The sequence below is a fragment of the Pseudochaenichthys georgianus genome, unplaced genomic scaffold, assembly GCF_902827115.2.
Source record: "Pseudochaenichthys georgianus unplaced genomic scaffold, fPseGeo1.2 scaffold_785_arrow_ctg1, whole genome shotgun sequence".
Lineage (NCBI taxonomy): Eukaryota > Metazoa > Chordata > Actinopteri > Perciformes > Channichthyidae > Pseudochaenichthys > Pseudochaenichthys georgianus.
The window spans coordinates 412-72,500 of record NW_027263333.1 but is presented as its reverse complement, the minus strand read 5'-3'; the positions used below and the strand labels follow the sequence as shown (position 1 = coordinate 72,500).

General features: G+C 42.8%; 1 protein-coding gene across 1 annotated transcript; it reads right to left on the bottom strand.

The window, feature by feature from the left end:
- Nucleotides 1-20,304: 20,304 nt before the first annotated feature.
- Nucleotides 20,305-52,960, bottom strand: acbd6 (acyl-CoA binding domain containing 6). The gene is made up of 6 exons (XM_034079953.2): nt 52,447-52,960; nt 46,093-46,157; nt 45,851-45,947; nt 35,681-35,757; nt 28,602-28,707; nt 20,305-20,469 (listed from the first exon to the last, which is right to left on the bottom strand). Exons 1-6 carry the CDS (start codon nt 52,711-52,713, stop codon nt 20,305-20,307), a joined length of 777 nt encoding a protein of 258 aa, XP_033935844.1. The 5' UTR covers nt 52,714-52,960.
- Between the last annotated feature and the right edge of the window lie 19,129 nt (nt 52,961-72,089).

The following is a 72,089-nucleotide window of genomic DNA, read 5'->3' as shown; positions in this document are numbered from 1 at the left end:
GACAGAGGGTCTGAGGACAGAGGGTCTAAGGACAGAGGGTCTGAGGACAGAGGGTCTAAGGACAGAGGGCCTGAGGACAGAGGGCCTGAGGACAGAGGGCCTGAGGACAGAGGGTCTGAGGACAGAGGGTCTGAGGACAGAGGGTCTAAGGACAGAGGGTCTGAGGACAGAGGGTCTAAGGACAGAGGGTCTGAGGACAGAGGGCCTGAGGACAGAGGGTCTGAGGACAGAGGGTCTGAGGACAGAGGGCCTGAGGACAGAGGGTCTGAGGACAGAGGGTCTGAGGACAGAGGGTCTGAGGACAGAGGGTCTGAGGACAGAGGGTCTAAGGACAGAGGGTCTGAGGACAGAGGGTCTAAGGACAGAGGGTCTGAGGACAGAGGGTCTGAGGACAGAGGGTCTAAGGACAGAGGGTCTAAGGACAGAGGGTCTAAGGACAGAGGGTCTGAGGACAGAGGGTCTAAGGACAGAGGGTCTAAGGACAGAGGGTCTAAGGACAGAGGGTCTGAGGACAGAGGGTCTAAGGACAGAGGGTCTGAGGACAGAGGGTCTAAGGACAGAGGGTCTGAGGACAGAGGGTCTAAGGACAGAGGGCCTGAGGACACTGAGACAAATGATTGTGTGTCTTCTCCAGTCAGGTTTCCTAAGAGCCAGACGAAGGCCGACCGAGACCAGGAAGAGCGTTGATCGGGCCAAAGACATGCAGCTCATCCTGACGTGAACAAGCACAGACCTCACAGCGAATCACGGCAGCCGTTTGGGCCGAAGCCAAACATTACCACTGTATACAACGTATACAAACGCATAGGCTGTGGCTCAGTGGGTAGTGTGCTGGACTTCGAATCAGAGGGCAGCACGTTCGAGTCCCACTGCAGTCAGCATGTCGTTGTGTCCCTGAGACCCTTCACCCCAAAGTGCTCCCGTGGGGATCGCCCACAGTGTTGAGTATGTAAGTCGCTTTGGATGAAAGCGTCTCACAGGTGACATGTAATAATAATATGCATTACAAAGACAAGTCTACAAAAGTGCAGAAACAGATATTTTGAAGCAATTCTTCTAAAAGTTCCGAACATGGCGGGGAGTGGACGTCATGTGACATGCTTCACGTTCAACAAACCGCTCACCGAGCGTCAGGCTGTGGGCAGGGTGAGCAGTCGCCGACTCGCACGGACATTCAAAGCTCCAGGATCAGAGAGAAAATGTTCTGCAAGTCAGTGTGTCTGCAGAGGACACACACGAAATGTCGCCAAGAATACTCGACCTGAGGCGTGAATAGAAGCAGTCAGAGCGAGGATCCAAAGTGTCGGAAACTGGTCTGAGTGAGGAACAGGAAGCGCCCCCTAGTGGTCCGTGCGTATATTGGTAACATTTCACATTTTAAATAAATAAATACATTTTAAGTTTTCCGCACTCTCGCGGGAATATCTCCGCAATGGAGCGAGCTTAAGTTTCACTTTCTATTGCATGATATAGCCCAGATCAACACCTTCGTCACACATGTTGCCACTTGTTTGTACCATTTTCAGGCGATTTATAATCTGTTCTAGAAAAACGATGTGTTTTGGGATATTTGTGGAGTTAGGTGGTCCGCGAGTGTTTTTTATTGGTTAAGTGGTCCTTGGTATGACAAAGTTTGAGAAGCACTGATATAAACTAATGCAGACGTTCTGATCTGCATTTCTCCTGATGACCAATTACTGTCCGACCGTGTCCATTTGAAGTTACACGAACCACATGTTTTATCGTAACATTTACCCGTGAATCCTTCAGAAGTCATGTGCCAGCTCTAAATCAACGATCAAAGCCGCCATCCATCGCTTCAAAGTAGGCCGCGACCGTACGGCGTCATATTCTTTATCAGCTTATTGTTCGTACGTGACTCACGTGTAAGTATCTTCATTTAAACATGTGGAGAACTCTTGCCTCTCCCTCTCCCCGCCTCCCCCCTCTTCCTCCCCCCTTTTCCTCCCCCTGACAGCAACATTAAACAAGTGGGGAAAAATGGACAAGCAATTATGATTTATGATCAATGCATGCAGCAGCTGCTGACTTTTATAATGACAGTGGTTGGGGGAGGGTGTGTGTGTGTGTGTGTGTGTGTGTGTGTGTGTGTGTGTGTGTGTGTGTGTGTGTGTGTGTGTGTGAATCGATAGGTGGATGGGATCATTGCTATGCAGATTCTAGCAGATAGCCTTATGATGAGCAGGTGCCATTAATCAGAAAGCCCATCTGAAGCCTCAGTCTGAACATAAAGCACTTTTCAGAATATGCATCACTCATACTGCAGCACCTATTTCCACCCTCCGTCTGAAACCAGGGTCTGGTGTCTGTGTTATGTACCATACTGTGTGAGAGTAGGAATACGTCTGACCTGTAAATATCATCTTTAAAAGAAATATGTAAAAAAAGCCCCCCCAAATTCTCTTTCCATGATGTTACCGTCAGTCTGGTTTTGATCGAGGGCAAGAATCATAATCTCGATTATTTGGGTCAATAATTGATATCACGATTATTAAAAACGATTATCCATTTACTTTGAAAACATCAAGTTATTGGAGAAAATGTTTTTAACAGTTTTACCCTGAACTTTAAAAAGTAATTTGAAATTTAAATTTTTAATTTCGATTACGTTGTCTTCGTAATCGTTGCAAGCCATAATCGTAATTGCGATTACAATACGATTAATTGAGCAGCCCTAGATCACACAACAGAAAACGCTCCATGTGGACCAACAAGAAAGAGTTTAAGATCTGCCAACATCGATCGATTTAACGTAACGAGACAACATCGTGAAGGCAGGAGATCAAAACCTGTGTATTGTGCACTAAAAGATGATGATGGAAAATAATGATTTGTAAGAAATGCAGAATTAAAATCCTTCCTACATGAAATAGACCTGTGAGTGTGTGTGTGAGTGTGTGCGTGTGTGTGTTGGGACGCCCCCCGTTAAAAGGATCTGCAGCTCGGCCTCTCTAATTGAATCTGGGTCTGCTCTCCTCTAACCTTCCTCTCGCCGTGTGAGCCACGGTCAGAGTAACCCGACGTCCTTCACACCTCCTGGGAGCGTCCTTCAGGTGACCCCCGCCCCACCCCTTTCTCCTCACACCCATCGCTAACATCAGGGTGTGGAGGGAAGCCCTGATGAAACACGGGTCCAGACCTAAAGGGGGAACCACATGTGTACTTTGTTCATTGTAATAAGTTCTTTAGTGTCCCCTGGTCTCCCAGCTGTGTGCGTCACTCTTTAGTGTCCCCTGGTCTCCCAGCTGTGTGCGTCACTCTTTAGTGTCCCCTGGTCTCCCAGCTGTGTGCGTCACTCTTTAGTGTCTCCTGGTCTCCCAGCTGTGTGCGTCACTCTTTAGTGTCCCCTGGTCTCCCAGCTGTGTGTGTCACTGTTTAGTGTCCTCCGGTCTCCCAGCTGTGTGCGTCACTCTTTAGTGTCCCCTGGTCTCCAGCTGTGTGCTTCACTCATTAGTGTCCCCTGGTCTCCCAGCTGTGTGTGTCACTGTTTAGTGTCCTCCGGTCTCCCAGCTGTGTGCTTCACTCATTAGTGTCCCCTGGTCTCCCAGCTGTGTGCGTCACTCTTTAGTGTCCCCTGGTCTCCCAGCTGTGTGCGTCACTCTTTAGTGTCCCCTGGTCTCCCAGCTGCGTGCTTCACTCTTTAGTGTCTCCTGGTTTCCCAGCTGTGTGCGTCACTCATTAGTGTCCCCTGGTCTCCCAGCTGTGTGCGTCACTCTTTAGTGTCCCCTGGTCTCCCAGCTGTGTGCGTCACTTTTTAGTGTCCCCTGGTCTACCAGCTGTGTCCGACTGTGCGTCACTCTTTAGTGTCCCCTGGTCTCCCAGCTGTGTGCGTCACTTTTTAGTGTCCCCTGGTCTCCCAGCTGTGTGCGTCACTTTTTAGTGTCCCCTGGTCTCCCAGCTGTGTGCGACTGTGTGTCACTCTTTAGTGTCCCCTGGTCTTCCAGCTGTGTGCGTCACTTTTTAGTGTCCCCTGGTCTCCCAGCTGTGTGCGACTGTGTGTCACTCTTTAGTGTCCCCTGGTCTCCCAGCTGTGTGCGTCACTCTTTAGTGTCCCCTGGTCTCCCAGCTGTGTCCGTCACTCTTTAGTGTCCCCTGGTCTCCCAGCTGTGTGCGTCACTCTTTAGTGTCCCCTGGTCTACCAGCTGTGTGCGTCACTCTTTAGTGTCCCCTGGTCTCCCAGCTGTGTGCGTCACTCTTTACTGTCCCCTGGTCTCCCAGCTGTGTGCGTCACTCTTTAGTGTCCCCTGGTCTCCCAGCTGTGTGCGTCACTCTTTAGTGTCCCCTGGTCTCCCAGCTGTGTGCGTCACTCTTTAGTGTCCCCTGGTCTCCCAGCTGTGTGCGTCACTCTTTAGTGTCCCCTGGTCTCCCAGCTGCGTGCGTCACTCTTTAGTGTCTCCTGGTTTCCCAGCTGTGTGCGTCACTCATTAGTGTCCCCTGGTCTCCCAGCTGTGTGCGTCACTCTTTAGTGTCCCCTGGTCTCGCAGCTGTGTGCGTCACTTTTTAGTGTCCCCTGGTCTACCAGCTGTGTCCGACTGTGCGTCACTCTTTAGTGTCCCCTGGTCTCCCAGCTGTGTGCGTCACTTTTTAGTGTCCCCTGGTCTCCCAGCTGTGTGCGACTGTGTGTCACTCTTTAGTGTCCCCTGGTCTCCCAGCTGTGTGCGTCACTTTTTAGTGTCCCCTGGTCTCCCAGCTGTGTGCGACTGTGTGTCACTCTTTAGTGTCCCCTGGTCTTCCAGCTGTGTGCGTCACTTTTTAGTGTCCCCTGGTCTCCCAGCTGTGTGCGTCACTCTTTAGTGTCCCCTGGTCTCCCAGCTGTGTCCGTCACTCTTTAGTGTCCCCTGGTCTCCCAGCTGTGTGCGTCACTCTTTAGTGTCCCCTGGTCTCCCAGCTGTGTGCGTCACTCTTTAGTGTCCCCTGGTCTCCAGCTGTGTGCGTCACTCTTTAGTGTCCCCTGGTCTCCCAGCTGTGTGCGTCACTCTTTAGTGTCCACTGGTCTCCAGCTGTGTGCGTCACTCTTTAGTGTCCCCTGGTCTCCCAGCTGTGTGTGTCACTGTTTAGTGTCCTCCGGTCTCCCAGCTGTGTGCTTCACTCATTAGTGTCCCCTGGTCTCCCAGCTGTGTGCGTCACTCTTCAGTGTCCCCTGGTCTCCCAGCTGTGTGCGTCACTTTTTAGTGTCCCCTGGTCTACCAGCTGTGTGCGTCACTCTTTAGTGTCCCCTGGTCTCCCAGCTGTGTGCGTCACTCTTTAGTGTCCCCTGGTCTCCAGCTGTGTGCGTCACTCTTTAGTGTCCCCTGGTCTCCCAGCTGTGTGCGTCACTCTTTAGTGTCCACTGGTCTCCAGCTGTGTGCGTCACTCTTTAGTGTCCCCTGGTCTCCCAGCTGTGTGTGTCACTGTTTAGTGTCCTCCGGTCTCCCAGCTGTGTGCTTCACTCATTAGTGTCCCCTGGTCTCCCAGCTGTGTGCGTCACTCTTCAGTGTCCCCTGGTCTCCCAGCTGTGTGCGTCACTTTTTAGTGTCCCCTGGTCTACCAGCTGTGTCCGACTGTGCGTCACTCTTTAGTGTCCCCTGGTCTCCCAGCTGTGTGCGACTGTGTGTCACTCTTTAGTGTCCCCTGGTCTCCCAGCTGTGTGCGTCACTTTTTAGTGTCCCCTGGTCTCCCAGCTGTGTGCGACTGTGCGTCACTCTTTAGTGTCCCCTGGTCTCCAGCTGTGTGCGTCACTCTTTAGTGTCCCCTGGTCTTCCAGCTGCTTGCGTCACTCTTTAGTGTCCCCTGGTCTTCCAGCTGTGTGCGTCACTCTTTAGTGTCCCCTGGTCTCCCAGCTGTGTGCGTCACTCTTTAGTGTCCCCTGGACTCCCAGCTGTGTGCGTCACTCTTTAGTGTCCCCTGGTCTTCCAGCTGTGTGCGTCACTCTTTAGTGTCCCCTGGTCTCCAGCTGTGTGCGTCACTCTTTAGTGTCCCCTGGTCTTCCAGCTGTGTGCGTCACTCTTTAGTATCCCCTGGTCTCCCAGCTGTGTGCGTCACTCTTTAGTATCCCCTGGTCTCCCAGCTGTGTGCGTCACTCTTTAGTGTCCCCTGGTCTCCCAGCTGTGTGCGTCACTCTTTAGTATCCCCTGGTCTCCCAGCTGTGTGCGTCACTCTTTAGTGTCCCCTGGTCTCCCAGCTGTGTGCGTCACTCTTTAGTATCCCCTGGTCTCCCAGCTGTGTGCGTCACTCTTTAGTGTCCCCTGGTCTCCCAGCTGTGTGCGTCACTCTTTAGTGTCCCCTGGTCTCCCAGCTGTGTGCGACTGTGCATCACTCTTTAGTGTCCCCTGGTCTCCCAGCTGTGTGCGTCACTCTTTAGTGTCCCCTGGTCTCATAGCTGTGTGCGTCACTCTTTAGTGTCCCCTGGTCTTCCAGCTGTGTGCGTCACTCTTTAGTGTCCCCTGGTCTCCAGCTGTGTGCGTCTGTGCATCACTCTTTAGTGTCCCCTGGTCTCATAGCTGTGTGAGTCACTCTTTAGTGTCCCCTTGTCTCCCAGCAGTGTGTCCCCTGGTCTCCCAGCTGTGTGCGTCACTCTTTAGTGTCCCCTTGTCTCCAGCTGTGTGCGTCTGTGCATCACTCTTTAGTGTCCCCTGGTCTCATAGCTGTGTGTCCCCTGGTCTCCCAGCTGTGTGTCCCCTGGTCTCCCAGCTGTGTGCGTCACTCTTTAGTGTCCCCTGGTCTCCAGCTGTGTGCGTCTGTGCATCACTCTTTAGTGTCCCCTGGTCTCATAGCTGTGTGAGTCACTCTTTAGTGTCCCCTTGTCTCCCAGCAGTGTGTCCCCTGGTCTCCCAGCTGTGTGCGTCACTCTGTAGTGTCCCCTGGTCTCCGTTGTGTCTGAGCTTCTTGCAGCGTCTGGTTTCTGCAGCTTGAGGAGACGCTGCCACGTCTCCTCAAGCTGCTGAATGTTCTCTAAACGCTGCACGTGTTGTCAAGTTGCTGAAGATGTTTCTTCACGTGGAACCTTTGTTTTAATATCTGCATCGTCTCTGAAGCTGCAGCGTGTTTCTGTGCGTTGACAAGCTCACTCAAATGGAACAAAGCATTTAACAAACATTTAGCATACGACAAATCTCTGCCCACAACATCCTGATGAACTTGCATTTCAGACGGAGGCGCTGTAGAGTTGAGTAGAGTCGTACAATTCAGGAGAAACAGTTATTTGGTCAGTTGTCAAGCGGCTTTCATTTTGCAAAGGCCCCGCCAAACATTACATTACGTGTCATGTGTTAGACGCTTAAAGCCAAAAAGTCTTTACTTGGGACTTTTGGGGTGAGGTGTCTCGCCCAGGGACACAACGACCTGCTGACTGCAGTGGGACTCAAACTTGCTACCCCCTGATTCGAAGTCCAACACACCACCCACTGAGCCACAGCCAAACAAATCTCTGCACACAACATCCAGATTCTCCTGCATTTCACAACAGACAAAAGCGACCTCTCCGTCTCTCCCCCTCCTCTCCCCCCTCCTCTCCCCACGTCGCTGTGTGCTCGTTCCCGCGGGACACCTTAGCCTCCATTACAGCCATCAGAGAGGAGGATGAGACTGAGAATTAACATCGCCCTGTCCTCCTGCGGCTCATCGATGATGTTTAAAAAGAAATATATGAAATAAATACATAATATGAAAATCAATGGAGGGGGGGGGGGGGGGGGGCTGCGGCGAGGCATCGGGAGCGAGGGACTCATAAAGCTGAGTACTGCGGGAGACTGATGGAAGGGAAAACACTTACTTTGTTTATTCTCTCTCCTCACCCCCTCCCTCTCCGTCTGAACCCCCCCCCCCCCCCCCCCGCTCTCTGTCTGAAACGCTCGAGGACAGCTTTAATGCTCCTGACAATTTATGTGGACGGTTAAGAACGATGGAAATCAAATAGTTGAGTGTAGGCAAGGCCCAGTGAGTGGCCAATAAGAAAGAAACAACAGCTGATGATGGCAGAGAGGACTGTTACCTGCTGAACGGCTCTTTAGGCCGCACTATTACTGTCAAGTCTCCGGCTCTCTTCTGAGTGCTCGTATTATAGATTCATACCCGCGCCCGTGTCCGATTGGCCCTTTTAACACGGAGCCGCGACAGCTCTCGTTTCATCGAGTCCGGCTAACGTGCAGCAAGTACTACACGTGATGCTGTGAGAGCGGGTTACAGTGCGGCGGGTACAACGTCAAACAGTGTGTGTGCTGGGTTTTATGTGTGTGCTTTATACGTTGCCCAGGTAACCCCTCTACTTAAAGGGGACGTAGTAGTGTGCTTTTCATAAAGGACATTGGAGTAGTCACTTTTTATCAATATCATACATGTAGTCTGTAAAAATAAGTATATCTAAGATCCAGAGAAGATCCAGGGAAGACCCCATTTCTTGAGTTTTGACAATTTGAAGTCTTTTAAAAGTACGTGTTTTATTTATAAATGTTTACATGGACTATTCAAATAAAGGATTAAATTAAATGAAACCAGGGAAGAATTGTTCTGGACCCTCAGCTGTAGCTCGAGTAGAACCGGGTGCGGAGACTTTGTGCCGGACTGGAGTAGATCCTAAAATAAGCAGCTCTAAGAACTGAATGCATTGATTTGGAATCTTCTCTCTTCAGCAGATCTGTTGAGAAACCGTAGAGAAACTGTTGAGAAACCTCTCGCTTATTCTGGGAATTCAATAAAAAGGCAAATAAAGATTTTGAAATATGATAAAATACTGACATGCAGCCACTGTGCTGATTGATCTGTACGATAGTCAATAATCTCCTAATACACTCCGAGAGGCGAGAGGGAGACGACCACGGTACAACCTGAGTCAGACCAGTTCTCTCACACACACACACACACACACACACACACACACACACACACACACACACACACACACACACACACACACACACACACACACACACACACACACACACACACACACACACACACACACACACACACACACACACACACACACACACACACACACACACACACACACACACACACACACACACACACACACACACACACACACACACACACACACACACACACACACACACACACACACACACACACACACACACACAATTATGACGAATCTGGCTGGATATTTGTTATGACTGGCCTGACCGAGCCATTAGTTATCGGAGGCGGTGCTGGGAAAGGGGAGGGATACAAACGTGTAATAATGCCTCCACCATGGAATTTCAATCAACCACCACGGTGTGTGTGTGTGTGTGTGTGTGTGTGTGTGTGTGTGTGTGTGTGTGTGTGTGTGTGTGTGTGTGTGTGTGTGGGGGGGGGGGGGGGTAGTTGACACCACAGCAGAGGACGACGTCAGGCAGAGCTTGATTTCAGAAAGCTGTAGCGCTGCATTATTCCCACAATAAAGTTTGATGTATTTAATTTTTGCTGAACGCGGAGACTTCAATATGAAATGTCATAAATATTGAAACGGGTTTACTACGCTGGCCCGTGAGAAAGGAGCATGAACAGATGCTAATGCTTGATTTGTGAGGCTGGGACTTGGCAGAAACAGAGAATAACTTATTTAGAAAAAGTCCTTTCTCTTTTGGGAACGAGCTGCGTTGGTAATTGCACCTTTCTATATTTCTACAGCGGCCTGGTGATTGATATATTCTCCATTTATTCAACACGCAGTGCATCTGCACGCCTCCGTAGAAACCCCCAGTCACAGCAAGATACACGCGAGTGTACATTTAACAAACTGCTAGAGATTCATATCCATTAGTCTGCTGATGGAAAACATATCTGAGAATAGGTTTGCTAAATGCATCGTTTGAGTCATCCATGAAACATATCTTTGGGTTTCTGGCTGCAGCCGCACGAGGACGATAAGGGAAACACACCGAATTCGATATCAGAAAAGTCTGAAACATATCTTTGGGTTTCTGGCTGCAGCCGCACGAGGACGATAAGGGAAACACACCGAATTCGATATCAGAAAAGTCTGAAACATATCTTTGGGTTTCTGGCTGCAGCCGCACGAGGACGATACAGTGGAAACACACCGAATCGAGATATCAAAAAAGTCTGAAACATATCTTTGGGTTTGCTGGGCTTGCAGCCACACGAGGACGATACGGGTAAACACACCGAATTCGATATCAAAAAAGTCTGAAACATATCTTTGGGTTTCTGGCTGCAGCCCACGAGGACGATAAGGGAAACACACCGAATTCGATATCAAAAAAGTCTGAAACATATCTTTGGGTTTTCTGGCTGCAGCCGCACGAGGACGATAAGGGAAACACACCGAATTCGATATCAAAAAAGTCTGAAACATATCTTTGGGTTTCTGGCTGCAGCCACACGAGGACGAGAACGGAAACACACCGAATACGATATCAAAAAAGTCTGAAACATATCTTTGGGTTTCTGGCTGCAGCCACACGAGGACGATAACGGAAACACACCGAATTCGATATCAAAAAAGTCTTCCGTCCACACGCAACAGGCACCAGAAACGTGTCCGTCCGCACGAGACAGCTCGAACCGCTGGAGACGCCGTAGTACATACGCCGGGCCTGTAAGTGGCGCCACAAGATACACCAAAAGCAGCGAAGAAGACATCTCGCGCGTGCACGGTTGCCCTTCTGTTTATTCTCCGTGCTGGATTTAGCAGCAGCGGTGGGGTTTCGCCGGTCAACACGTCCGTTAAAGTTTAAATCTTCCGGACAAAATTAGAAAAGTGCCGGTCAAAGTTCTTCTTTGTTATTTATTGAGCTTTAAAACAAATATAATAATATAAGAATAATACACTCTCTTTTCCTCCCCCTCTCCTGACAGCCTGTCAGTGTCTCATGCAGCAGCTGATCCAGTAATGGGTGACCCGACAGTCAACATAAACATATTTATAATTAGTTTGAGAGGTCAGTAAAATAGCGAAGGGCGATGATCTGACTTGAAGTGTGTGTTTTGTTCCGCTCTCCGCTCCATCGCGCCGGGCGGAGCTGCAGGGTATCATGCAGAGCTGCGTGTCTGCTCTCCGGTCCGATTAGACTTCACTGATGTTGAAAAGGCGAGAAGACGAAACACATGACAGACTGATGGGTATGCTGGATTTGTATTGGTTGTAGCCCAAACTGGTAACCAACACTACCTGGAAACCAACTGGGAGATGGCTTTAACAAGTTGCTTCATGCCTTTAGTTGTAGGTGCTATATGACTGAGCGCCTTGCAGCTGCACGACTTTGTGACGCAGACAGAATTGCAAAGTTTAGCAACAGAAAGACCCTGGGAGAGGGCAAAGGGCAATTCAACTTTGACGGACTTTCACAAAAGGTTTTCTCTGAAAGTCCACAAAATATATATAAAAATCTTAATGCGCTCTGACCAGAATCAGAATCACACAAAGTGTCCCACTGCAGCTTTACCAATAACGTAACACAATCCTAGACAAGACTTAAAGGTGGGGTAGGTAAGTTTCAGAAACCGGCTCGAGACACACCTTTTGTTATATTCCATGGAATGCTCTCAACATCCCGATAGCAATGAATATCTGAAGTGCTTTGACAAAAAATCCATAAAAAATGTCATCTGTAGAAGCCGTGATACTGTAAAAAGTAGAACCAATCCAGAAGAGGATTGGGAGAATGTCATGTGGTCAGATGAAACCAGAATAGAACTTTATGGTAAAAACTCAACTAGACGTGTTTGGAGGATAAAGAATGCTGAGTTGCATCCAAAGAACACCATACCTACTGTGAAACATGGGGGTGGGACCATCATGCTTTGGGGCTGTGTTTCTGCAAAGGGACCAGGACGACTGATCCGTGGAGAGGAAAGAATGAATGGGGCCATGTATCGTGAGATTTGAGTGACAACCTCCTTCCATCAGCAAGGGCATTGAAGATGAAACGTGGCTGGGTCTTTCAGCATGACAATGATCCCAAACACACCGCCCGGGCAACGAAGGAGCATTTCAAGGTCCTGGAGTGGCCTAGCCAGTCTCCAGATCTCAACCCCATAGAACATCTTTGGAGGGAGTTGAAAGTCCGTGTTGCCCAGCGACAGCCCCAAAGCATCACTGCTCTAGAGGAGGTCTGCATGGAGGAATGGGCCAACATGCCAGCAACAGTGAACACCTCGTGAAGACTTACAGAAAACGCTTGACCTCTGTCATTGCCAACAAAGGGTATATAACAAAGTATTGAGATGAACTTTTGTTATTGACCAAATACTTATTTTCCACCATAATTTGCAAATAAATTCTTTAAAAATCAGACGATGTGATTTCCTGGATTCTTTCCCCCCATCCTGTCTCTCATAGTTGAAGTGAACCAGGATGAACATTACAGGCCTCTCTCATCTTTTTAAGTGGGAGAACTTGCACAATTGGTGGCTGACTAAATACTTTTTTGCCCCACTGTATATGTATGTATTTATCAAACTTTATTTAAATGTTAACTGCAGAGGAGCTTTGTTTAAAAAGATAATACGATTCAAAGGTTATTTTAGAAAATATTTGGGAATATAACGGTAAATAATACTTTTTTTTTACAATCTAACATTAAAACGGTCCAGTCCACACACACACACACACACACACACACACACACACACACACACACACACACACACACACACACACACACACACACACACACACACACACACACACACACACACAGACACACACACACACACACACACACACACACACACACACACACACACACACACACACACACACACACACACACACACACACACACACACACACACACACACACACACACACACACACACACACACACACACACACACACACACACACACACACACAGCTTGTTGGTGGCCTGCAGCGCAGTGCAGTCAGATATTTATTACTATTGATCCTCTGGTCGTGGCTGCAGACTTTTGTTCTGCCGGCTCGAGGCTCTGACCTCAATTAAGTTATGAATTTCTATCTGATAGACTGAGCGCGACCACGCTGGATTAATTAGAGTTAGAATTAGCGGTGCTGCGAGTCCCCCCCACCCGGCCTCATGGATCAAGTTGTTATAATACAAAGTGGAGGCGTGGGAGGGATGGGGTGAGGGGGACGGGGGAGTGATGAGGAGAGAGGGAGACAGACGGAGAAAAGGCAAAGAAAGAGTCGAAGCAAACTTCAGAGCACCGAGTTTAATTACGTCTAAATGCAAAGTCGCGGCGTGACAAAGGGCTTCGGTCACGGAGCGTCAAGTCAAGTTCATGAACGAAAAGTAGATTTTAAATAGTTGGTATTTGCAAACCGAGATACTGGGGAATAAAACACTTTAAAACCACAAAATAAAAAAGTGAAAAAATTGGAAAAACAATTACATTAATAATAGCAAATAAATAATAAAAATACAACACATTTTAAAATATAACTGAAACATTAAAATAGTAAAAAGACATGGTGTGTCAATTCACGTTAATACTTTCAAAGTAGATTTTTAAAATAAATGTTAGTTTAAAATCTACCGGAAAAATAACTTAAATCTAAAATAAAATGAAAAACATATTTAAAAAATAATAATACAAATGTTTACAAATTATAATATTTTACTTAAACATTAAAACGAAAAAATGAAATGTCTAAGTTTATCTTTTTTAAATAGTTAGTTGCAACCCGAGATATACCGGAATAAAATACTTAAATATATACACATTTAATAAAAAATTCTAAAATGTAATTAAAAAAGGGCTTTGTTTTAACAATACTGTCAACTTTAGACGCCAGAAAAATTATAAAAAATAGAAAACATCATAAGACTATAATAATAAAAATAGATAATAAAAAATTATACAATTGAACTTAAACATTAAAACGTAAAAAAACACGAGTGGAGTAAAATGATGCTGTTCAAATCCTGCACTCTCCAGTCACCTGCTTTAGAGCTTAACAGTGCTTCCTTCCTGCCATTGTGTGTGTGTGTGTGTGTGTGTGTGTGTGTGTTGTGTGTGTGTTGTGTTAACCTGACGCTCACCTGTCCTCCCTAATCCCCCCCACTCTCTAATCACAGCTCCTCTGAAACCTGAAGCCTCCTTTAACTCCTCCGGTTCCCATGAATCCATCCCGAGACCCTGTAGTGTGTCTGAGGGTCAGAGGGGGGTCACATGGGGGGGGGTTCTACACCTGTGTGTGTGTGTGTGTGTGTGTGTGTGTGTGTGTGTGTGTGTGTGTGTGCGTGCGTGCGTGTGTGTGTGTGTGTGGGATTACACCGTCTGGATGGAGGATGACCACGGGAGACAAACACTGCTACACCGAGGGAACAATCGTTAACTCCTAAAACAATTAACAAATACTTTTTAATAAAGACTGTGGAAGAAGTACTCAGATGTTGAGTAAAAGTAGAAGTACAAGATGTTGAGTAAAAGTAGAAGTACTCAGATGTTGAGTAAAAGTAGAAGTACTCAGATGTTGAGTAAAAGTAAAAGTACTCAGATGTTGAGTAAAAGTAGAAGTACTCAGATGTTGAGTAAAAGTAGAAGTACTCAGATGTTGAGTAAAAGTACTCAGATGTTGAGTAAAAGTACTCAGATGTTGAGTAAAAGTAGAAGTACTCAGATCTTGAGTAAAAGTACTCAGATCTTGGGTAAAAGTACTCAGATCTTGAGTAAAAGTAGAAGTACTCAGATCTTGCACTTGAGTAAAAGTAGAAGTACTCAGATCTTGTACTTGAGTAAAAGTAGAAGTACTCAGATCTTGCACTTGAGTAAAAGTAGAAGTACTCAGATCTTGTACTTGAGTAAAAGTAGAAGTACTCAGATCTTGTACTTGAGTAAAAGTAGAAGTACTCAGATCTTGTACTTGAGTAAAAGTAGAAGTACTCAGATCTTGTACTTGAGTAAAAGTATAATTACTCAGATCTTGAGCAAAAGTAGAAGTACTCAGATCTTGTACTTGACTAAAAGTAGAAGTACTCAGATCTTGAGTAAAAGTAGAAGTACTCAGATCTTATACTTGAGTAACAGTAGAAGTACTCAGATCTTGTACTTGAGTAAAAGTAGAAGTACTCAGATCTTGTACTTGAGTAACAGTAGAAGTACTCAGATCTTGTACTTGAGTAAAAGTAGAAGTACTCAGATCTTGTACTTGAGTAAAAGTAGAAGTACTGAGGTCTTGTACTTGAGTAAAGGTAGAAGTACTCGGGTCTTGTACTTGAGTAACAGTAGAAGTACTCAGATCTTGTACTTGAGTAAAAGTAGAAGTACTCAGATCTTGTACTTGAGTAACAGTAGAAGTACTCAGATCTTGTACTTGAGTAAAAGTAGAAGTACTCAGGTCTTGTACTTGAGTAAAAGCAGAAGTACTCAGATCTTATACTTGAGTAACAGTAGAAGTACTCAGATCTTGTACTTGAGTAAAAGTAGAAGTACTCAGATCTTGTACTTGAGTAAAAGTAGAAGTACTCAGGTCTTGTACTTGAGTAACAGTAGAAGTACTCAGATCTTGTACTTGAGTAAAAGTAGAAGTACTCAGATCTTGTACTTGAGTAAAAGTAGAAGTACTCAGGTCTTGTACTTGAGTAAAAGTAGAAGTACTCAGATCTTGTACTTGAGTAACAGTAGAAGTACTCAGATCTTGTACTTGAGTAAAAGTAGAAGTACTCAGGTCTTGTACTTGAGTAAAAGTAGAAGTACTCAGATCTTGTACTTGAGTAACAGTAGAAGTACTCAGGTCCAAGTACCAGAGTGTAGGAATACTCCGTTATGAGTGAAAGTCCTGCATTCAAAATGTTACTCAAGTAAAAGTAAAAGTATCAGCGGTTCTGGCCCAAAGATACTCGGCACACAGCCGCCGGCATGACAGCGAACTGCTAATTTACACTTTGCTTTTATTACACATCCTCTCAGAAGAACACTCAGGAGTTCCATGAGAGCTGGGAAAGATCCACCGGCTGAAGAAGATCATCGGATCTGACGGAACGCTCTAAACTAACGGTGTTATGTACAAGTACAAGCTGTTCTCCAGTGGGTGAACCACGCGTAGGCCTGCAGTGCTGCTATGTCTCCATCGAGCGCCCTATCAATTCGCTACGCAGCAGCCCCTCGTCGTGCCTTCACCTGCACGTCTGACATCTGGTACACAGGTGCAACACATGGTGGGACGCACAACAAGCCGACTGGAAGCATTTCGTAAACCCAACAGGAAGTCTGACGTTTTTAATTGAGTGTGCAACTTATGGCCATCGTTGGCCCTTCTCCTGGCAGCATCGACCCACCTCCTCCTCAGGGTCCATACACCTTTTCACCAATGGCTTCTCCAGGACCTTTACCTAGTTTTCCGTGACCAACAAAAGTACTCCTTCTCAGCGGTTCCACTGGAAACGGGTTATTTGAACACGGAACAGGAAAATAAGGTCTGCATCTGAAACATGTCGTGCCTATCTGAAACAAATCCAATAGGCTGCTAGCTTCTACGCTAACGCAACTCAAATCCAGCCATTTTACGTTTCATTACTATACGATACAGTATTTATTATCGTTATAGTATCACTATTTCGGCGATTAGATAAAATATAAATTATATTTGATGCAACTTTAGTTTCATTTCCATGAGTTTTCCAAAACTTTGGGAAAAACATTGTTTTCCAGAGCCTGGAATTAGCATTTTGAATTTCCACGACTTCTCCGGGTTTTCCGCAAGAACCCAGTGTTGGTCAGTCCCATCGTAAGACCTCGAGGATCAAACGTTAAAGCTTTAAAGTCAATGGAACGCTTTCGCCGTGACGGCAAAACAAAGTGCTTGAAGCGGCTTTAATTGCGATTGGACCTCACGAGAGAAAGCGACCTTTTATACCCATAAAATACTAACGTCTGATATCTCACCCTATTTATAACAATTCTTACAGATGAACACTTAACCCTAATGAGTCTGTGCTGGGGGTGTGTGTGTGTGTGTGTGTGTGTGTGTGTGTGTTTACTGCTGTCATGATATGAAGGAATGTCCTAAACTTAAACCTCATTAATGCTCTTAAATTAATTCTAGCACAGAATATAAATCCAGTGTTTAAGCCTTAATTTCCATTATTACCCTAAGTGAGCGTTTCTCTCATCTTTCCCACCGTGTGTGCCCCAGTTGATACGGAGAGGGGGGGCGCACACACACACACACACACACACACACACACACACACACACACACACACACACACACACACACACACACACACACACACACACACACACACACACACACACACACACACACACACACACACACACACACACACACACACACACACACACACACACACACACACACACACACACACACACACACACACACACACACACAGCCTTGATCCCGGATTAACTATCAAACGGCCCTTTAATGCAGGTTACCAGGGGTTTGAGAACAATTCACTAAGAACAATCAGTTGATTAATTTCAAACGATTTTCCTCGTTTGCCGAGAAAAAAATAATAATAATACTTTTTGTTTTAACTTTCAAAAGCCCCCCCCCCGTTTTCAATCAACAAATTAAGCATAAATCACGTTTGATCTTTATTTACTGGTTGGTAGAGGTCAGGAGAGATTACGGCTTCGCTCTCAATGTCCACACACACACACACACACACACACACACACACACACACACACACACACACACACACACACACACACACACACACACACACACACACACACACACACACACACACACACACACACACACACACACACACACACACACACACACACACACACACACACACACACACACACACACACACACACACACACACACACACACACACACACGGGAAATACAATCATGCTGCCGTCCCAAAGGTTGTGTACTATAAACAATCAAATATATACAAAAATACATATAAGTATATGTATTTAAGTAAAATGTTGAAGTATTTCTACTTTTTTTACTACTAGATTATTTGTTTTTTATTCTACACTAAACTTCTACTCAACAACAATTCAGAGGGAAACTTTTTTATACAATTTATATTTTACAAATTAAGTAATTTAACAGATATAGATTATTTATATATATATATATATTTTCTTGTGTGGACGCTGGTCTCTCTAGGAACAGAAGTTAGGAATCTCAATGCCTTAAACCAGGGGTGTCAAACTCAAGGCCCGGGGGCCAAATCCGGCCCGTGACTTCATTGCATGCGGCCCCACAAGAGCTTGCTAAGATTATAATATGTTTATTATACGGTTACATGCCGCTTTACAGAAGCGCGTTGCCCATAAACTACATGTCCCACAATGCATCTCAAATTGGACTTTTTTTTCAAAATGTCACTTATTTTTTCTGATTGACTTTTTCTCCAGAATGTGGCTTTTCTTTTTAAAGGTCCCATGTCCTGCTGTTCCGGTTATCACCGTCCCCTCGTGTTATGAAGGTTGTTCTGCATGTGAACGGTCTGCAGAGTCTCACACCCTCAAAGTGCAGCCTGTAGCGAGTAGAGCTCTGACTCAGAGAAGACCTGTCTGCTGCCCCAGAACGCCTCGCTGGACATTTCTCTTCTTCCATTGTTTACTTCTTGGGTATAGTGACGTAACGTAACGGACAATTCCAATGCTGAGGCAATAATGTAATATAATACATTATTTTATATATATGAAATATATATATATGTATATTTATATAGTCTTATATATAAAACAGGCCCTTTGAGTGCAACCATAATGCTGATGTGGGCCGAGATGAAATTGAGTTTGAGCCCCTGCCATGAACGTTCAAATAATAGATTAAAAAAAGCAGTAATTACTTATGAAGATTATAATTAAATAATACATAATTGTAAAATTATCAACAAGAAATTATCGGTACAAAAAATTGGTTTAATAACAAACTTATTTTCTTTTCTTTATTATGATGACACTTTTTAAACTTTGGCTGTGTATCGATTGTCAAATATAAAGACTTTTGATATGTTTGACTTCCTCTCACACCTGAGAGACGGATCTGAATACAGGATGTCTGCGCTCTGATTGGCTGAGAAATGCCCCCTCCAGCATATTTAATATCTGAGATTCATCCGCTGAAATCTGACTTTTCGTACCTTCGTATATCCGTAAAGAGGTCTCAATAAAAGCGATATTGTCCGCAAGTAAAACGGTTATCTCTTCTCTGTAAACTGTACGCCTACAGCCTGAATCTGCTTCATCGTTTTCCCGTTCTTTGTTTCATCTGTTCTGTTTTTAATACTGTCGGTACCTCTCTTTCACATCGGTCTATTACAGGGGATTTAGTAACAAGGAACATTGGGTTATTTCACTCTGTGTGACGAAAAGCTGTCAAAAGTCCACGTAATATCCCACCTGCTGAAACACGAGTTTATATTCCTCACATGACGGTAAACACATCTCACAAAAGCACCGACAAGCCTCCATCTGTCCATCACTCGCCGCGCTGCTGTCGTTATCTTGATACATCATTAGTGGAGTGTTCCCAGTTATCCCACTGTTAAGTCTTTTATGAACCATTCTGCACAGACCCCCCCCCCCCCCCCCCTCGATCCGAGAAACAAAAAGAGAAAGTCATTTGTGAAATGTCCCGAGTATGTGGGTTGTGCAACGTGGAACAATTTGCCTGATTGCTTCCAATTGATCTGGCCTCGCGGCGAAAGGCCCGGTGCGCTGCATTGTGTCGTGCAGCGCCGGGAAGAGGAGTGATTTCTCCGATGTGCTGCTGAGCCAGATTACCGGCAAAGCTAAAGCCTCCTGGACGCGGCTAAACCTCCGGGAGGCTAAACACGGGGCTAGCTACCGGCTAACTCTGTCTGCTAAAGCCCCGGGGATTTGTCTGTGGCACAAAGTGAATTAAAGGTGACCTTCTGCAGGGGGTGGAGGGAGGAAGAGGGAGGCTGGAGATCTGCTTCGCGTGGACGTGTGTGTGTGTGTGTGTGTGTGTGTGTGGTGAGGAAAGCTCCAGAGATTCTCCGTCTATCCTCCTACTGACTCCTCAAACTGAATACAAACAATATAGTCCGTTAACCAGCTCATAGTCATGTTGAGAACCCCAACGTGTTATGATATGCATGTTTGGCACGGGTCCCCAGCCCATAGAAGCATCCGGATGCCAACCTGCATATGTTGGGCTATTTGCACAATTAGCATACATTGCATTACTTGGCACGTCTCCGTATAAGATTTGGAACATTTGGAGATTATTGAAGATGTTGAATCCATTTCTGGCCGGATCAGGATCAACACTGGCAGTTTGAACCAGAAAGCGTCCGTATCGGTACCCCCGATGCGCTGATCTGATGAATGTTGGATTTGTACGTTTTAGGGCACTCAAAGCGGCCACTTATGGAAACCCAGATATCAGGAGCTTCTGTTCTCTGTGTAGTTCTGATCAGAAGGGCTCGGCTTCCGCTCAGACGTGAAGACGCTGCTCACCTGACTGTTGATGTCCGCTTCGTGCTGCAGCAAAACAGAAACCAGATCCTTGTGTCCTCGATCGCAGGCCCAGTGCAGGAGCGCCCGGCCCTGCAAACACACACACACACACACATTACATGTCTCATTTGCCACTTTATTTCCAGAGAAAGTGTGAATTGTTAATGTACAGACTTGTTTGTAACCTGTAGAAACCCGAGGTGTTTTAAAACATATACTTATATTTTATTAAATGCTCTGACACTGAACTGATGCCCAGTTCTCACAAGAACAAGTTAAAAAGTTAAAAAAACGTTGGGAAGTCGCTGTCTGTCAACCATCTGGCCTCAAATCCACCACATAATCAGAGCTGTGGTGTGTGTGTGTGTGTGTGTGTGTGTGTGTGTGTGTGTGTGTGTGTGTGTGTGTGTGTGTGTGTGTGTCTTTACATATGTGTGCAAAGATGAGCAGAAACACAAACTTCAGTGGGTTAAAGACAAAGTAACCGGCAGCTTGTGATTGATGAGACATTGTGCACAGGACAGGACCAGAAACCCCCCGACTATCTCACACACACACATACTACACACACACTACACACACACACTCCTCTCCGTAGGTCCAAGATCCTTGTTCTAATAAAACCACGCAAGCTCATTTTTCAGTGAGGCCAATTAGGTAAAGCAAACTCTCCAAGTTCAATTCTGTTGCTTAAATCATATTGATCACCGCGGCTGCATGTTAAAATGGAGACGTACGAGCCGGGCCAGAATACCAATAAGTTCCTCCCCCTCTCCCCCTCTCTCCCTCTCCCCTCTCCCCCTCTCCCCCTCTCTCCTGCTCTCCTCTTCCAGGTGTTTGCACTGAAAGCAGAGTTTACTCCCTCCAAAAGGATGCTGCACACAGACAAATAAAGTGTGTGTTTTAGGGGAGTTGCAGTGATTAATAAAACATTAGAAGTGTCAAACAGAATGAGAGCAGCGCTCAGAGCGGAGAACATTAACAGAAACACTGACATTAAGAAAGGTCAGTTAGGAAGGAAGTTAATGTGAAGCACTCTTTATTTAAGAGGGTAGATAAGAAAACATCTTTATTCTCCTCGACTGAAGAGGACAGACGTCTTGCTGTATGGAAGGTTTAGCAGTTGTTAGCTAAAGGAATACATTCCCATTAGGATTCTTACACATTTTGTTTAGCAGAATAATCTCCACATATTAACACTACTCTGTGATTTCTGAAGAGAAAGCTAATGTTGGGCTGTAAAGGAACTACAGCACGGTCACATGACTTCACCTCACCACCGCTAAGCTAAAGGTGGCTAATGTTGGGCTATAAAGGAACTACAGCACGGTCACATGACTTCACGTCACCACCGCTAAGCTAAAGGAGGCTAATGTTGGGCTATAAAGGAACTACAGCACGGTCACATGACTTCACCTCACCACCGCTAAGCTAAAGGTGGCTAATGTTGGGCTATAAAGGAACTACAGCACGGTCACATGACTTCACGTCACCACCGCTAAGCTAAAGGAGGCTAATGTTGGGCTATAAAGGAACTACAGCACGGTCACATGACTTCACGTCACCACCGCTAAGCTAAAGGAGGCTAATGTTGGGCTATAAAGGAACTACAGCACGGTCACATGACTTCACGTCACCACTGCTAAGCTAAAGGTGGCTAATGTTGGGCTATAAAGGAACTACAGCACGGTCACATGACTTCACGTCACCACCGCTAAGCTAAAGGAGGCTAATGTTGGGCTATAAAGGAACTACAGCACGGTCACATGACTTCACGTCACCACTGCTAAGCTAAAGGTGGCTAATGTTGGGCTATAAAGGAACTACAGCACGGTCACATGACTTCACGTCACCACCGCTAAGCTAAAGGAGGCTAATGTTGGGCTATAAAGGAACTACAGCACGGTCACATGACTTCACGTCACCACCGCTAAGCTAAAGGAGGCTAATGTTGGGCTATAAAGGAACTACAGCACGGTCACATGACTTCACCTCACCACCGCTAAGCTAAAGGCGGCTAACGTTGGGCTATAAAGGAACTACAGCAGTGAGAGGCACGTGATAGCATTTAGCTCGTAGCCATACAGTATCTCAGTGTGTTTCTTTGTTAACTTAAGATCCAGACGACGACTGTCTTCCAGAGTGAACGATAGCAACGTAAAACTATGACTGACATTGAACCAAATTTAGAAATGTTAACAGGTTTTATTTGAGGTCAACATCTGTGTCCTCTCTTTTGGCAAGCAGAACAAATATTTCATTTATATCCACATAATAAAATCTTGTCAGACCCTCTTAACAATTTTATGACTTGAATAAGAAACGTTGTCCTTTTTTTATAAAACTCGTCACACATGTACAGGAATTGCATTTAAGGAAAGCATGCTGTGATATTTTTCTGAGGGACATTTCCTGTTATGATCGTGTTCTTCTAAGACATGTTAATGAAACAATTTAACTCCTTTTATGGTTTCCTGGATTAAAAGGCCGGGCGATATTAAGAACATCTTATATCAGGATATTCTTTAACAGATACCTCAATATTGTACGGTTTTGATAGATAGCTATGAGTCATGTGGATGAATTGACTATGTACAATAATTAAAAAGTTACACGTCTCTTAAAAGGTAGGGTAGGTAAGAATGGAGAAACCAGCTCGAGTGCGCTAGAATTTGAAAGTAAGCAGCCGAAAAAAATGACCAATGAGGGCACGAGATGAGTCTGTGCCCCGATGGAAGGCTGACAGGCAGGTAGGCCATCCAGTTACTTTAGCCGGCTCAGATGATTGGTCGTGCTTTTTACAGCGCCACGGCTTCCACAGATGACGTGTTTTTATGTATTTATTGTCAAAGCATTTAATATATTCATTGCTATCGGGATGTGAAGAGCATTCCATGGAATATAACAACAAGTGTTTCTGAAGTGAATTACCTACCCCGCCTTTAAGGTCATAAAGTTACATCGCACTTTACCGTAAAGCAGCCTCTAAAAAACCAGGAAAATAAATATATTAGGATTTCCATCAATGAAGACGATTTCTATTCTCATATAACGATTTTGATAGAACACCAATTTGTAAACCAAGATATCTTCGCAGCCCCACAACATCCTGTTTGACCACATATTTAGCGTTTAACAAATACTGTGCTTGCATTAGTCTATATCAGGGGTCTCAAACTCAAGGCCCGGGGGCCAAATCCGGCCCGCGACTTCATTTTATGTGGCCCCGCAAGAGCTTGCAAAGAATATAATATGTTTATTATACGGTTACATGCCACTTTATAGAAGCAGGTTGCCCATAAACTACATGTCCCACAATGCATCTCGTTTTGTGACATTCTCACTGAAGAGACTTGCAATGATTTGCCCTGGACTTCTGCTTTCAGACGTAGTTAATTACTAAGTTATTATCCTATCCGATAATAATCCAATTCAGAGGCAATAATGTAATATAATACACTATTTTATATATATATTATATTTATATAGTTATAACCGGCCCTTTGAGTGCAACCTTTATGCAAATGTGGCCCACAATGAAATTGAGTTTGACACCCCTGGTCTATATCAACAGTACGATACCATTTCTACTGCATCTCATCAAAAGGTGTTAGTCTGAGGAATAACTGTAACGATGCACTGAAATATCGTACAAGTCTATCGAAAATGAAAGTATTATGTAGGAGTCAAATCATTAATGGTTACGAACAGGACCTGTGAAATCCCATTTGTTGTTATTTCTTGTAAAAAGTAATTTCTTTCTGATTGTTTTGTAAAAAATAAATTAAAAAAAAGATTAACAAGACAAACATGATGACGATGACCTAATGTTTTATAAGAAACATATATGTGAGAGGGGGGAGGACCAGAAAAGTTGTTTTAAGCTTCTTCTTGCCCCTGTTGAACATGAACAGAGACTATCTGAACATTATTATTATTATTTTCTTATTCTTTTTCGTTATTCTTTTTTTTGTTGGTACTTTGTTATAATTATTAATCTGAGTGAAAAAAGAGAATATATATATATTATTGTTATATTTGTTTCTGACATGTTCAATAAATTGACTAAACTAAAAAACTACTTATTGTGCTGCTCTAGAAAGGGGTTCGTTTTTGTGAGCTTTTGTGTTTGAAGCATGCTCTATAAATACATTGAGTGATTGGTTTAAACGTGGCCTCACACCCACGCAGTGAGCTCCTCTCTCTCTTCTTGTTAAAGTCAAACTTCACCACTGCCCTCTGCTGCTGGGCGCGCCTCGCTGCAGGAGCAACAACAACAATGGCCTCGGAGACAAAGCTCTCTCCGCAGAGACGCTCCGCCATCTGGCCTCTGGCTGCTCGCTGATCAGAGGGAGGACCGTTTGGCCGATAATGAATCGGGAGCAGACGAATGGATTCAGGGGTCAGTCCAGAAAACACCTCACGAGGGTTATAGCTGTTCACACAATTTACTCCCCTGCGCCCGAGCAGAGGCTCCCATGTGCTGCTGGTTTCACGTCAAACCATTATGTAACCATTGCATGAACTGTCCCCCAGTGACCTCTGTGCGTTTCCATCATCCTGCACGGATCATTTCAAACTGCCCTCTGCACGGGGTCAGAGCCATAACAGTAACACTGAGGCTGGTGCTGGTGGGTATTAAACCCTCCAATAGGGAGGTATCAAACCCTCCAACAGGGAGGTATCAAACCCTCCAATAGGGAGGTATCAAACCCTCCAATAGGGAGGTATCAAACCCTCCAATAGGAAGCTATTAAACCATCCAATAGGGAGGTATCAAACCCTCCAATAGGGAGGTATCAAACCCTCCAACAGGGAGGTATCAAACCCTCCAATAGGAAGTTATTACACCCTCCAATAGGGAGGTATCAAACCCTCCAATAGGGAGGTATCAAACCCTCCAATAGGAAGTTATCAAACCCTCCAATAGGAAGCTATCAAACCCTCCAATAGGAAGCTATCAAACCATCCAATAGGGAGGGATCAAACCCTCCAATAGGGAGGTATCAAACCCTCCAATAGGGAGGTATCAAACCCTCCAATAGGAAGTTATTACACCCTCCAATAGGGAGGTATCAAACCCTCCAATAGGAAGTTATCAAACCCTCCAATAGGAAGTTATCAAACCATCCGATAGGGAGGTATCAAACCCTCCAATAGGAGGTTATCAAACACTCCAATAGGAAGTTATTAAGCCCTCCAATAGGAAGTTATCAAACCATCCGATAGGGAGGTATCAAACCCTCCAATAGGAAGTTATCAAACCCTCCAATAGGAAGTTATCAAACCATCCGATAGGGAGGTATCAAACCCTCCAATAGGAAGTTATCAAACCCTCCAATAGGAAGTTATCAAACCCTCCAACAGGGAGCTATCAAACCCTCCAATAGGAAGTTATTAAACCCTCCAATAGGAAGTTATTAAACCATCCAATAGCGAGGTATCAAACCCTCCAATAGGGAGGTATCAAACCCTCCAATAGGAAGTTATTACACCCTCCAATAGGAAGTTATTAAGCCCTCCAATAGGGAGGTATCAAACCCTCCAATAGGGAGATATCAAACCCTCCAATAGGGAGGTATCAAACCCTCCAACAGGAAGTTATTACACCCTCCAATAGGAAGTTATCAAACCCTCCAATAGGAAGTTATTAAGCCCTCCAACAGGAAGTTATCAAACCATCCGATAGGGAGGTATCAAACCCTCCAATAGGGAGGTATCAAACCCTCCAACAGGAAGTTATTACACCCTCCAATAGGAAGTTATCAAACCATCCGATAGGGAGGTATCAAACCCTCCAATAGGAAGTTATCAAACCCTCCAATAGGAAGTTATCAAACCCTCCAACAGGAAGTTATTAAGCCCTCCAATAGGAAGTTATCAAACCCTCCAATAGGAAGCTAATAAACCCTCCAATAGGAAGCTATCAAACAGGAAGTTATCAAACCCTCCAATAGGAAGCTAATAAACAGGAATCTATTAAACCCTCCAAAAGGCAGTAGGTAAACCCTCCAATTGGAAGTTATTATACCCTCCAATAGGAAGCTATTATACACTCCAACAGGAAGTTGTTCAACCCTCCAATAGGAGGTTATCAAACCCTCCAATAGGTAGTTATTAAACCCTCCAATAGGAAGTTATAAAACCCTCCAACAGGAAGTTGTTCAACCCTCCAATAGGAGGTTATCAAACCCTCCAACAGGAAGTTGTTCAACCCTCCAATAGGAGGTTATCAAACCCTCCAATAGGAAGCTATCAAACCCTCCAATAGGAAGCTATCAAACAGGAAGTTGTTCAACCCTCCAATAGGAAGTTATAAAACCCTCCAACAGGAAGTTGTTCAACCCTCCAATAGGAAGTTATCAAACCCTCCAATAGGAAGCTATCAAACCCTCCAATAGGTAATTATCAAACCCTCCAACAGGAAGTTATCAAACCCTCCAATAGGAAGCTATCAAACCCTCCAATAGGAAGCTATCAAACCCTCCAACAGGTAATTATCAAACCCTCCAATAGGAAGTTATCAAACCCTCCAATAGGAAGTTATTAAACCCTCCAATAGGAAGTTATCAAACCCTCCAATAGGAAGCTATCAAACCCTCCAATAGGAAGTTATTAAACCCTCCAATAGGAAGTTATCAAACCCTCCAATAGGAAGTTATCAAACCCTCCAATAGGAAGTTATTAAACCCTCCAACAGGAAGTTATCAAACCCTCCAATAGGAGCTATCAACCCTCCAATAGGAAGTTATCAAACCCTCCAACAGGAAGTTATCAACCCTCCAATAGGAAGTTATCAAACCCTCCAATAGGAAGTTATCAAACCCTCCAACAGGAAGTTATCAAACCCTCCAATAGGAAGCTATTCAACCCCTCCAATAGGAAGTTATCAAACCCCTCCAATAGGAAGCTTATCAAACCCTCCAATAGGAAGTTATCAAACCCTCCAATAGGAAGTTATCAAACCCTCCAATAGGAAGCTATTAAACCCTCCAATAGGAAGTTATCAAACCCTCCAATAGGAAGTTATCAAACCCTCCAATAGGAAGTTATTAAACCCTCCAATAGGAAGTTATCAAACCCTCCAACAGGAAGTTATCAAACCCTCCAATAGGAAGTTATCAAACCCTCCAATAGGAAGCTATTAAACCCTCCAACAGGAAGTTATCAAACCCTCCAACAGGAAGTTATTAAACCCTCCAACAGGAAGCTATCAAACCCTCCAACAGGAAGTTATCAAACCCTCCAATAGGAAGTTATCAAACCCTCCAATAGGAAGTTATCAAACCCTCCAATAGGAAGCTATTAAACCCTCCAATAGGAAGCTATTAAACCCTCCAATAGGAAGTTATCAAACCCTCAAACAGGAAGCTATCAAACCCTCCAATAGGAAGCTATCAACCGGAAGCTATCAAACCCTCCAATAGGAAGTTATCAAACCCTCCAACAGGAAGTTATCAAACCCTCCAACAGGAAGTTATCAAACCCTCCAACAGGAAGTTATCAAACCCTCCAACAGGAAGTTATCAAACCCTCCAACAGGAAGTTATCAACCCTCCAATAGGAAGCTATCAAACAGGAAGTTATCAAACCCTCCAATAGGAAGTTATCAAACCCTCCAACAGGAAGTTATCAAACCCTCCAATAGGAAGTTATCAAACCCTCCAATAGGAAGTTATCAAACCCTCCAATAGGAAGCTATCAAACCCTCCAACAGGAAGTTATCAAACCCTCCAATAGGAAGTTATCAAACCCTCCAACAGGAAGTTATCAAACCCTCCAACAGGAAGTTATCAACCCTCCAATAGGAAGCTATCAAACAGGAAGTTATCAAACCCTCCAATAGGAAGTTATCAAACCCTCCAACAGGAAGTTATCAAACCCTCCAATAGGAAGCTATCAAACCCTCCAACAGGAAGTTATCAAACCCTCCAATAGGAAGCTATCAAACAGGAAGCTATCAAACCCTCCAACAGGAAGTTATCAAACCCTCCAATAGGAAGTTATCAAACCCTCCAATAGGAAGCTATCAAACAGGAAGCTATCAAACCCTCCAACAGGAAGTTATCAAACCCTCCAATAAGAAGTTATCAAACCCTCCAATAGGAAGTTATCAAACCCTCCAACAGGAAGCTATCAAACAGGAAGCTATTAAACCCTCAAACAGGAAGCTATTAAACCCTCAAACAGGAAGCTGTTGACACATTTCTGGTTGTTGTTACCTCTTCGTCTTTAGTGTTGACTTCCACTTTCTGCGAGACGATGGCCTCGCTGATGTGGTCGATGTTGTTTTCTCTGCAGTAGTCGAAGATGTTTTTATCCTCTTCCCTGAAAGAGAGACGCAGAAACAGAGACATTAATTCCCAGGAAAGTTCGAGACCTTGGTAAAAACACCGGCTGCAGAAAGCGGTATCTTACCAACGCTTAACTTCTGAGAAAGGACTCGATAAAGATCTGTGACTACCCAAGACATTAAGAAACGTCTGGTCAGTCAGAGCAGCTCCTGTCTCTAGTCTGTTTCTTATGTTATCCAGACTCTGAAGACACAACATTGTTCACATCCTTCAAAGCCAAATCTATACAAAAACATCTCTGTGAAAAGTTTACTCTGAAACTAATTTCCACTCGAGAACAAGTCCCAAAGCAGAATAAAGGTGTGTGTGGTAGATCATTTGGATAGAACGCCCCTTTAACTGCCTTTTGCGTCAGATCAGGAGTTTCATGTGTGAAGTGTGTGAGGACCCTCGAGAGCACAAGCATACTAGATCATAACGTCGTCATCCACACACACACACACACACACACACACACACACACACACACACACACACACACACACACACACACACACACACACACACACACACACACACCACACACACACACACACACACACACACACACACACACACACACACACACACACACACACACACACACACACACACACACACACACACACACACACACACACACACACACACACACACCGTCTGTCTCACACACGAGCAGCACTCGCCACATCTCTGGGGAACACAACACACACACACACACACACACACACACACACACCGTCTGTCTCACACACGAGCAGCACGCGCCACATCTCTGGGGAACACACACACACACACACACACACACACACACACACACACACACACACACCGTCTGTCTCACACACGAGCCACATCTCTGGGGAACACACACACACACACACACACACACACACACACACACACACACACACACACACACTTCTGATTATATCCGTGTCTCTAATCACCTCCTGGCACTGGGGACAGGACGGTGTTGGGTGAAGGGGTGAAATCTCATTCAGAGCTTTACGCCTTCCCCTCCCTCTCACCCGACGCCGGCCATTCACATTAATTGAATTTGGAGCTCTATTGTCTGACAGGAACCTGCGTACCAGCCACACACACACACACACACACACACACACACACACACACACACACACACACACACACACACACACACACACACACACACACACACACACACACACACACACACACACACACACACACACACACACACACACACACACACACACACACACACACACACACACACACACACACACACACACACACACACACACACACACACACACACACACACACACACACACACACACGGCCCCAAGGCCAAACCCCCACTTCCTGTCTCCAACTTTAACACTCATGATGATGCTTCGCTGTGTGATGTGCATGTGACCTTAACACGGTCATAGGCCCAATTCCAAACCGACCCATACACACTCCTAGTTTTCTGGGGTGACGGCAGCTTCGCCCAGCGTCTTTTCTTCCGAGCGCCTCGAGTGACAAATATTTCAGAAGAACGCCAGTGACGTCAAGGTGGAACTTGTTGGTCAGACGACACGATTGAAGGCTGTGACTTGTATCGGCCTTCTCCCCTTTTAGATCAATCTCCCTGGTCCCCGGCTTGAGCTTCAGCCTCAGGATCCATGTGTCCTCTCCAGAGGGAAGGAGTCATCACATACAGAGACTAGTTCCTTCACAGTGTCCTTCACACGCTGATATCCAGAGAGGGAGTGTTTATTTGATGACACCCACCATGTGGACACTTTCCTGTTCACTCTGAGGATTCACAAACAAAGTTGAGTCTCCCGTTTGTTCTGTAATGAACCTCCGTGCTTCCCTTTCTTCAGCTTTCCATCTCCACGCTCTACCCCCCCCCCCCCCCCCGAGATGAATTATGAATAACTCATTACTCTTTTTATGTATGAGCACATTCATTTACATACTCCTGATTACCAGCGCCGCCGCCATGTTTATTCATGAGTCCCGAGCCACACCCACTTCCTCGTCTGATCGCCACGGTGACCCCGAGTGTCCCTGATGTGTGGCCGCCATCCGTCTCCGCGGCAACTAATCAATAGGCCAGCTCATCAGTCATTGGCCGACACATCCTCACACACATCTACTCTTTTCTCCTATGCGTAGTGGCTAGATACAGACATGCACACATCTTGTACAGTAATAATATGCACAGAATAAGCTCACATGTGCACACACACACACACACACACACACACACACACACACACACACACACACACACACACACACACACACACACACACACACACACACACACACACACACACACACACACACACACACACACACACACACACACACCCCTTTTGGTCCAAGAGAAACACACGGGCGATAAACAAACGAATGATCTATGTGAGTCCTGTAAACGACATGACATCAACAGCACCGCAATGCATGCTGGGAAGGTCACAGGCTACTCTGTCATCACCACAAGCTAGGGGTACCAAGGGTTCTCATATGTGTGTGTGTGTGTGTGTGTGTGTGTGTGTGTGTGTGTAATGCGCTCACAACATGTGTGTGTCCAGTGTGGTGTACTGGCAGATATGTCCTTCATCCATCAGGATAAACTGGCCACAGTGGTGAGAAAACACTCATCTACCTGACCTGAGCTGCACTGATCAACACCACGGACACACCATCCATCACACACACACACACACACACACACACACACACACACACACACACACACACACACACACACACACACACACACACACACACACACACACACACACACACACACACACACACACACACACACACACACACACACACACACACACACACACACACACACACACACACACACACACACACACACACACACACACACACACACACACACACACACACACACACACACACACACACACACACACACACTTTATTTTTCATAACGCTTATTTTTAGGGCTGGCTCAGGCTTACCTTGAACCAGCCCTTAATTAACCTGCTATAGTCTTAAAGAGGCCCTCTCCTGCTTTGTGGGGGTTCCTGTAGTGTGGTATATAGTGCTAATAGGTTTTAGTGCATGTAAACGGTCTGCAAAAGCTAAAATCCCTGGGAGTTTCCTCTAGTTATGCATAGGCGGATTTTGCGGGTGGGCCCCCTAGTGGCTGAAATATGTTACAGCATTACTACGTCTAAAACTGTTCCAATACAAATATTTCTTATATTAATATTTTAATAAGGTAGGACACTGGTTAATAATATTGTGTTCAAGTAACCAAGGGATACAGTAGTTATCAAATAAGTATAAGATGTGCACAGTTATGATACGTTTTACAGTTACGTAATGCACTGTTGTTGGGGGAGGGACCGCCCCTTCCATATGAGTGTGTGTACGGCGGGCATGAGGCGTGCATGGCGGGACGAGTTGTGTTCGTATGTGGAAAAGCCGTACTCAGTGCGGTGAGCGCTGGCTTTATTGCTACTGTATCCGTGACCCCACGCAATGACTGTGTACTGACGTCAGTACAAAAGGTTTGCCCCCCCCAAGGGCAGATATCAAACTCCGCCTATGGTCATGCTGCTATAGGCTAAAGACTTTCAGGAGACCTTCATCATTTCCCGTCTTCTTTTACTTCTCTTTCTCCTTCTGTCCCATAAATGCATCTTAATAACTTAATAACTCAGCATCTGTGTCTCGTCCCGCAGGGTGGCAGTTTTAAGTCTGCATCAGGAGTCGTGGTCCTGCCTGACGCCCACTTCATTACACTTTGGCGGCACCCAGGATATTTGACACTTTCTTGGATTTATCGTTTTCAAACATCCATCCATCCATCTTCTCCCGCTTATCCGTGGTCGGCTCGCGGGGGTATCAGTTCCAGCAGAGAGCCCCAAACTTTCTTTTCCCTGGCGACATCAACCAGCTCTGACTGGGGGGTCCCAAGGCGCTCCCAGGCCAGAAGAGATATAACCCCTCCACCTGGTCCTAGGTCTACCCCTCGGTCTCCTCCCAGCTGGACGTGCCTGGAACACCTCCCTAGGGAGGCGCCCAGGTGGCATCCTAACTAGGTGCCCGAACCACCTCAACTGGCTCCTTTCGACGCGAAGGAGGAGCGGCTCAACTCCGAGTCCCTCCCTGATGACCGAACCTCTCACCTTATCTCTAAGGGAGACACCAGCCACCCTGCGGAGAAAACCCATCTCGGCCGCTTGTATCCGCGATCTCGTTCTTTGGGTCGTGACCCATCCTTCATGACCATAGGTGAGGGGAGGAACGGCCCGGTAGACAGAACATACCTTTACTGAATCTTTGGCATTTAAATTGTCTATGAGGTTCTTTTATTACGTGTTTTAGTCTACACACACATGTATCCTTTGTTGCTCTCCTTGAGGTTTCTAAAACTTGAACTGTGGGGTCCTTTGGGAGTGTTTCCCTCGAGGGTCTACGGACAGAGCGTGTCTGCACAGTACACACTGCAAAGCCAGAGACACATGTATAACCTGTGATATGTTGCTATAAATCAGATGTATTGATTGATTGAAAGCCTCCTCTGTGTTTATCAGAGCGCCTTCAAGGTGGCTGAGAGAATTATAAATGTGGCGTTCAAAGCCTCTTTGAGCAATGCAATTAACTCTGGGCCTGGTTAACAGGTGCCGAGCTGTTTAATATGGAGTGTGTGTGTGAGAGGAAATTGAAATGCAGCAGTGCAGCGAGTGTGACAGTTCCGGAAGGTTCTGCATGGATTCGGATGCAATCGTGTCGATGTATAGTGGCAAGTGTATGTTTATGTGTGCACTCGTGTTAATACTCACTGTGTGTGTGTGTGTGTGTGTGTGTGTGTGTGTGTGTGTGTGTGTGTGTGTGTGTGTGTGTGTGTGTGTGTGTGTGTGTGTGTGTGTGTGTGTGTGTGTGTGTGTGTGTGTGTGTGTGTGTGTGTGTGTGATGTTAATGACTTCCTCTCTGCTGGTTTTCCCCTCGGGGAGTCGCTGCTGCTGGAAGATCACCAAGGGGAGAAACATCGTTCTGGGAAACCTGCTGTGCCTGCCTCCCTCTGCTGTACGTTCACCCCCCTACTCCCCCCCCCCCCAAAAAGTAATTAAAAAAGGGAGACTCTGGCCGCCCCCCCCCCCCTCAGAGCTTCGCATACTAATCAGCCATTTAGGAGGAGAACCTGCAGGATTCACACATCTCATTTTCATCTCCAAAAGAGCTCTTTCTCCATTGAAACGAAGATGGGCTTTTTAAGCTTGAGTGAGTCTGCCAGGCCGAGTGAGTGGAGGATATATTTCATTAACATAAATCAGGAGTGTATGACGTCTCCGGGCTCCGGCTGCAGCTACGGTCTGTTGGCTGGAACCAAATACGGCGAGACGGGGGGTTAACAAAGCCAGAGTGAGATCCAGGTGATCCAAGCCGAGTCTGATCCACTGCATGGAGAGGGTTCGGACTCCGGGGACACGACCCCAGAACACAGAGTTAAAGAAGCCCTCGTGTTTTTGGGGTCCCTGTTCCCTCCGGAGGAAGCTTCTCGCACTGCACTGGGCTCTGGTTTCAGACAGAGGGTGAAAAGAGGTGCTGCAGCACAGGCTGTATGAGAGAGCTTTTTGAACATTAAAGCACGGAGACAGTAGAGACGCTACATACTGATATACACCTGAACATCAGCAGGAGAGGACTCTTTAAAGTAGAGACACTACATACTGATATACACCTGAACATCAGCAGGAGAGGACTCTTTAAAGTAGAGACACTACATACTGATATACACCTGAACATCAGCAGGAGAGGACTCTTTAAAGTAGAGACACTACATACTGATATACACCTGAACATCAGCAGGAGAGGACTCTTTAAAGTAGAGACACTACATACTGATATACACCTGAACATCAGCAGGAGAGGACTCTTTAAAGTAGAGACACTACATACTGATATACACCTGAACATCAGCAGGAGAGGACTCTTTAAAGTAGAGACGCTACATACTGATATCCACCTGAACATCAGCAGGAGAGGACTCTTTAAAGTAGAGACACTACATACTGATATACACCTGAACATCAGCAGGAGAGGACTCTTTAAAGTAGAGACACTACATACTGATATACACCTGAACATCAGCAGGAGAGGACTCTTTAAAGTAGAGACACTACATACTGATATACACCTGAACATCAGCAGGAGAGGACTCTTTAAAGTAGAGACTCTACATACTGATATACACCTGAACATCAGCAGGAGAGGACTCTTTAAAGTAGAGACACTACATACTGATATACACCTGAACATCAGCAGGAGAGGACTCTTTAAAGTAGAGACACTACATACTGATATACACCTGAACATCAGCAGGAGAGGACTCTTTAAAATAGAGACACTACATACTGACATACACCTGAACACTACATACTGATATCCACCTGAACATCAGCAGGAGAGGACTCTTTAAAGTAGAGACACTACATACTGATATACACCTGAACATCAGCAGGAGAGGACTCTTTAAAGTAGAGACACTACATACTGATATACACCTGAACATCAGCAGGAGAGGACTCTTTAAAGTAGAGACACTACATACTGATATACACCTGAACATCAGCAGGAGAGGACTCTTTAAAGTAGAGACACTACATACTGATATACACCTGAACATCACCAGGAGAGGACTCTTTAAAGTAGAGACTCTACATACTGATATACACCTGAACATCAGCAGGAGAGGACTCTTTAAAGTAGAGACACTACATACTGATATGGGAGGGCCCCTTTAAACAAAGAGCGTGTGTTTGCGTGTATGGAGGCGACAACAATAAGGCACAAGTTGTGTCTGTGTGAACAAAAGCGATGTTTCCCCTGCGCAATGAATGTCTACAGTTTCTATTTAAGGCAGCAACAGTGTGTGTGTGTGTGTGTGTGTGTGTGTGTGTGTGTGTGTGTGTGTGTGTGTGTGCGTGTGTGTGTACCTGATCATCTCCTCCTGGTATAGAGAGCTGACTGTTGCTCCTCCGAAGCCCGTTCTTCTCTTCGCTCCTCGTCCTTCCTGTCAAATTAAAAACAGTCACACATTAGCACTATATATTATATCCCCCTCGTACACAACATTTAAAAAGCAGACGTTGGTCACTTTCAAGGCAAGTCGCAGCCCACACAAAGAAAAAGTTATCTAATCAGACGCTGTTAGATTTTGGTATCCAACAGCAACAGCACAAAGTCCATCTCCAGCCCTGCTCATGGTTTACAAACGTCTTTAGTCTAGCTCTAGTGTTGCCACATACGGAGAAAAGTACTGACCTCGTTTTGTTGTGTGCTCAATACAATAGAAAAGGCTTCACTGGGGTTCCTGTATTCCCTTACAGTTACAAGTAATCAGATTACTGTTACCTGTCTACAAATGCTGGATTATGTTAGAAATTAAAATCAATGTTTTGATAGCTTAAACATACCGTCAGTTTAAATGCTATTTTATTCTGAAAAAAAACGGAAGTTCTCAATACCAAGCTTTTATTCTGAAAATCCTTCATGACGACATCCGGGATTACCGTCCATTAGTATCATTAAAGTGGCAATTCTTTCACACAGTGACGTCACGAGCTACCCACAATGCAACGCGCGCCATATATATATAAATACGCCATTTTCCTGGAGGTGCAAATATCCTGGAGGTGCTAATGTAAACAGCTAGCTAACGTAGCCAGGCAGAGCGCACTAGGTTTTTTTTCTGAATTAACGACCGAAGAAATAGCTGCATGTCTTCGGATTACATCTCTGGACTTGAGGGGTGGGCTCGAGGTCGTTACCAGCGTGAACTAGAGCTGTGTGTCGGATCGCCCTTACAGACTGATGCAGATGGAAACACGACCCTCGAAAGTGGCCTTCGTCGATGTTGGCTGCATCTCCGTCTATCTTCTGGAAACACCAGGTGGATACCAAACTTGTCACAATAATATTATCATGCCATTGCATACATCTGGTATTTTAGAGTTCACTAGATATTGATTAAGGCAATAGACTATGATATTCTGCTTGCACCTCGCGTGAAATGGCGGATACCGGAAGTACGGTGTCGCACTCGGCCCAATACCCGTATGTGTGTGTGAAAGAATTGACGCCGTTAACACGTGTTATAAAGTTATGAAAGAGATGAGGAGGAGAAAAGGCATGTGGAAGTAAGCAATGAATGTAAAATGTCGAAATCCTCCTTTTAACACGATATCGGACACAGAAGAACGAGGGGGAAGTCCCCTACGGCACCACAGCCCCCAGAGAGGAGGGGCGACCAGCCAGCAAGCGGGAAGGACGAAGGCTTGTGGGCTCTCTGGACTCGGCCGACCACTGCGAGAGGAAGCTGCAGCCTTTCTCTCCTCACCTGAAAATATCCTGCTTGTAACATACCCGCGCCTTCTTTAATTAAAGTACCCATGTGAACCTTCCCAGAGACTCCATTCCGTCTCCTTTTTAAAGCTTCTCTCCTGGACGCGAGAATAACGAACACAGTTAACAATTACCAGCAGGATGACAGTGTTAGTAAGAATCTGTTGTAAAAGGATCAGCTGTTCTCTTCTCTGTGAGCGCTTCTGTTCTAGAGGCTAATACGGTGTGTGCGAATCTATACGCCCACTGCCTGAATCTGCTTCAAGATTTAACCATCTTTTCAAAACATTCTCAGAATCCTGAGGGTTCTTTCCTTTTGATATTCTTGTCCAAATTATCACATTTTTTCTAAATAAAATCCGGACTCTTGTCTCACAAATCTAACGTTTTTCAAATTCCTGACTTTCTACTTATTGACATGAAATTAAGACTTTTTGAAAAAAATCCGACTTTTCCAAATTTAGATTTTTTTCTTCAGAATTTTTATTACAGAATTCTTTCTTTTAATATAATTCAAACTTTTTTTTTAAAACACACTTTTTATAAAAATTCTGAGCGGATCAGCTTTTCTGCATCTGTTCTGTTCTGTAGGATAATACTGTAAGTGTGAATCGATACGCCTACTGCCTGAATCTGCTTTAAGAAACATATATTATTTATTTTTTACACGTGGCCCTAATCATCTTCTTTTAAAAATTCCCAGAATCCAGATTTTTTCTGAAAAATCCCCACTTTTTCTCAAAATTCTCAATTTTTTCTCAAAATTCTCAACTTTTTCTCAGAATTCGGACCTATTTGTCAAAATCATACTTTTTTCAAATCTTCGATACTTGTTTCATAATTCTAACTTCTTTCTCAAAATGTTAACTTTTTAAAAGAAAAAGTCACAATTCTTAGAAAAGTTCTGACTTTTTATAAAAATTCTCACTTTTTCTCAAAAATATTACTTTTTTTCAAATTCCTGTCTTTTTACATATTTCTTGCTTCTTTTTCAAAACAGCTGTTCTCTTCTCTGTGAGCGCTTCTGTTCGAGAGGCTAATGCTGTGTGTGTGAATCTATAATACGCCCACTGCCTGAATCTGCTTCAAGATTTAACCATCTTATTAAAACATTCTCAGAATCCTGAGGGTTCTTTCCTTTTGATATTCTTGTCCAAATTATCACATTTTTTCTAAATAAAATCCGGACTCTTGTCTCACAAATCTAACTTTTTTCAAATTCCTGACTTTCTACATATTGACATGAAATTAAGACTTTTTGAAAAAAATCCGACTTTTCCAAATTTAGATTTTTTTCTTCAGAATTTTTATTACAGAATTCTTTCTTTTAATATAATTCAAACTTTTTTTTTAAAACACACTTTTTATAAAAATTCTGAGCGGATCAGCTTTTCTGCATCTGTCAGCTGTTCTGTTCTGTAGGATAATACTGTAAGTGTGAATCGATACGCCTACTGCCTGAATCTGCTTTAAGAAACATATATTATTTATTTTTTACACGTGGCCCTAATCATCTTCTTTTAAAAATTCCCAGAATCCAGATTTTTTCTGAAAAATCCCCACTTTTTCTCAAAATTCTCAATTTTTTCTCAAAATTCTCAACTTTTTCTCAGAATTCGGACCTATTTGTCAAAATCATACTTTTTTCAAATCTTCGATACTTGTTTCATAATTCTAACTTCTTTCTCAAAATGTTAACTTTTTAAAAGAAAAAGTCACAATTCTTAGAAAAGTTCTGACTTTTTATAAAAATTCTCACTTTTTCTCAAAAATATTACTTTTTTTCAAATTCCTGTCTTTTTACATATTTCTTGCTTCTTTTTCAAAACAGCTGTTCTCTTCTCTGTGAGCGCTTCTGTTCTAGAGGCTAATGCTGTGTGTGTGAATCTATAATACGCCCACTGCCTGAATCTGCTTCAAGATTTAACCATCTTATTAAAACATTCTCAGAATCCTGAGGGTTCTTTCCTTTTGATATTCTTGTCCAAATTATCACATTTTTTCTAAATAAAATCCTGACTTTTGTCTCACAAATCTAACTTTTTTCAAATTCCTGACTTTCTACATATTGACATGACATTAAGACTTTTTGAAAAAAAGACTTTTCTTTTCCAAATTTAGATTTTTTTCTTCAGAATTTTTATTCCAGAATTCTTTCTTTTTTCCAAACTCCCGACTTTTAATATAATTCAAACTTTTTTTTTAAAAAGACACTTTTTATAAAAATTCGGACCTATTTGTCAAAATCATACTTTTTTCAAATCTCCGATACTTGTTTCATAATTCTAACTTCTTTCCCCAAATGTTAACTTTTTTAAAGAAAAAAATCTCAATTTTTTGAGAAGTTCTGAGTTTTTATAAAAATTCTCACTTTTTCTCAAAAATATAACTTTTTTCAAATTCCTGTCTTTTTACATATTTCTTGCTTCTTTTTCAAAACAGCTGTTCTCTTCTCTGTGAGCGCTTCTGTTCGAGAGGCTAACACTGTAACTGTGAAACTATACGCCCACTGCCTGAATCTGCTTTATGAGTGTCTCAGTCTTGGGGCTTGGACTGTGAGCCGTAGGGTCGCCGGTTCAAGTCCCCGACCAGACCTAAACAATGGAGTGTGCTACTTGGAGAGGTCCCAGTTCACCTCCAGCTCTGCCGTGGTGCCCTTGAGCAAGGCACCGGACACCCCCATTCCCCCCTCACTCCCATTGCTCCCCGGGCGCTAATAGCTGCCCACTGCTCCTGGTGCTAGACTCCTGGTACTAGGATGGGTTAAAAGCAGAGGACACATTTCACTGTGTGTGCTCTGCATGTGTGACAAATGACCATTAAAGAGGGTTTCATCCCTCCAATTATATTCCATATATATATATATATATATATGTATACACATGGCCCTAATCAATCTCAGAATCCAGATGTCTTTTTTCAAAATTCCTTTTTCTCTCTTCATAATTCCATTCGGTTTAAAAATTCTAAATTTTTAGAAAGAGTTCTGACTTTTTATAAAAATTCTGACTTTTTCCCAAATGTATTTTGTACCAAAAGTGTGTGTACATTAGCAACTAATTATTGGTCTTTGGTCTTCTGCCTGAATCTGCTTTATGGTTTTCACTTTCTTTGCTTCATTTGTTCTGTTTTAATTCAGCAGGTGAACCTCCATGTTCGTAAAGTAGTGTGTTCAAGGCTTTTATTGGCCATGCGTACATGTAGCTACAGTGCAGTTAGGACGATGAAAACCTGAGGTCACAGGCGCCTCCAACAGAGCAACACAACAACACAGAAAGGAAATGCAAAAAGAAAAACAGTGAAACAGTGAAATAGTGTGTGTGAGCTTAACGGTGTGTATTAAACAAAAACGGAGCATTTCCTGTCCGCTCAGATTTCATTCCTGCTTCTTTAAACTCGAGTCTGTGCTCATGGGTTTCAGTGTTCGTGTACAGCAGGGGTGTCAAACTCAAGGCCCGGGGGCCAAATCCGGCCCGCCACTTCATTTTATGTGGCCCACAAGAGCTTGCAAAGAATATAATAAGTTTATTATAATGTTACGTGCCGCTTTACAGGAGAACGTTGCCCATAGACTACATGTCCCACAATGCATCTCATTTTGTGACATGCGCACTGAAGAGACTTGCAATGATTTGCCCTCGACTTCTGCTTTCAGACATAGTTAATTATTAAGTTATTACCCTATCCGATAATAATCCAATGCAGAGGAAATATTGTAAAATTATACATTATTTTATATTTATTATCTATATTTATTTATGTATATTTATATAATCTTAAAGTTACCACCGGCCCTTTGAGTGCAACCATAATTCTAATGTGGCCCGTGATGAAATTCAGTTTGACACCCCTGGTGTCCAGACTGGATCTGCTTCATGAAAGGCAGGTTTTCTTATCAATAAAATCATTTCTGATCCTAAATATCTTGCTTTCTACTTTTCTACGGTCGCATTGATCTGTTGTTTTACTTGCGTTACTTCACTAAAAAACATATTATTGATATTTATTTTCTCTTGTGTTTATTGGCATTGCATTTGATGTTGAGGTAATCCAGAAGTAACAGAAAGTAATCAGGTTACTTTATATCGTGATGCTCAGAAAAGGTAGCATTTGTAGTCATTGTATCCCGACCCTGCGCACGACGCAAATGAAGTTAAATTGTGTATTTTCTTTTCAAACGAGCCTCCGGGCTTTAAGACATGACCTCATAGCCGACAAACGTCCCACATTATGCACATTATAAAACATGAAGCTGCTTCATCTGTGGCTCTCGTTAATCTCGTGTTTTACATTCAGTCCGGCCAAAACTTTATTACCCGGCCTTTTGTTCGCTCACCAACCTCCACTCACAAAGGAACCCGCACAAATCTGATTTCAGGAAACAGAGAGAGTGGGGAGAAGATGACAAGCGAAGCAAAACAGCGCTTTTGGGGACGACCTAATTCACTTGAGGAAGTCAGAATATCCGCCGATGCCCCGGCCCTGCTCCTCTGCACCATAATGCGATACAAAGCCAGTGTCTGCTCAACAATCCAGGCCGGAGCGGAGGTCGGGTTCTGGCTATTAGTCTCCCTCGATGCACTCCTACCTGCACTGTCCCCCGTGCTTCCCAGAGAAAAGCCCCTGGCGCTTTGTTAGCACTAATGCAATCAGCTTCTCCTCAGGAGGGGAGTCTCGAGGCGGGCTTCGTGCGGCCGCGAGGCCGAGTCAGCAGCACGCCAATACTGGAAGCGTCAGGACTGGACTTGTGGATGACAGTGACGCTATTAACTATGAAAGGAGAGCAGAGAAAGGGTGCAGGGGGGGGGTAATAAAGAGTGAAAGGGTTAAAGCAGACAAAAGGGAGGGGCAGGATTATCAGAGGAAGAGCAGGTAGGTTAGAGGAGGAGAACAAAGGGTACAGTGAAGAGGGGAGGGGGGGGGACAGAGGATAGGAGACGAGCACAGGAGATGATACGAGGGATGGGACATTTAGGTGATACCTGGTGTCTCTACTTTAAAGAGTCCTCTCCTGCTGATGTTCAGGTGTATATCAGTATGTAGTGTCTCTACTTTAAAGAGTCCTCTCCTGCTGATGTTCAGGTGTATATCAGTATGTAGAGTCTCTACTTTAAAGAGTCCTCTCCTGCTGATGTTCAGGTGTAGTGTCTCTACTTTAAAGAGTCCTCTCCTGCTGATGTTCAGGTGTAGTGTCTCTACTTTAAAGAGTCCTCTCCTGCTGATGTTCAGGTGTATATCAGTATGTAGTGTCTCTACTTTAAAGAGTCCTCTCCTGCTGATGTTCAGGTGTAGTGTCTCTACTTTAAAGAGTCCTCTCCTGCTGATGTCCAGGTGTATATCAGTATGTAGAGTCTCTACTGTAAATAGTCCTCTGATGTTCAGGTGTATATCAGTAGGTAGTGTCTCTACTTTAAAGAGTCCTCTCCTGCTGATGTTCAGGTGTATATCAGTATGTAGTGTCTCTACTTTAAAGAGTCCTCTCCTGCTGATGTTCAGGTGTATATCAGTATGTAGTGTCTCTACTTTAAAGAGTCCTCTCCTGCTGATGTTCAGGTGTATATCAGTATGTAGTGTCTCTACTTTAAAGAGTCCTCTCCTGCTGATGTTCAGGTGTATATCAGTATGTAGTGTCTCTACTTTAAAGAGTCCTCTCCTGCTGATGTTCAGGTGTATATCAGTATGTAGTGTCTCTACTTTAAAGAGTCCTCTCCTGCTGATGCTCAGGTGTATATCAGTATGTAGTGTCTCTACTTTAAAGAGTCCTCATTCCAGCATGTGTTCATCACAGCTGGTAAATGTGGAGCTAATTGTAATTACTTTATATTCTGCTGCTGGATATTTTAACCTTTAATTAATTGTCAATTATTAGTGGATTTATATTTTGAAATTGGTGATAATCTGAATCCGTCTGAAAGATGTAGTAGAATTTTAAAGTAAGATAAAATGTAAATACTCAGGTTAAGTTTAAGTACCTTTAAAATGTTAGTTTGGTAAATGTTCTTTGTTACATTCCACAACGGCATTTGTTTATGAAGTGTTCCAGTAATAATAAATCTTCTTTACGAAGCGGACATGTGTTGTTCAAACTGATCCTGATACGCTGCTGCCCTGAAGGACTTCTCATCCACACACACACACACACACACACACACACACACACACACACACACACACACACACACACACACAACACACACACACACACACACACACACACACACACACACACACACACACACACACACACACACACACACACACACACACACACACACACACACACACACACACACACACACACACACACACACACACACACACACACACACACACACACGTCGCAGAATGTCAGCTATCGAGGAAGACAACATAACGGCTCATGTTTTCTTCATGCTGCATGATCAGAATGAGAATCCGCTGAGACACCGCCCCCTGCTGGCAGGAACACAGCACTGCATGTTGAAGGCCAGCGAGGACAGTGGATGTCTCTACATTAGATGACACCGTTTTCAGCGACCGTAGAGACTTGTGGTCATTTCAAAACACCAGGGGGGTATACTGCGAAGCAGGATTTTCGCTTAGCCGGCTAAATTCAGGGAAAACTCCGGCTTTCCTGTCCTATGAAGCTGGTTCTCTTTTTAGCAGGCTAGATCTCCATGGTAATATATGCTAAGCAGCTAACCTGGTCGGGACCAGGTTAGGTTGCAGGCTAAGAGCTCAACTCAGTGAAAGCACCGCCTGCTGACCAATCAGAGCTCAGTGTGCGGAGTTTAAAGCGATCAAGTCATATCACAGGAGAAAGGAAATACAGAAAAGCTGCCGTCGCAGGAAAGACGGCCGGCAAAAATCACCGACTGTGTGAACGTGAACATGAATAGAATATCACCTCCATCTTCAGAGCAATCTGACTATTAGAACATTAGCGTTAAGAAAGCTTACTTAAATATCGGCCACAACATAAGTAACCGGATCAGAGTAACATTAAGTACAGTCCGCGGCACATCACTTCATAATGTATCATATATCTCCTGATCTGAGTCAGCTGAACCGTATCTGGCCGTGCAGCACTCACTGTGTCACATACTGGCAGAAGTATTATTTTAAGCAACACATAAGTTGAGGAAACACTCGAGACAAATGTAATTGAAGTCAGATCGTGTTTTAGACGGGCAGTGATATCATAAACCTGTTGATGTACGCATTCAAACACGTGTTCTGTTCCCAGCTGTGTTCACCTTGCAGGTGCAGCTATGTGGCTTTGATCCTGGATCAAGTGTTTACGTCATGGATGTTTAAAGTTTAACTTCTTCATTTTTGACTAGTATTAAAGTTCACTTTTCATTCAGGAAGTATGACGCCGCGCTGTCAGTGCGCTTCTCCATGTTTGTGATTGGTCGAATGCTCCAGATACCACCCCTTTCATGTGAACGCGCACCTAACTAGATAGGACACGGCTGGCTTGAGCGATCCACTTGATAACCCGCGTCGTAGGACAGTTTAGCGAGAGCGCGTATGTTTTGGATTAGGCCAACCGGCTAACTCAAACATATCAGGTTAGGTTGAACCAGCTTCGTAGTATAGGCCCCAGGAAAGCTATTTAAAGTAAACATGAAAGTGGGCGTGGTCTACTTGATATAAAACGACTTCTACCCCGCCTCCAGCTCGTCGTACTCGGCTAGGCTGTGAGGACTTTAAATGAAACTAGGAAATATGACCACATCGCACCAATCCTGGCTTCCACACACACTGGCTACCTGTTGCTTTCAGAATCTATTTAAAAATACAACTTCCTCACGCCCGAGGAGATCAGGGCTGCAAGCTCTTTTTAAAACCCACGTGTTTAGAGTCGTTTTGATCTGATATTACTTATGTTTAATTCCTCTCTGTGTTCTATAATGTCTGTTGTTGTTGTTGTTGTTGTTGTTGTTGTATTGAATTCTCTGTGTTTGTATTTGTATGGTCTTCCTTTTGTGATAGCACTTTGTAACTCAGCTTGAAAGGGGCTATATAAATAAAGTGTATTATTATCTGCCGTTGAGCCACATGTTGTTATCCAGCATGCAACGTATAATTGACTGAACTAGAAGTACGAGCTTCAATCTGATTGGACGAAATCGACCTTTGAACCGGACAAAATAAACAGTGCAAATAAAATATGTACATTTAAGTTAAGTATTGTACACTTTCTAAAGTACTTTTCACTTGTATAGGTATTTCCATTATATGCTTTTAGTACTCCACTATACTTTGTAAGTGAATATTATCCACTATTTATTTGGCAGCTTTAATTACTCACCCCACCTCCGTCAGCTATAACATTAATGCTTAACTATATATTATCCAGTAAAGAAAGATGTACTTATGAATCTGAGTACTGTTACTTCAAAGTGATTTTGAAACCTTGAGCCGGTCTCCCTTGAAAAAGAGATCAGTGACCTCAGTGGGATACACCCGGGTACATAAAGGTTTGTACATTTACTTTTAGTAAGATGAATGCAGTATTTTCACAACGTAGTCTTGTTGATTGTGTATATAGGATATACATCATTTTTACATATTTGTATACATATCTGTATATTGTATAATTTTATATTTGGGATTGTTGGAAACGTCATTTCGATCTCTGTCTGAAACACAAACTGAGTATTAAAGTTGACTTTTTTTATTTTGACTTAAGAAAGAAGATCTGCACACTTCCTCCCTCACTGGCTTACAAAGTGTGTAGCACTGTGTACTCCAGTATGGAGAGATGGTCTCATTACCTTCGTGCTGCCTTCAGGGTCCAACTCGTTGACGCAGGAAATGTACTCCTGCATCGCCTGATCCGCCTCCATGTCTCCCAGCTGCTTCCAGGCCTGCCTGCAATCAGACCATCGTGTGACTTTCATTATAAACACACACACACACACACACACGCACACACACACACACACACACACACACACACGCGCGCGCACACACACACACACACACACACACACACACACACGTGTAGGCCACATACCATTTTCTCTGTCCTTCAAAGTCAAAGAAGCCAGGTTTCTGTGTATTGCACTTTCCCACTTTGGCCTGAAAAGAAAAACAAGTCTGAATTATCTATCTTTATTCAAACATCAGATAACTGTGAGTACTCAGGTCTTGTACTTGAGTAAAAGTAGAAGTACTCAGGTCTTGTACTTGAGTAAAAGTAGAAGTACTCAGGTCTTGTACTTGAGTAAAAGTAGAAGTACTCAGGTCTTGTACTTGAGTAAAAGTAGAAGTATTCAGATATAGTACTTGAGTAAAAGTAGAAGTACTCAGATCTTGTTCTTGAGTAAAAGTAGAAGTACTCAGGTCTTGTACTTGAGTAAGAGTAGAAGTACTCAGGTCTTGTACTTGAGTAAAAGTAGAAGTACTCAGGTCTTGTACTTGAGTAAAAGTAGAAGTACTCAGGTCTTGTACTTGAGTAAAAGTAGAAGTATTCAGATATAGTACTTGAGTAAAAGTAGAAGTACTCAGATCTTGTTCTTGAGTAAAAGTAGAAGTACTCAGGTCTTGTACTTGAGTAAGAGTAGAAGTACTCAGGTCTTGTACTTGAGTAAAAGTAGAAGTACTCAGGTCTTGTACTTGAGTAAAAGTAGAAGTACTCAGGTCTTGTACTTGAGTAAAAGTAGAAGTATTCAGATATAGTACTTGAGTAAAAGTAGAAGTACTCAGGTCTTGTATTTGAGTAAAAGTAGAAGTATTCAGATATAGTACTTGAGTAAAAGTAGAAGTACTTAGGTCTTGTGCTTGAGTTAAAGTAGAAGTACTCAGGTCTTGTGCTTGAGTAAAAGTAGAAGTATTCAGATATAGTACTTGAGTAAAAGTAGAAGTACTCAGGTCTTGTGCTTGAGTTAAAGTAGAAGTACTCAGGTCTTGTATTTGAGTAAAAGTAGAAGTATTAAGATATAGTACTTGAGTAAAAGTAGAAGTACTCAGGTCTTGTACTTGAGTAAAAGTAGAAGTATTCAGATATAGTACTTGAGTAAAGTAGAAGTACTCAGGTCTTGTGCTTGAGTAAAAGTAGAAGTACTCAGATCTTGTACTTGAGTAAAAGTAGAAGTACTCAGATCTTGTGCTTGAGTAAAAGTAGAAGTATTCAGATATAGTACTTGAGTAAAAGTAGAAGTACTCAGGTCTTGTACTTGAGTAAGAGTAGAAGTACTCAGGTCTTGTACTTGAGTAAAAGTAGAAGTACTCAGATCTTGTACTTGAGTAAAAGTAGAAGTACTCAGGTCTTGTGCTTGAGTAAAAGTAGAAGTATTCAGATATAGTACTTGAGTAAAAGTAGAAGTACTCAGGTCTTGTACTTGAGTAAAAGTAGAAGTATTCAGATATAGTACTTGAGTAAAAGTAGAAGTACTCAGGTCTTGTATTTGAGTAAAAGTAGAAGTATTCAGATATAGTACTTGAGTAAAAGTAGAAGTACTCAGGTCTTGTGCTTGAGTTAAAGTAGAAGTACTCAGGTCTTGTGCTTGAGTTAAAGTAGAAGTACTCAGGTCTTGTGCTTGAGTAAAAGTAGAAGTATTCAGATATAGTACTTGAGTAAAAGTAGAAGTACTCAGGTCTTGTGCTTGAGTTAAAGTAGAAGTACTCAGGTCTTGTATTTGAGTAAAAGTAGAAGTATTAAGATATAGTACTTGAGTAAAAGTAGAAGTACTCAGGTCTTGTGCTTGAGTAAAAGTAGAAGTACTCAGATCTTGTACTTGAGTAAAAGTAGAGGTACTCAGATCTTGTGCTTGAGTAAAAGTAGAAGTATTCAGATATAGTACTTGAGTAAAAGTAGAAGTACTCAGGTCTTGTACTTGAGTAAGAGTAGAAGTAATCAGGTCTTGTACTTGAGTAAAAGTAGAAGTACTCAGGTATTGTACTTGAGTAAAAGTAGAAGTACTCAGATCTTGTACTTGAGTAAAAGTAGAAGTACTCAGGTCTTGTGCTTGAGTAAAAGTAGAAGTATTCAGATATAGTACTTGAGTAAAAGTAGAAGTACTCAGGTCTTGTGCTTGAGTAAAAGTAGAAGTATTCAGATATAGTACTTGAGTAAAAGTAGAAGTACTCAGGTCTTGTGCTTGAGTAAAAGTAGAAGTACTCAGATCTTGTACTTGAGTAAAAGTAGAAGTACTCAGATCTTGTGCTTGAGTAAAAGTAGAAGTATTCAGATATAGTACTTGAGTAAAAGTAGAAGTACTCAGGTCTTGTACTTGAGTAAGAGTAGAAGTACTCAGGTCTTGTACTTGAGTAAAAGTAGAAGTACTCAGATCTTGTACTTGAGTAAAAGTAGAAGTACTCAGGTCTTGTGCTTGAGTAAAAGTAGAAGTATTCAGATATAGTACTTGAGTAAAAGTAGAAGTACTCAGGTCTTGTACTTGAGTAAAAGTAGAAGTATTCAGATATAGTACTTGAGTAAAAGTAGAAGTACTCAGGTCTTGTATTTGAGTAAAAGTAGAAGTATTCAGATATAGTACTTGAGTAAAAGTAGAAGTACTCAGGTCTTGTGCTTGAGTTAAAGTAGAAGTACTCAGGTCTTGTGCTTGAGTTAAAGTAGAAGTACTCAGGTCTTGTGCTTGAGTAAAAGTAGAAGTATTCAGATATAGTACTTGAGTAAAAGTAGAAGTACTCAGGTCTTGTGCTTGAGTTAAAGTAGAAGTACTCAGGTCTTGTATTTGAGTAAAAGTAGAAGTATTAAGATATAGTACTTGAGTAAAAGTAGAAGTACTCAGGTCTTGTGCTTGAGTAAAAGTAGAAGTACTCAGATCTTGTACTTGAGTAAAAGTAGAGGTACTCAGATCTTGTGCTTGAGTAAAAGTAGAAGTATTCAGATATAGTACTTGAATAAAAGTAGAAGTACTCAGGTCTTGTACTTGAGTAAGAGTAGAAGTAATCAGGTCTTGTACTTGAGTAAAAGTAGAAGTACTCAGGTATTGTACTTGAGTAAAAGTAGAAGTACTCAGATCTTGTACTTGAGTAAAAGTAGAAGTACTCAGGTCTTGTGCTTGAGTAAAAGTAGAAGTATTCAGATATAGTACTTGAGTAAAAGTAGAAGTACTCAGGTCTTGTGCTTGAGTTAAAGTAGAAGTACTCAGGTCTTGTGCTTGAGTAAAAGTAGAAGTATTCAGATATAGTACTTGAGTAAAAGTAGAAGTACTCAGGTCTTGTGCTTGAGTTAAAGTAGAAGTACTCAGGTCTTGTATTTGAGTAAAAGTAGAAGTATTAAGATATAGTACTTGAGTAAAAGTAGAAGTACTCAGGTCTTGTGCTTGAGTAAAAGTAGAAGTACTCAGGTCTTGTACTTGAGTAAAAGTAGAAGTACTCAGATCTTGTACTTGAGTAAAAGTAGAAGTACTCAGGTCTTGTACTTGAATAAAAGTAGAAGTACTCCGATCTTGTACTTGAGTAAAAGTAGAAGTACTCCGATCTTGTACTTGAGTAAAAGTAGAAGTACTCCGATCTTGTACTTGAGTAAAAGTAGAAGTACTCAGATCTTGTACTTGAGTAAAAGTAGAAGTACTCAGGTCTTGTGCTTGAGTTAAAGTAGAAGTACTCAGGTCTTGTGCTTGAGTTAAAGTAGAAGTACTCAGGTCTTGTGCTTGAGTAAAAGTAGAAGTATTCAGATATAGTACTTGAGTAAAAGTAGAAGTACTCAGGTCTTGTGCTTGAGTTAAAGTAGAAGTACTCAGGTCTTGTATTTGAGTAAAAGTAGAAGTATAAGATATAGTACTTGAGTAAAAGTAGAAGTACTCAGGTCTTGTGCTTGAGTAAAAGTAGAAGTACTCAGATCTTGTACTTGAGTAAAAGTAGAGGTACTCAGATCTTGTGCTTGAGTAAAAGTAGAAGTATTCAGATATAGTACTTGAATAAAAGTAGAAGTACTCAGGTCTTGTACTTGAGTAAGAGTAGAAGTAATCAGGTCTTGTACTTGAGTAAAAGTAGAAGTACTCAGGTATTGTACTTGAGTAAAAGTAGAAGTACTCAGATCTTGTACTTGAGTAAAAGTAGAAGTACTCAGGTCTTGTGCTTGAGTAAAAGTAGAAGTATTCAGATATAGTACTTGAGTAAAAGTAGAAGTACTCAGGTCTTGTGCTTGAGTTAAAGTAGAAGTACTCAGGTCTTGTGCTTGAGTAAAAGTAGAAGTATTCAGATATAGTACTTGAGTAAAAGTAGAAGTACTCAGGTCTTGTGCTTGAGTTAAAGTAGAAGTACTCAGGTCTTGTATTTGAGTAAAAGTAGAAGTATTAAGATATAGTACTTGAGTAAAAGTAGAAGTACTCAGGTCTTGTGCTTGAGTAAAAGTAGAAGTACTCAGGTCTTGTACTTGAGTAAAAGTAGAAGTACTCAGATCTTGTGCTTGAGTAAAAGTAGAAGTACTCAGATCTTGTACTTGAGTAAAAGTAGAAGTACTCCGATCTTGTACTTGAGTAAAAGTAGAAGTACTCAGGTCTTGTACTTGAATAAAAGTAGAAGTACTCAGGTCTTGTACTTGAGTAAAAGTAGAAGTACTCCGATCTTGTGCTTGAGTAAAAGTAGAAGTACTCCGATCTTGTACTTGAGTAAAAGTAGAAGTACTCCGATCTTGTACTTGAGTAAAAGTAGAAGTACTCCGATCTTGTACTTGAGTAAAAGTAGAAGTACTCAGATCTTGTACTTGAGTAAAAGTAGAAGTACTCAGGTCTTGTACTTGAATAAAAGTAGAAGTACTCCGATCTTGTACTTGAGTAAAAGTAGAAGTACTCCGATCTTGTACTTGAGTAAAAGTAGAAGTACTCCGATCTTGTACTTGAGTAAAAGTAGAAGTACTCAGATCTTGTACTTGAGTAAAAGTAGAAGTACTCCGATCTTGTACTTGAGTAAAAGTAGAAGTACTCAGGTCTTGTACTTGAATAAAAGTAGAAGTACTCCGATCTTGTACTTGAGTAAAAGTAGAAGTACTCCGATCTTGTACTTGAGTAAAAGTAGAAGTACTCAGGTCTTGTACTTGAATAAAAGTAGAAGTACTCCGATCTTGTACTTGAGTAAAAGTAGAAGTACTCCGATCTTGTACTTGAGTAAAAGTAGAAGTACTCAGGTCTTGTACTTGAGTAAAAGTAGAAGTACTCAGGTCTTGTACTTGAGTAAAAGTAGAAGTACTCAGGTCTTGTACTTGAATAAAAGTAGAAGTACTCCGATCTTGTACTTGAGTAAAAGTAGAAGTACTCCGATCTTGTACTTGAATAAAAGTAGAAGTACTCCGATCTTGTACTTGAGTAAAAGTAGAAGTACTCCGATCTTGTACTTGAGTAAAAGTAGAAGTACTCAGGTCTTGTACTTGAGTAAAAGTAGAAGTACTCAGGTCTTGTACTTGAGTAAAAGTAGAAGTACTCTAAAGTCAGTGTCTCCCTGTTCCTGCCTGTTGGCGTCCGCCGGCAGAGGTTCGAGTGCTTCATCTTGTGGTGCAGCTTGATGATTATTCTCTCAGAACCAGGACACGGGTCAGGAGAGTTCTTCAGAGTTGGTTAGGCAACCGCTGAGAGCACAGCAGCCCAGTTACACGTGTCCTCCTGCATGCCATCGTTCGCCCTCTGACTCAGATGCTCCGCCTCGAGCAGCCGCTATCTCCCTAAGGTCAGAGATAGTCGTTGTTGTGGGACACTTCCTGCTCGGGGTGGAGATGACCCCGAGCCGTAAGCGACAACAGCTGTGGTTCAGTGTCCTCAGCTGTTTAGTCTCTCTATTGAAGAATGTTGATCAAAACACTCTGAACTAGTTCAAACCTGGAGCTACAGGAGGGCTCTGCAGGATTGATTGTGGCATCAGTGGATAGTGTGCTGGACTTCGAATCAGGGGGTAGCAAGTTCGAGTCCCACTGCAGTCAGCATGTCGTTGTGTCCCTGAGACACTTCCCCCCACATTGCTCCTGTGGCGATAGTCCACAGTAAGTCGCTGTGGATAAAAGCATCTAACAAGTGACATGTAATGTGTGGTCAGATCGTCCCCCGTGATATGTCTCCGGCCGAAGCTCCAAATAAACCGTCTAAACCGTCACGAGCTCTCCTCCTGTAAGTTTCCGCCCCTCACCTGTTTGTACCAGGCAGTTATTTTTTTGTGTACATAGCTACGATGTAGATATATCAATGAACATCTGAGGTCACAGGCTCCTCCAACAGTGCAACACAATAACACAGATAAAAGTAAATACAAATAAAATAGGATAGAAATAGTGCAAGAAGAGTCTATATACACGTAATTTGAATATTGATATGTTGCGAACAGATGGATGTTCTTTCAAATGTGTGCGTTTCTTATGTAACAAGGTGCCAGTATTTGAGGCGTTGTATGTGTCCCCCTCTAATCCGTCCCTCACCTGCTTGTACCGGGCGTACAGGTAGAGCAGCTGGTCCCTCGCGGCGGTCTGCACGAGGTCCCGGACCCGGTCTGCCGCGGACTCGAACTCCCGCTGCAGGTCGTCCCCCTCCAGCCGGTCCTCCCCCCCGCTGCAGTCAAACTGATCCAGTCCCAGGTCCGAGTCCGAGTCCGACCCGGCCCCCTCGAGAGGCTCTCCGGTGTCGGGCCGGGCCGGGTCGGTACCGGAGCCCGTGGCGGTGTCCGGGGAGGACGAACCAGAAGCCATTGTTGTTGTTGTTGTTTTTTTGTGTTACTGTTTTGCAAGAGCGTCAGAGACCACTTGGTGTGTTGAGAAGTATGAGGACCGTTAAGAAGAAGAAGGAGAGAGTCTGTCTTCAGGATATTTGTGACGTTTCTCAGCGAGGATTTCTTCTTTTAATCCGATATCGTTAAAAGATACCTGACAGCCGGATTTGTTTCCACAGTTGGTCCGTCTCTGGTACTGTCGACTAAAAACACCGGGTGGAACACACACTGCTAGAAAGAAAGGTTCCGATTGCATCCGCCGTTATTCGTTGGTAAGAAAATACGTTATAAAAACAAAGAAATATATAAATAAATCTGTTGTTAAATATACAATTTATTAAAGCATGACTATATTTAAAGAATAGACAACACATTTGACTTGAAAGGCAATTATTGTGGGGCATTACTCTGTGTGAAGGTTAACATTGAGAAATATTTGGTTGACGGTAATTAACGGTTGTCAGTTAATCTTAAATCAAACTTTAGCATTAAAGCTAACTGACAGGTACATTATTTAGCAGTTTGCCGACTGGCTTTTCTAAAAGGGATATTAAAATCTCTTCAGATGTAATTTTTTGCAGTTTATGTATCTCCTTACTTGGTATATTTTTCGTATGTAAAATGTATGGTCTTGTGTTTAGCTTGTTAGCTATTTGTTTAGCTTACTAGCGTTAGCTACATGGCTGTTTTGTGATGGATTTAATGCTGCCATTTGTGGAAAGTAACGAAGTACATTTAAGTATTAAACTTATGTATTTATTTTTAAGTGTTTCCATTTAACACTTCTACTCCACTACATTTCAGAGGTGAAAATTGAACTTTTGACTACATTTATTTTAACACTCACTCACTATTACTTTGTACATATAAAACACATGATAAACTGATATTGTAAATTGCAGAACTGTACTACTAATCTATACAATTTCAACATTATCTCCACATGTATAAAACAGGATAATAGAATAACCATAATAATCTTATAATACGTTGAAAATATCCATTCTGCTTGACGAATATTTTCACTGTTTATAATTGAAGTACATTTAGCTGATAAAAGAGTATTTTTAGACCATAGTATTTGTAGTTTTACTGAGTATTCTTCCAACACTGAATGTTAAAGGTCTCATGGCATGGTCATTTCTACTGATAATATTTCCATTGTTGAGGTCTACTAGAATAGATTTAAATTGTGCAATTTTCCAAAATACATTGGTTTCTCACAGCATCTCTGTATAGTTTGTGTATTCACTCTCTGTCCTACACGGCTTGTTGGAGCTCCTGCCCCCTCATGTTTGCCAGGGACGGCCCTGCATGAGGCAATTGAGTCAATGTAGTGACGGCAGAATGCATTAGCGCAGTTTGTCCAGCAGAGGCTGCTGTCGGACCAATAATACATGTAACCTGCAGCAGGCAGGTTGTCCCAATGCTCATGAAATCAAATAAATCAAGCTTTAAAGTTGTGTTTTTATTGTAAGAAACACAAAGAAGCCCGGCCAACTTTATTTAGGATGTTTGTAGTTTGACGCTCATTACCTTTCATTGTATTCTTCGTAAATCTGGCCAACTTTGGAGGACGCATGGACAACATAATGAGGTCTTTTTGAAAGTAATGAAAGCCTATTATCCCTTTCCCTTGGATCTCCACTCTTCCAGATATAATCAAGAGTGTATGCAGGCCTATTAAACTGAGCATCCAAGCATCCTCACTGCATTTTAGAAATAGGCAGACGTACTGCACAGAAAAGTTTGCATATCCATAACTTGAAAATGACTTTTACCAGATGAGGACAGCCAATCGTGATTTCACAAAGTATGTTTATATCATTAGTGGGTCTCTAAATGGAGTTTTCCTGGCAGTGGTATATATACGTCAAATACCAAAAGTAAAAGTACTCATCGAGCACATTTAAGCAAACATTTTAAATGATTATTAAGCAAACAGCAATATATATATATATATACATATTTTTGTTTGTTTTTGTATCCGGGATTGTGGGAAACGGTATTTGGATCTCTGTCTTACACACAAACTGAACGATTGACAATAGAGTTGACTTTGACTTGGAGAAAAATGGAGTTTTAACTTGTTGGTTCGGATACAAAACACGGACTTCAAACTTCAAATCCTCACATATGTGTTTTTAATCTAACTTCTTCCTTTCTTTGGTTGCAGACACACACCTCTCCTCTCTGTGGTCTGAGTTCCCTGACCGCACTTTCCACTCCTTTTCTCCCGGAGGTCCCACGCGCTCTGCTGACGCAACCACGCACGCGCTGTGGCTCCACGCGCAGAGTCCCCAGACCTGCCCAGGGAGGGACGGAGCAAAGTCACTGAGAGAGAAGAGAGAACCGCCGTTAAACCGCACCACCTGTTCCCAGAGAGAGACCGCTATTTCCCCGTGAAGCAGAATGAAGGGACCGGCTACTTTCGGTGCGCACTGACCGGGGAAAAGAACCAGAAGCGCGCAGTGACGCACCGCATGTTGATCCACAGAGTTCACTCAGATCCAAAGTCGCGTGGACAGCGAAGGGGACAGTTGGATTTACCTTTTGAGCTGTGACTCGTATTCTGGGGACATGAAATTCGCGGAGCATCTTTCGTCCCACATCACTCCGGAGTGGAGGAAACAGTATCTCCAGTATGAGGTGAAGCCATTTCCTTCATTTCTTTATTGGAAAGATCAGACATTAGAAATCAGAAATAGGTTTATTGCGAAGTAGGTGTACACATACGAGGAATGTGCCTGGGTGGTTCCACAGTTAGAGAAGATAAAAGGTGAGAAAACAACCACAAATTAAAAGAAAAACTATTATAAAAAACTATTATACGTTAAAAATTATTTACATGAAATCTGGATTTACCAAAAAATGACGAACAGTATATTACTGCAAAGTACTCACAATAATACAATATATGCAGAATAGTTAGTATACAATGAGTGTAAAGCTGTGTACTGAGACAGGCTGTGTACACATGTACAGATAATGGCAGGAACTCCCTGTAAAAATACCACATGTTGGTTTTTTCAAAGTGAAAGATGAGATTGAATTTCAAAACCATAAAAGCTTTTATTTGTATTATTTATTTTCTTTAGTTTCGGTTTCGATTCTGTTTTCTTCAAGGTTGTGTCTTCCCGGTCTAATGCACTTATAAGCGTCAGCTAAATGTAATGTTTCTTCAGCTCCTGAGAGCCACACAGCAGAAGAGATGAGGGTGTCCTCTGGGTTGCGGACGGGAAATGGACTGCGGGTGTTAAAAGCCACAGGGAGCATTCAGCCTTTATTGCTGTTTGCTTAGTTTCAACACCTTGGCAATCAGCAGGATGAAGTGCTCACTGAACATTAGAATGGCTTCTTCTAACTGGGGGAATATTCAGTTTTCTGATTTGAAATGACCAATTGGGAATATTTCGGAATTTTCTATTCAATTCTTGATATTTTTTTGCAGGTTTATTTTTCAAATGTCCTTATTCTCTTATAATAAATACACTTTTAAATTGATATTTAAATACATATTTCATTTTTTTGAATATATTCCGAAGACTGTGTTTACAAATAAATTAAAATGGCATTGTCAGTGAGATAAATCCATCCCGTAAATTCACCATCTTTTGATTTTTCTTTATTTGCATCAATCTATCTGACCACACGGGAAATTGATTATGCATAATTGCAAATATTCCCATGTATTTAATTGTTTTTTTGAGCAGTCAAAGCCATGGTATTTTTTATGTTATCGAGATTTGACTGTGATATCTTGCACACATGAACGGTGAATGCACGCGCATGACTTCCCGCGCCTGGTTTGAGATGGCTTCATGGAGAGCTCTGTGCACACATGCTCTTTGTTTGCTGCTGTTCAGCACTTGAGGAGTGTTTTATATTCACACGTCTCGCGGGCTCTGCATTGAGAGCTTCAGTGCAGACACGCAGGGACAGCACTGGCTGCTCCATTCCATTTAGCGCTATGCATTATAGACAAAGACCCCGTTCTCCAGCGGAAGCTCAGCCACTGCTTCATTTGGAAACATGCCCTCAATCTCATCATGAAGTTTTACAACTGCACACATTTAGATCCCTGAATGAATGATATACTGCCACCAACTATTAATACAAACAAACATGTAATTAGTGCTGAAGAAATACTAAATTGACATGTATTGATCAATCAATCAATCAATGTTTATTTATAGCCCAATATCACACATGTTACATTGTCAGTGGACTTCACAGTTTGTACAGAATATCAGTTTGATAATACGACACCCTCTGTCCTTAGAGCCTCTGTCCTTAGACCCTCTGTCCTCAGACCCTCTGTCCTTAGACCCTCTGTCCTCAGACCCTCTGTCCTTAGACCCTCTGTCCTCAGACCCTCTGTCCTCAGACCCTCTGTCCTTAGACCCTCTGTCCTTAGACCCTCTGTCCTTAGACCCTCTGTCCTCAGACCCTCTGTCCTTAGACCCTGTGTCCTCAGACCCTCTGTCCTTAGACCCTCTGTCCTCAGACCCTCTGTCCTTAGACCCTGTTTCCTCAGACCCTCTGTCCTTAGACCCTGTTTCCTCAGACCCTCTGTTCTCAGGCCCTCTGTCCTTAGACCCTCTGTCCTCAGACCCTCTGTCCTTAGACCCTGTTTCCTCAGACCCTCTGTCCTTAGACCCTGTGTCCTCAGACCCTCTGTCCTTAGACCCTCTGTCCTCAGACCCTCTGTCCTTAGACCCTGTGTCCTCAGACCCTCTGTCCTTAGACCCTCTGTCCTCAGACCCTCTGTCCTTAGACCCTGTTTCCTCAGACCCTCTGTCCTCAGACCCTCTGTCCTCAGACCCTCTGTCCTTAGACCCTCTGTCCTCAGACCCTCTGTCCTCAGACCCTCTGTCCTTAGACCCTCTGTCCTTAGACCCTCACATCGTACAAGGAAACACTTCCAGAGAAAACCCAAAGTTTAAAGGGGAACATTTCATATTATATTTATATTGACATTATATGTTATAATATTGACACATTGAGAAGAGGACAGCTCTGCAGGAGAATTGATTATGAAACGCTCCGTGTGCGTGCGGCTGCGTGCGCAGACAGACGCGCAGACAGACAGATGTACGGCCAAACAGCCATTTTGCACCTCGCTCAGCGCGCTGACCTGAGATGGATGATGAGAGATTCTGTCATCCGCGCTTAGTGTCTGTTTTCAATTATACCACATCTTCAACTGCCATTTAAGAACTCATTTTATAGTTGTTTACCGATGTATTTGACATCAGATGGAAGCAATTGAATAAAAAAAAAATGTTGATGGCAGAGAAACAGATGATTGAATGATTTATTTTGACTGCAGTCGTGCAAAGTCTTTCTATCACACATTGCCTTTTATGACTTTATAACTCCGATAATCAACTCCTATTAGCATAACAAGATTGGTTGTCTTTATCAGCTTTATCTCTACTTCTATTAAGCACTTTATTATGAATGCACTTAGGCATTTTGAGACTTAACAAGATTGTTTTTTTCAATTTAATGGACATTTAATGGACACAAAAGTATTCTGAATCTCAATATCTCGAGCTTTCTGGTATTTTTATACGATTCAAACTGACAGCAGAAAAACAACAATGTGTGTGTATGATATGTAAACGTGGCTTTAGTCTCCTTTTTTAACCATGTAACAAACCTAAAAATACATTGTTGTCTCGTGTAGCGATCGTTGAATTATGTAGACGCATAACCCATATATACTTGTATCCTTCCTCCAATCTGAATTATACATAGGGTTTGCAGGGAGGATGGGTTTGTGTGTATTAGTGATGCTGCCTTCAGTCTTTGTCTGACCTCTGTAAACATCACTGCCTGTGTGTGTGTGTGTGTGTGTGTGTGTGTGTGTGTGTGTGTGTGTGTGTGTGTGTGTGTGTGTGTGTGTGGGCGGGGGGGGATCACACCTACATGACGGACATCTTGGTAAAAGCTGTTTCTCCCCCTGAATCGAGTCAAACCTAGAGATGTCTGCATCGCGCGGTTAAGTCAGTTAGGGAAATGGGTCGTTGAGAGAAAACAGACGTTAAGAGAAATCTGTTAATGTCGTTGTGGAATATGTAAAGCCTGCACGCCGCGACAGAAACAGTCCCGGTTTAGTGAAGGGAACATTAAATACGGTCGGGATCCCGCTCACCCCGTCGCTTTCCTCATTAATGACCACCTCACTGCACATTATCCCACGTATTAAATATATTACATGGCTACATACTAAATAAAACTACTACTTGACTCACGGTAAGGATTTTTAAATGATCGTACAAACGGTTGAACTGCTGTGTTCCCTTTAGTGTTTACTTCCTCTCTGTCTTCTTCTTCTGTTCCCTTTAGTGTTTCCTTCCTGTCTGTCTTCTTCTTCTGTTCCCTTTAGTGTTTACTTCCTCTCTGTCTTCTTCTTCTGTTCCCTTTAGTGTTTCCTTCCTGTCTGTCTTCTTCTTCTGTTCCCTTTAGTGTTTACTTCCTGTCTGTCTTCTTCTGCAGTTCCCTTTAGTGTTTACTTCCTGTCTGTCTTCTTCTTCTGTTCCCTTTAGTGTTTCCTTCCTGTCTGTCTTCTTCTTCTGTTCCCTTTAGTGTTTACTTCCTGTCTGTCTTCTTCTTCTGTTCCCTTTAGTGTTTCCTTCCTGTCTGTCTTCTTCTGCTGTTCCCTTTAGTGTTTCCTTCCTGTCTGTCTTCTTCTACTGTTCCCTTTAGGGTTTACTTCCTGTCTGTCTTCTTCTACTGTTCCCTTTAGTGTTTCCTTCCTGTCTGTCTTCTTCTGCTGTTCCCTTTAGTGTTTCCTTCCTGTCTGTCTTCTTCTGCTGTTCCCTTTAGTGTTTCCTTCCTGTCTGTCTTCTTCTGGTGTTCCCGTTAGTGTTTACTTCCTGTCTGTCTTCTTCTACTGTTCCCTTTAGGGTTTACTTCCTCTCTGGCTTCTTCTACTGTTCCCTTTAGTGTTTACTTCCTGTCTGTCTTCTTCTTCTGTTCCCTTTAGTGTTTACTTCCTGTCTGTCTTCTTCTGCTGTTCCCTTTAGTGTTTACTTCCTGTCTGTCTTCTTCTGCTGTTCCCTTTAGTGTTTACTTCCTGTCTGTCTTCTTCTGCTGTTCCCTTTAGTGTTTACTTCCTGTCTGTCTTCTTCTGCTGTTCCCTTTAGTGTTTACTTCCTGTCTGTCTTCTGCTGTTCCCTTTAGTGTTTACTTCCTGCCTGTCTTCTTCTGTTGTTCCCTTTAGTGTTTACTTCCTGTCTGTCTTCTTCTGCTGTTCTCTTTAGTGTTTACTTCCTGTCTGTCTTCTTCTTCTGTTCCCTTTAGTGTTTACTTCCTGTCTGTCTTCTTCTTCTGTTCCCTTTAGTGTTTACTTCCTGTCTGTCTTCTTCTGCTGTTCCCTTTAGTGTTTACTTCCTGTCTGTCTTCTTCTTCTGTTCCCTTTAGTGTTTACTTCCTGTCTGTCTTCTTCTTCTGTTCCCTTTAGTATTTACTTCCTGTCTGTCTTCTTCTGCTGTTCCCTTTAGTGTTTACTTCCTGCCTGTCTTCTTCTGTTGTTCCCTTTAGTGTTTACTTCCTGTCTGTCTTCTTCTGCTGTTCCCTTTAGTGTTTACTTCCTGTCTGTCTTCTTCTGCTGTTCCCTTTAGTGTTTACTTCCTGTCTGTCTTCTTCTGCTGTTCCCTTTAGTGTTTACTTCCTGTCTGTCTTCTTCTGCTGTTCCCTTTAGTGTTTACTTCCTGTCTTCTTCTGCTGTTCCCTTTAGTGTTTACTTCCTGTCTGTCTTCTTCTGCTGTTCCCTTTAGTGTTTACTTCCTGTCTGTCTTCTTCTGCTGTTCCTTTTAGTGTTTACTTCCTGTCTGTCTTCTTCTGCTGTTCCCTTTCGTGTTACTTCCTGCCTGTCTTCTTCTGCTGTTCCCTTTAGTGTTTACTTCCTGTCTGTCTTCTTCTGCTGTTCCCTTTAGTGTTTACTTCCTGTCTGTCTTCTTCTTCTGTTCCCTTTAGTGTTTACTTCCTGTCTGTCTTCTTCTGCTGTTCCCTTTAGTGTTTACTTCCTGTCTGTCTTCTTCTGCTGTTCCCTTTAGTGTTTACTTCCTGTCTTCTTCTGCTGTTCCCTTTAGTATTTACTTCCTCTCTGTCTTCTTCTGCTGTTCCCTTTAGTGTTTACTTCCTGTCTGTCTTCTTCTGCTGTTCCCTTTAGTGTTTACTTCCTGTCTTCTTCTGCTGTTCCCTTTAGTGTTTACTTCCTGTCTGTCTTCTTCTGCTGTTCCCTTTAGTGTTTACTTCCTGTCTGTCTTCTTCTGTTGATTTCTCTAAACCTCCGGCTCTGTCTTTTAACTTATTTCCTTCTCTTTACTGGGAACAGTTCAAACATCATGAAATCAAAGTGCTCTTCAAAAATATAAAAATAAATATTCCCAACAATATTTCACCGTGTTTTTTGAAGGATGAAAACCAATGTGTGTTGTCCACAGCTGACGTTAAATGGACCGGACTCCATTGATCCTCTTTAGCAACGGTCTGGTCTCCTTAGCAACAGTGTGCTAGCGAAAAATAACAGACTTCTGAAATGCCAAAATTGACCAATCACAATCGAGTATTCAACCAAGCCGTAATAAACCGGAAGAAAAATGTATAAAAACATTCACACAGTAGAAGCCAAAACTCCCTCGTGAATTTTTGTTTTGTATGTATTGCAATTGTCACTGCAGCCAACAAAACAGCTGTCAATTAATACAGTTTCCAGTCTATCAAACATTCTTTTATTAACACACAGGTCCTTCTGTCACCCAGAATGCACCACCTCCTCGTCTGCTGTATCTGGCATGGCACACGTCCAAATCGACTGCGGTCTGAAGTGATATTCTTGCCTTTGTGCGCTCGATGGATTAATTAACCTGCTGCCCACTCCTGCTTTCTTTAGAGCTCGCTATTGTGTGGAAAGCTGTTGGCCGTCTGTTTGGATTGGTCGGCCGTTTCTATGCAGATGAGAAGGAAGCGGCAGAGACTCGCTGCTACCAGGCTTCAGTTCATGTGAACACGGAGGCATCGACAGGGAGATTGAGTGATGGACTAATTAGGTAGTCCTCTTCATCCTGTGGGATAGTACTTACATACCTATATGCTAAACAGCTGTTTGGTATGGAGGAGTGTGTCCTGCAGAGGCTTCTGACCAAGGCCAGGATGCAGGGTGATAGATAGAAGGAAGGATGTACCTGTCGATGTATGATTATTAGATCTGTTCATTGCTACAGTGTAGTCATGACCATGGAAGGCTGAGGCCAGGCTCCTCCAACAGGGCAACACAATAAAGCAGATAATAGTGCAAGAAAAGAAAAGAATAGAAATAGTGCAGAATAGTGTGTATGCTGTTGACTTTTATTTTCTTTATCCTTTATTTATCCAGGAATGTCCCATTGAGATACAAGATCTCTTCTTCCAGGGAGTCCTGACCAACACGGCACACAACAAGTTTCAACATAAAACAAGGGCATTAAACAAAAAAAACATACAATTCAAATATAAATCCAGAAGGCCATCTGTGCAGTGGCAAGAAGCATACTCACATCAGCATCAGGTCAAACAGGTACATGTTTCATGAAGGGCTAATCGTAGCAGACCTTTAAAAGCATGTACAGCAGGAAGCGCCTCGAGACAAAGTTTTACTTGCAGCGTATTCCATAGAAAGGGAGCATCGTGGGAGAATGCAGCTTTACCGAGCTCTGACTGCATCAAAGGGACATTTAAAGCATCCCATTGGCTGCTCGTCTGGTATTAAAAAAGCAAGTATAAAAGGACAGAAGTCTGGAGATATATAAGGGCAGCTTACCTAGCAATGACTTAAGGATAAAAATCAACATGTGTGATTGTCTTCTTTGGTGCAGAGAGGACCGTCCTAGGGACTGATGCAGAGTGCAGTGGTGGGTGCGAGAGCCTGCACCCGTTACAAAGCGTAGAGCAGTATGGTACGCAGAGTCCAGCTTTTAAGCAGGGAGGAAGAAGCATGCATATAGATCACATCGCCATGGTGATAGAAAGACAGACAGAAAGGAACTGCACAATTCTCTTCCTGCTTCAGACGGGACACATTTCTTTAAACGGAAGAAAAAGCCCAGTTTAGGCCAGTCTTAAGGCCTGTGGGCGGAACTGGGTCTGGTGCATTTTAAAAAGCAGTTCCAAGTCTTGTTGTCGGCTCGTTAATCACGCAACCTGTCTGCATGTGTGCAGGCGTGCTAAGTGCTGATGCATGTTGAGCAGCCAGTGTCTGAACAGTAGAGTGAGGGAGAGCGATGCAGGTGTGTGGGCGACAGAGCACTTTACCTCTGCAGGGTCATCACTCATGTTCGCTTCGAGGAGGAGGAGGAGGAGGAGGAGGAGGAGGAGGAGGAGGAGGAGGAGGAGGAGGAGGAGGAGGAGGAGGAGGAGGAGGAGGAGGAGGAGGAGGAGGAGGAGGAGGAGGAGGAGGAGGAGGAGGTCAAATAAATAATTATCCTCGTCGGTAAAATAAAGAATTATTTTTTAATCAAACAAATAAAACATTAATAATAGAATAATTACAAACATGTATATAAAGTAATAATAGTTTATTTGCATTGCATTTGATTTGCAATCCAACAGTAATGGGAAGTAATCCTTTATCTGACGTTGTTGCTACTAATAACACCGTTTAGAAGTACTTGTAGTGTACACATGGTTACAGTAACCCTCCCTATCCGGATGACGATGCCACTCACTAAAGCAAACACGTGTTTAACGCAAGTACCCGACTTCATCTCTGCTGCTTTCAATGGAGGCCAATGTTGAGTGGACCCTAGGATACCTATTGTAGGTGCTCGATGGTCAGACCCTTCCTCTCGGATGCTTCAGGTTGTTACCCCTCTCTACAAAGCCATGGATCACTTGCCTCCAGCTCTGAGCCGGGGAGGATCCCTGCATGGGGAGAGGGGGTGGGGGAGGAGGGCAGGTCTGGGACCAGATGTCCTCCCAGTGGGGGAGGAACGATGAGGTGAGGATGGGAGGAAGGAGGGAGGCGCTCGGCAGTTGCCATGCAGTGCCTGTTGTATACATAACGTCCATATTGTATGTCGAGCATGCTGAAGAATCTCATGTTCATCACACCAAGTCAATACGATGAGGCGGTCCATTACAGCCGGGGTCGGGACTTAAACACGGGATAGGTTACATTAATAGCTACCTGTGGAACATGTTCATCTGATCTGAGTGTCAACATATACCGAAGTAACCTGATTACTTTTTGAATGTAAACAAATCTAAGAGAAAACAAATATCGATAAGAGGTTTTGTACTGAAGTGTAGTACGTAAGACAACAGATCGATGTGACTTTAGGAAATGAGAAACCAAGATATTTAGGAGTAGAAATGATTGTGTTTATAGTAAAGCATGAAGCAGATTCAGGCCGCATCCCAACACTAAGCACTGAGCACAGACTACAGTTTGGAAAAGCAGAACTGAAATCTGAGCCGACAGGAAATGCTCCGGTTCAGTTGAACACACAGTTAAGCTCACACACACTACTTGGTGAACACGGAGGTTCACCTGCTGAATTAAAAACAGAACCGATGAAGTAAAGACGGAGAAACCCATAAAGCAGAATCAGGCAGAAGAGAACGGCTGACAGAGATAACATCTGATCCCTTACAACGAACACTATCTGCTTGTTTTAGGTTTTTAATATCCTGCTAGTAATCCCCAATATTTAGAAATGTAACAGTACTCTGATTTTGTAAACTGTAAATATCCTGATGACTTAATCCCATACATGACTCTGAGCCCGGTCATCATCACTGCTCATGAAACTGCCGGTCGCATTAGGCCCGGCTTAGTTATTGTCTACAGGTTGATCCCAGCTCCCTAAAGGCCCCCATCCCCCTTCACTCCCATCACTCCCATCACCATGGCAATGCCTCCCTGTGTGGCTCTGAATGTCTATGTCCCACCTATTAGTCAGGGGGCCCTCTTTGCTCGCCAGAGATGAGCCAGGACCCTCAAATGGTGGTTTCCTGCGATCTTCATATGTGTATGTGTAGAAGTCGATACGGCCTGCGCTCCCAACATGTTATTCAGAGGCTGGTTCCTGAAGTGAGAGCTGCGTGAAAAAGCTTTTAAATATGCCGCCCCTTCTGCCTGGAATAACGTCCCATTCGATCACTAAGGGGGAGTTCAAGTCCATCTTAAAGGACGGAGAACAAGAATCCATTGGTCGATGTGACTGCTCGTTTATCCCATAGTCGAAGTCGTTTTAAATTGTGCCAGTTTTTAATAGTTTATTTTATTTGTTTATCCTCCAGAGACCCGCCCATTCATTGTTGTCCTCTGTGCTGCACATTGGGTCCATGGCTTTGAGGTTATACATGCCACAGCATTAAGTCCAAGTGTACTCCACAGAGGACATCCTGGGCTTTTCAAACATGTGATATGACATATGTGGGGGCGTGGCTTTGAAAAGGTCATTTCATTGTATTTCAAAATGGCGTCCATCAACACAAGCACAGGCGAAGTCCCGCCCGTCTACTTCCGCCCCATGGGACCTTATTTCTGAAAGTCAATGGGGAGAGAAAACTCACCTTTCGATCCCGTTTGAATTGTGCCACGAGTTACACACATGATGTTTCTCAATCTTAAAAAATAATTTCCAAGTCAAAAAAGTCTCAGTTTGTCGTAAAACTGTTGAAATAAAAGACTATGAAAAATACGCAACTAGAAAGACTACAACTCCCAGAGTCCCGGTCCCGCATGCTGGCTCTCAGGAACCGACTTACTGCCCTTGTGTGCACAGCTCTCAACGCGCCCAGACTCGGAGTGATTTCCACCTCTTTGAATACTTTCCGCCTCGTTCTGAGAGAAAGAAGTGAAATGTTCAACGTGACGGCCGTCTGGGTGTGTGGTGCATGATGGGAGATGTAGTTCATTGAGCGGTTTCACACAAACAAAGTGTTACTTCACAGTTTTCTTTTTTTTTACTTGCAAAATTATCTTTTAAATTGAGAAACATCATGTGTGTAATTCGTGGCACAATTCAAACGGGATCGAAAGATAACGTTTCTCTCTCCATCGACTTCAATGCATGCTCTTCTGAAATAAGGTCCCATGGAGGAAAGGGAGGGACTTCGCCTCTCTGTTTATAGAAAGAGAAATGGTAAGTTTGTAATTACCAGTGTTGTGAGTTCAATATTTAATTAATGATAGTAAGGGAACATCGTAGGAGTTAGTGTAAGGGAACATCGTAGGAGTTAGTGGAAGGGAACATCGTAGGAGTTAGTGTAGTGAAATAATGATTTGACCTAAATCTAAATGTTTTTATGAATGTCCTGAGGAGGACATGGGGATTTGCTAATTTATGGAGTCCACTGTGGGCCAAAGCTAACACGCAGGTTTCATGGCAGACGGATGCACGGGGGAAACATACATCAAGTGCCTCGAGTGCCTGATGTATCTCTGCATTTCACTAAAGGATGGAGTACTACAAAGACGGCTCAGTAGTTGTTGTGCTCTAATGTTGTCTAAATGTACTTTTATGTTAATGTTGTTTGTATACTATGCTTGATGTCCTCTACAAAGGACACACAATAAAACTAAATATATATTCGTTTAGTTTGTGTTAAAACCACCCGAAAGACTTGATCTAAAAAATAAAGGAAATGTGAAACCTTTCTCTTTCCGGGTCTCGGGAGGATCGGCCTTTTCATTTGTGTTTTATGACCGCTGTCTCGTCTACATGCATCGTCTGTTTTATTTGTTGTAGCTTTGTTCACGCTGCCTTCCTGGCCAGGTCGCTCTTAAAGAGATTCTAATCTCAATGAGAATTTGTACCTGGTATATATATTTATCAGACAACACGCTACACACAGGTGACATGTTTCCTCTGCAGTGTGTGTGTTATGCACATGAGGAATGTAAGCATCAACCATCAGGCACCAGTGGTGGAAGAAGTTTATTTCTGAAGCCAATGTTACATCTGTCTCAGTGGACTTTACAGTCTGTGGAATATAAATATGACACCCTCCGTCCCGTTGACCCTCACATCGGACAAGGAAACACTTCCAAAGAAACCCCTTTTGAAAATAAAGAAGTATTCACTCTTTGCTTGAAAATACTTTGGTAAAGTACAAGTACCTCAAATGTACTTTCCACCACTGGTTGCTATCAAGCCCAGCAGTGTTTCCTCCCACTCAGGATTACTCACCGCTCCCTCTTCACCTCCTGTTAGCAGGTCATCCAGCCGCCCGACCAGAGGGGAGGACGGTGGTTTGTCTAATGCGCCGCAGGCCACTTAGTCAGCAGATCTGATGCATGTGCCACAACATCATAACGTATGAGCCAGGTGACACTTTGAGCCAGGATTAAATGAAAGTACAGCTTGTGTGTGCAACCAGTGCCTTTATTTAAGTGACAGGGAGACAGATGGGATGGGCGAGGCAAACGTGGATCAGACAGAAAAACATATCAGACTTTGATAATGTCAGCTTATATGCCGACAGTGAAACAGTAATTAATACAACGTAGGCTTTGTGGGGGCCGAAGCGGTCCGTATGTCTTTGTGTGCAACCTAATAATCCCGTTGTCGTCACTATTTAAAAAAGGCAATCAAAACAACCCAATAAACTCAGTATCGTTTCCACTTGGCAAATGTATAACTATCGTATTTATTTTGTTGTGTTTTTACTAAAGTTACATGGCTTGTGTGGATTTTAATGAAACCAGTGAGGTTACGCAAGCCTGTAAACTAACATACTGTTGTGTAGTCAAAAAAAAGGAAAGGTATCAATCTAAAAAAGGTATTTACAGAAAACAAGTAGGGAGAAGTTTGTTTGTTCTGCGTTGATGGATTTTAACACAGGGAACCAGGAATGATTCTGCAGCTAAACGTGTTCTATTGCGCGTCATGACTATCCATCTTAAATAAAGACCACTGGTTTAGACGAGTCACGGCCGGCCCCTTTCCTCCATCAGCGACACCACCCGGCCCATCAGGGGCAGCATCTGTCCGCACACGTCCTGGAAGTGTTGGTTGGACTCCTGCAGCAGCCTCTCCCCTTTCTCCTCGCTCTCCCCACTTTTCTCCAGAAAAACGAGGATTTCTGCCGACGTGTCCCGCTTCCTTTTACCTACGAGGGAACGATAACAATTAACACATCAGTCGGGACGTTTTATATCAAATCTGATCAATCTATGTCATGTACCGTGTAAGGAAATGTTATTATTATTAAATTGTGCCATGATAAATACTCGCACTTGGATAAGGACGTCTACTGTTTACGTTTACTTTGTTCTGATGTTATGTAAAGCGTCTTTGAGCATTAGGAAAAGCGCTATAAAATTCCAATGTATTATTATTATTATTATAATAATAAATGCACATGGGAACATTATGCCCACTGCTGTAAACCTTACCGTTTCGACTAGGGGTGAGCTGGGTTTCCTGGGAGGAGCTGCTTTCCAACAGCAGCATCAAGTCCTGGAGAAATAACATTGGGAATACATTTGTAATGATATACCATAATAATATATCCTTTAGTAGTCCTTTGTGCCAGCATATATTCATCTCTAATCCAGCCTGTTTTTCATCCTCACCCTGTTGCTGTTTAAACTACTGCATTTCTTCACGGGGATTACTAAAGGTACATGTTATCTGGAAAGCTAGGTATTATGAGTTTGGTGCATGCCGAGGCTAACAACAGCTAGCACTTGACTAGGAGATCGAACATGGCGTACACACACTCTCCCAGAGACACACACACACACACACACACACACACACACTCACACACACACACACACACATTCTCTCCAAAACACACACACACACACATTCTCTCCAAAACACACACATACGCTCTCCAACACACACACATACGCTCTCCCACAGACACACACATACGCTCTCCCACAGACACACACTCTCAAAAACACACACACACACCGGTTGCTGTTTAAACTACTGAATGTCCCCTCGGGGATTAATAAAAGTCCATCTTATCTGGAAAGCTAGGCGTTTTGAGCTTGGTGCATGCCAAGGCTAACAGCAGCTAGCATTTGGCTAGCCGATCGAACAGGGCGTATATTTACCTTCTTCCTCGAGCATAATTCTCGTAGTTGTAGATTTAGACGAACCATTGACTCCCGCTGTTTGTCCAGGTGGGCTTCACAGAGCAAAAGCAACGTGTTCACCGCTTCGTTATCAAGTTCCGCCATTGTTGTTGTTGTCGATGTGAGGTATTTCTTCTCCTTCTTGTTCTTCGGGGTTTAATGGCGGATGGCTTATAAGGTATTTTTACGCCGTGTGGGTTACGTCATGACGCAAACGATGACGCAATGACGCAGCTTCACTCGTTCTCTAAACAAATCTTTCTAGCAGTATTTTTCCTCTTCTTTTAACATTTTACTCACAAAATATCCACCGATTTGGACTTGATATTGAATATTCCTGTACATTTTGTAATCTACAAGATAAACTATTGGCCATTTATGTTATGAATGTGTGTATTGTAGAATATTGTGGTATGATGTAGAATGTTTTATTAGAAGAAAAACGGGACAGAAGGTTCAACTCCAGGATAGAAAGACATTCATTCTGATAGTATGATGCAGATATTGTTATACTGGATATAGTTCAAGGAGACAATTTCAATTCGAAATTCATAGGGTCCGTACAACCAGAAGAACTGTTTGTATCTCAGCCTGTGGAGTGAGACTATGGAACAGTGTGAATGTGGAGCGAAAGCGATGTCCAGACATTAACCAGGTCAAGAGGAAATACAGAGAAATTATTTTCTCGAGGTACAGGGATGGGGAAGGTGTTTGACTATGTGTATGTGTGTATGTGTGTGAGTATGTAGGTGTGTATAATGTATATGTTCATACTGTATATGTATATATGTCAATCAACAGGTAAAGCAGATTAATAATAATAATAACAATAATAATTAATAATAATGATAATTATTGCAGAAATGGGCTGACTCCAAACCAAATTTTGTACATTTCTACCAAGAATTTAAACAATATATTAGCATTATTAAAAACATTAGAAATAAGAAGGCAATCAAAACTAATTTGATATTTAAAAAACATTTAATCTGAAGTATCAAAATGTATTTTTCTTTCCTTTTCCTCTTGTTTTTTCTTTATTTACAGTGTAATGTCTTGTTGCTTTGTGTGTCTGCCCTGGACCTTGTTGTGTGTAGAATGTATGATGTTCATGTATGGTGTTCATGTATGATGTTCATGTATGATGTGCATGTATGGTGTTGCATAGGTGAATACAAAAAGAGGGTGAGGGGCATTACAAAGAGGGTCAGACAACAGGATGCAGTCCCAGTGTTTTCTCTGATTACCCCTGATGTGCTCAGATGAGCCAGCGGGCAATTATCTGTCTGTTCCCATTATCTCCCGGATCAGTCTGCAGAGCTCCGCCTCTCTCTCTGTCCCCAATCTGCTCCTTTCATTCATACAGCGATGTTCCCTGTCTCTCACACTGCGCTGCCAAGGAACAACTTCATTTCATCTTTAATTGAAGCTTTCATTGTTCATTTTAAAATCCAGTCTTTGTTGAACTTCGCAAAGTTTTGTGTCGTCTCCTTTGCTTACTCTCAGAGGTGGGAAGAAGTGGAGTACAAATACTTAGTTATGGTACTTAAGTACATTTCTCTAGTATCAGTACTTTACTCCACTACTTATTTTTCTGACCACTTTTTACTTTGACTTCTTACATGTTGAACTCAAATACCTGTACTTTCTACTTCTTACATGTTGAACTCAAATACCTGTACTTTCTACTTCTCACATGTTGGAACTCAAATACCTGTACTTTCTACTTCTTACATGTTGAACTCAAATACCTGTACTTTCTACTTCTCACATGTTGAACTCAAATACCTGTACTTTCTACTTCTTACATGTTGAACTCAAATACCTGTACTTTCTACTTCTTACATGTTGAACTCAAATACCTGTACTTTCTACTTCTTACATGTTGAACTCAAATACCTGTACTTTCTACTTCTTACATGTTGAACTCAAATACCTGTACTTTCTACTTCTTACATGTTGAACACAAATACCTGTACTTTCTACTTCTCACATGTTGAACTCAAATACCTGTACTTTATACTTCTTACATGTTGAACTCAAATACCTGTACTTTCTACTTCTTACATGTTGAACACAAATACCTGTACTTTCTACTTCTTACATATTGAACACAAATACCTGTACTTTCTACTTCTTACATGTTGAACACAAATACCTGTACTTTCTACTTCTAACATGTTGAACTCAAATACCTGTACTTTCTACTTCTTACATGTTGAACACAAATACCTGTACTTTCTACTTCTTACATATTGAACACAAATACCTGTACTTTCTACTTCTTACATGTTGAACACAAATACCTGTACTTTCTACTTCTAACATGTTGAACTCAAATACCTGTACTTTCTACTTCTACATGTTGAACTCAAATACCTGTACTTTCTACTTCTCACATGTTGAACTCAAATACCTGTACTTTCTACTTCTCACATGTTGAACACAAATACCTGTACTTTCTACTTCTTACATGTTGAACTCAAATACCTGTACTTTCTACTTCTCACATGTTGAACTCAAATACCTGTACTTTCTACTTCTCACATGTGAACACAAATACCTGTACTTTCTACTTCTTACATGTTGAACTCAAATACCTGTACTTTCTACTTCTTACTGTTGAACTCAAATACCTGTACTTTCTACTTCTTACATGTTGAACTCAAATACCTGTACTTTCTACTTCTCACATGTTGAACTCAAATACCTGTACTTTCTACTTCTCTTCACATGTTGAACTCAAATACCTGTACTTTCTACTTCTTACATGTTGAACTCAAATACCTGTACTTTCTACTTCTTACATGTTGAACTCAAATACCTGTACTTTCTACTTCTTACATGTTGAACTCAAATACCTGTACTTTCTACTTCTTACATGTTGAACTCAAATACCTGTACTTTCTACTTCTTACATGTTGAACTCAAATACCTGTACTTTCTACTTCTTACATGTTGAACTCAAATACCTGTACTTTCTACTTCTTACATGTTGAACTCAAATACCTGTACTTTCTACTTCTTACATGTTGAACTCAAATACCTGTACTTTCTACTTCTTACATGTTGAACTCAAATACCTGTACTTTCTACTTCTCATGTTGAACTCAAATACCTGTACTTTCTACTTCTTACATGTTGAACTCAAATACCTGTACTTTCTACTTCTCACATGTTGAACTCAAATACCTGTACTTTCTACTTCTTACATGTTGAACTCAAATACCTGTACTTTCTACTTCTCATGTTGAACTCAAATACCT

Bases quoted from the DNA above. Each gene is read 5' to 3' on its own strand.
- acbd6 (XM_034079953.2), bottom strand. From the start codon at position 52,713: ATGGCTTCTGGTTCGTCCTCCCCGGACACCGCCACGGGCTCCGGTACC. The intron at 35,758-45,850 runs GTAATGAGACCA...TTAATTTGACAG, and splicing joins ACCCTGAAGGCAGCACGAAG to GAAGGACGAGGAGCGAAGAG. The intron at 28,708-35,680 runs GTACACACACAC...TCTCTCTTTCAG, and splicing joins TACCAGGAGGAGATGATCAG to GGAAGAGGATAAAAACATCT.